This window comes from Lathyrus oleraceus, chromosome 7 (assembly GCF_024323335.1).
Source record: "Lathyrus oleraceus cultivar Zhongwan6 chromosome 7, CAAS_Psat_ZW6_1.0, whole genome shotgun sequence".
NCBI lineage: Eukaryota > Viridiplantae > Streptophyta > Magnoliopsida > Fabales > Fabaceae > Lathyrus > Lathyrus oleraceus.
Window position 1 is genome coordinate 50,720,909 of NC_066585.1, and position 72,089 is coordinate 50,792,997.

At 34.5% G+C, this 72,089-nt stretch overlaps 2 protein-coding genes across 3 annotated transcripts; one reads left to right on the forward strand and one right to left on the reverse strand.

Moving 5' to 3' along the window:
* The first annotated feature begins 18,875 nt into the window (after positions 1 to 18,875).
* LOC127105237 (uncharacterized) lies at positions 18,876 to 24,242 on the forward strand. 2 transcript variants are annotated; one of them, XM_051042401.1, is made up of 16 exons: positions 18,876 to 19,261; positions 19,359 to 19,480; positions 19,723 to 19,811; positions 19,906 to 19,941; positions 20,547 to 20,631; positions 20,930 to 20,978; positions 21,079 to 21,179; positions 21,281 to 21,345; positions 21,474 to 21,970; positions 22,044 to 22,131; positions 22,244 to 22,453; positions 22,636 to 23,204; positions 23,290 to 23,428; positions 23,513 to 23,581; positions 23,668 to 23,796; positions 23,887 to 24,242. In XM_051042401.1, exons 1-16 carry the CDS (start codon positions 19,035 to 19,037, stop codon positions 23,998 to 24,000), a joined length of 2,589 nt encoding a protein of 862 aa, XP_050898358.1. In that variant the 5' UTR covers positions 18,876 to 19,034; the 3' UTR covers positions 24,001 to 24,242. The 2 variants fall into 2 exon arrangements, with proteins under 2 accessions (XP_050898358.1, XP_050898359.1); XM_051042402.1 differs by having other exon boundaries at positions 20,936 to 20,978.
* Positions 24,243 to 30,527: 6,285 nt separating this feature from the next.
* On the reverse strand, positions 30,528 to 32,795 carry LOC127105238 (reticulon-like protein B2). The gene is made up of 5 exons (XM_051042404.1): positions 32,378 to 32,795; positions 31,483 to 31,663; positions 31,250 to 31,391; positions 31,041 to 31,110; positions 30,528 to 30,948 (listed from the first exon to the last, which is right to left on the reverse strand). Exons 1-5 carry the CDS (start codon positions 32,589 to 32,591, stop codon positions 30,779 to 30,781), a joined length of 777 nt encoding a protein of 258 aa, XP_050898361.1. The 5' UTR covers positions 32,592 to 32,795; the 3' UTR covers positions 30,528 to 30,778.
* Between the last annotated feature and the right edge of the window lie 39,294 nt (positions 32,796 to 72,089).

A 72,089-nucleotide genomic window follows, 5' to 3' on the forward strand; every position in this document is an offset into this window, starting at 1 on the left:
TGTTTTAAAAATCAATGTCTAGTTTTTACTCTCCAGTTCGACCCTCACGCTCTCGCGATTGTCGGTTCTCACCTTAGTTAATTTCCCACTCTCGTGGCAAAATCGTATTAAATAGCTTCTCACTCTTGTGACAAAGTTAATTAAATTTAAATTAAAAACCACAACCAAAAAGATTTTTTGAGAAAAGAAGTTTTACACCGATTATTATTAAATCCCGTCTAATTAAATTGTTTACATACTGATACCAGTAGTTTAGCCATACATGTTAAATAACGCAAACATAGACGAACATAAACACATCAACAATACAACAAACATGATTATTATAATAATAAAGCAATAACAATAATAATTGAATAAAAACCTGGAGATTGGATTAATAGAATATGCCGAATCTTGAAGTACTTGAGCAGTCCTCCACATATCGGTAGGATTCTGCTTCTTCGAAATAATTGCTTAAACTAAATTAAATAAATTGCAGTAGTTCCCCAATGTAGGAAACTACTACTTTGGCTGAATGAAAAACGGAAAGGAAAAAGGGAAAACGGAAACTCTGAACGGTAAAAGAAAACAATGTTGCTGAAGAAAAATAAAAGAAAAATAGAATTGATGTGGAAAAATAAAATGCAGAGAAAGGTCTTGAAAGTTGGCTTCAAAGAGGAAAATTAAGCGCGCCCGTAGGTTTCCAACTTCCATCCTTTTATATTCTCGGTTTGGTCTTGGCAATTGAGAGAAATAAGAGTGGTTTGGTTGAGTGAGAAATCCACAGGAAAGTGGCTGAGGAACGAGAAATAAGGGCCGTGTGGATCACTTCTGTTGACAGATTCAATGCGCTGATTTTGGCCTTGTGACAGTCGTGATGGGTCTGTGACGGTCGTGACACCCAGGGCGTGACGGTCGTGACAGACTTTGTGACGGTCGTCACATGCACATAATTTGGATTCTCTGCTTTTCTGCTGTTTTCTCTTCTGTTTCTTCTTCTTTTCCTTTCTTTTCTATATTTTGCTCATTTAAGCATGGGAATTGAAATACCTGCAAAAATAACTCCAACACTTGCGGAATAATCGGAATATAAATGAAAGTGGTACGATTTTTTAGTGTAAATCAAGGCAAATATACAATGTATTTTCGTGATATCAGTCACCCAACCAAATATTACTCCAAGTCAAATACGCTTAACCGTAGAGTTCTTATTTGTTAGGCTACCGAAAAAAAGATGCATCTTGTTAATATAGGCAGTATAAATCAATCCTTATAAGTCATACTTCAACTAAGCAGTTTCATACCGCCACAACCTCAGGATCCCTCTCATTCTAGTGTGAATTCGATTTTTGTCTAAAAACTTTCAAGAGTCGTTCATTATCATGCTTTATGCACCGGCGACCATTCCCCACCCTCGTCGGTCTCAGGTGTTACACTGTCTCTCCCTCACTTTTAATGTGGGACGGAGTAAAATTTTAAATTCACACTATTAATTATGTTCGTTCTAATAAGTTTTTTTTTCCCGAATTTTTACGAGTAAGATATTTGTATTTGTCACTCTTAGGCGAAGCCCCACCCAAAAGGTGGGATTTAGGGATTTTTTATAGTGTATTATTTTAAGAATTTTTTTTTCACAAATATGGCATTGTGATCAAATATTCATGGTTTGATACATTTTCTTCCAACTTGCCAATTGGGCCATGAAGGCACAATTTGCTCTCCATTGTTCTATGCATCCCAAGTTGTTATTGTCCCACCTTATATTAAATCAAGAGCCATTATATATAAAAATAGCACACTTTAAGGCAATTGTATTATAAGTTTGTCTTTATTTACGCCTAACAAACTTGATTGGGCTTTCATCACAAATCAAACCTGGAGGCTGCAGGAATAAATAAGGAAAGAGTTGATAATTTTTCGCTGTTTAAATTATAATTACTACTATAGAACAAACTTGAGTGTGCATCTTATACTTTACTCATATTCTTTTATTTAAAGTAATCAACTGATATTAAGATATACTCTAAAATATTTTAAATTAATATAAATAATTATAAAATATTTATAATATTCTTCTCCAGTTAAGTTTTTCTCTCTCTCCCCCACATTCCACACCGAGTTCAATTGATTACTTTTTTCTTATAATAAAAAAAATATTCAATTGAATATCAGAGAGAGAGAGAAAATTAAATGATAGAATATTATAAATATTTATAATTATTTATATTAATTTAAAATATTTTAGAGTATATCTTAATATCAAATTAAATATTAACTGATTTGTTCTTAATCAAAATTGAGTATGTGTTTCTATAAATAAAAATTAGTATTGACTTTTTATATCAAGATAATAACTATTTTTCTTTTTAATTTTATTTATTTATATTTTTTAAATTTAATGAATAAAATTGATGTATTTGATATAGTATACATACGATATATATTAATTGTTTAATAGATTTTATAATTTTTTTTTATAAATAAGGTATGAAGGAGTATTATCAATAGTAATTTTCTTTCATTTTTTTATACATAATCACAAATCCAACATGATATTTAGTAGGGGTGTTCGCGGTACGGTTTATGCGGTTTAACGCTAAAAGTCATCCGAACTGCAAGAGAAAAAAATGTGATTCGGTTGACTTTTATAAATAAAACCAACTCAAACCAAATCAAACCAATGTGGTTTGAGTTTGTTCAGTTTGTTCGATTTTTTCAAGATTTTTATTGAGTCATACATACACATATAGAGGAAAACATTATTTTGTATTTAGTCATTCATACATTATCATACAATAAGTTTATAATTGTCAAAATAAATTTATAATTTGATACATATATATGAATTGCGTGTTATAATTTCATCTTATGTCTAAAGGATAATATACATAAGATTGCATTTTTAAATAAATTTAAAATATTATATCGTGCAGTTATAAGGAAATGCATGTATCTAACTATGTTAGTTGATAACACTATAATTTCCTTTTTATTATCAATATTTAATATATAAAGAAATATAAAAGTAATATAAATTAAACTTTTTCTTTTAATCTTATTTGTATCAACGTCAATAAATTAAAAGTAAATATATAGCAATTTCATTTCAAATAAAAATAATAGTATTTATAAATAAATAATATTTTATTTTTTGTTGATATATAAATTAAAATAAATAGCACAGAAACAATACGATAAAATATATACATAATTCTTGTTGATTTCTCTAAAGAATTCAAAATATTTAGTGATATGTAAGATTTTGTAACATAACGCGGTCCGGTTTGGTTTGGTTCATTTTGCAAAATATAAACCGCAAACTGAACATAATTGTATGATTTTGTTACAAAATGACTTAAACACATCCGAACCAAATGCAGTTTTTTCTGATTTTTGGTTTGGTTCGATTCGAATAGTTGTTTTCTATTGGGTTGGTTCGGTTTTGAACACTCATAGTATCTAGTTTGTTTTTATCCTTGTTGAATTACCAATCATTTCTACTATTGAGCTCTCAAAAGTTTTGAAATGTGTGTTGTTTTATTTGTTTTTTAATGATAGGTTCTATTAAAGAAAGAAACCCTTCTATTTAATCGATAAATTATTCTTGGCATGTCATCTAATAATTTGTGTGCTTGATGATCAAGATTGTATCATATATGAATTCAGTTAATTCTTTCTCTGTTGGTTTTGATATTTGTCATATATACCCTTTGTTACCTCTCTCCCCGTTGGTTTAGTCTTTGTCTTTGGATTCTTCTTCTGTGAGTTTCTCACTTCAGCTTCACTTCCGACATCATCTTTGGTGCGACTTTCGACGTCACATTTAGCATCACTTATGTCATCACTTCCAACATCACTTTCAGCACCAATTTCATAGTTATCTCCGACGTCACCTATGCCATACCCCAAAATTCACCATACCCTTCACAATGTTCGTCTAGGTCACTAATCCTAATCATATGCATATCCTTTGGTCATTCATCTCACCTACATATCCATAGCAGCATAACATATTACATTTGCATTGAGAAGCATAAAATCATGGATTCAAGGGTCTTTATCATGGAGTATAGCTTGAAACCCTAATTCTTGGACCATGGTTATGGTAATGACTTTGATGGTTTGGATGTTGGATTACAAGCATCATCAAGATCATTTCAAATCCCTAAAACCCTAGTTTATGATTATGACATTATCATCTATGGTATGTGCATTCAAGGATAGAGGATTCATCTGATTCATCTGATCCATTAGGGATGGTTCATTTGCTTGATAAAGATTCATGGTCCTAATTCATTGATTATGATTTATTCAAAGCTTTACATTTTCATGATTTGTTGCTTGGTTGGTGTTCCTTGGTTTAAGACCAGTCAATAGCATGACATATTTCATTTAGTTCAAACACATTGTGGTCCACAGTCATTTGTCCGTAAGAAAATATGCATTTTTACCTAAGTGGACTTTTGGTCAACTATTGACTTTTTGGCCAACCACTTGACCAAAGTCAACTCATCATTTACACATCCCAACCCCTAATCTCTATTTCCATTTCTCCATAATCCATCTTTGATTCACCATGATTCACTTTGAAACCAAAGTCATTTTTCAAACCATATGTCATATTCATATTTTAAGCCATTTCAAAGCTTATTTCATTTTTCAAACCATAGTTCATGTCCATGTACATTTATCATTTATATCCAAGAAATCATGTTCATAAACCAAGTCATATTAACATTCATCTTCAATCTATTCTCATTATAATATTCAAATTCAAATATCCCATTTACAACCATTAAACCAAGTCACAATTTTAAACCATTGATCATAACCATAAACTACATGAACCATTCATTCAATTTCCAAATTACAACTATTCAATTTCCAATTTCAATCCAAATTACAAGATTATAAAACTTTGGTCAACTAATCCAAGCCAAAATTCCATACAAATTCCAAATCATGAATCAACATTTCCAAAATACCACATTTTTAGCATACATTACAACCATGAACCAAATTACATACATTTCTACATAAGTCTTGCATAACCATAAATTATGTCATTAATTACCATTACAACATCACATTCAACTTCAAAACTACAAATTCACAACAAAAAAAGTCATGACAAAACTCAAGCTCCAAGACTCCAAAGCATCATAGCTAAAGTATTCCATGAATGAGCCATATCCAATAACACTCATAGTATTTGTCATTATCACTCCATGAATTAAGAAAGAATTTTCAACCATAATTCCAAGCTAACCCATCCTGCAAGGAAAAAAAACAATCCAAGATTCAATAAGCAGATTATCACCAAGCATTCACAGAATTCAGTACAGCACTTGCATAACATATTCAGTACTGCACTTAACAAAATTCAGAACAGCATGCAAACTCATTGAACTGGATTGGATTAAACTAAATCAATTAATGTCACAATTTAATTCAAGCAACCCAAACCATTTAACTGTTCCAAGCAGGGTCCATTTTGAATTAATTCCATTTAATTAACAGCTATGCATCATAACATAAGTGAAAACAAATTAACAGAAATCAAACCATCGAATTCTAACTAATTCAAATTACTAACTAACTCACATCTCATAACAAAATGAGTATCCAGTTCCTATTTTAACCTCACTCTTTCCACTCTATAAATTCATCAACACTGCATATTTTGGACTCTCGGATCCCTCTCAATTTTCCAATTTTTTATTTTCTCACCAATTTTTCCAATTACATGTTTTGTCTCCTTTTTTTTCAATCGGCAGAAAACCACTCATCCACCATAATTCATTTCTCTCTCTCATTCACCTCTCCCTCTCAATTCAATCAACCACACGTTTCCTCTATCGAATTCCTTTGGTTTTTCATCACAACATACTAACATCATAGAAAAGGGGGAGGAGATCAGATATCCAAAAACCACTTCGATCCCTTTTTATCAGAACTCAGCAGAATAACATAAAGCTCATAACAGAAGATAAAAAGAGGAGAAAACTCATGACATTTAGAGGAGGGGCTTCATCTTCATCACTTAGGATTCACCTGAAATAACCTCATCTTCATTCTTTGTCATCCAACATCATAACGCATGAAACGCGAATCTTCATTCTTCATCGTGAACGCAACGCACACGAAACCACAACGAACAGAAGCGCATACACGAAGAAGAGGGAGTACTCGAAGCCTGCGTCGAATCCGGTAAGCCTTTATCTTCCTTCAATTTGTTTCCATTCCGACAACATAATTGAATGGTGGAGAGAAAGAACCGGTCTCTAGTAGAACTTGCAAGAACAATACTTAGTGATTCAAATCTACCAAAATATTTTTAGGCATATGCGGTAAGCACGACATGCTATGTAAGTAATTGAGTTATTATAAGACCAATTTTGAAAAAGAGTCCATATGAATTCTTCAAGGGAATAAATCCAAACATTTCTCACTTTCATATTTTTGGATGCAAGTGCTTTGTCCTAAACAATGACAAAGACAATTTTGGTAAGTTCGACGAGAAGTCCGACCAAGGTATTTTTCTTGATTACTCTCTTAAATGTTTGCTTTGATGAATATAACCCCTCTAAGGAGGATATAGTTGTTTGTGATGATGATGATGATATTTTATAAGTTCCTATGGAAAATGCTTCCAAAGTCAACAATGATGATTAATCGGAACATAAAGAGGTTCCAATTCCAAAAAAGAAAAATCATAGTGATCTACCTAAAGAATGGATAACCCATCGTGATCACCCAATTGACAAAGTTATTGGTGATATAAGTCAAGGTGTAGCAAAAGACTAAATCTCAAGGATGCTTGCTTGAATATGACATTTGTTTCTCAAATAAAACCTTCTAAAATTGATGAATCCTTATAAGATGACCAATGGATACCCGTCATACAAAAAGAATTAAATTAATTCGAAAGAAAACAAATTTGGGAACTTGTTCCTAGGCTAAGTGGTAAACACATCATAAATACCAAATGAGTGTTTAAGAACAAACTTGACGAGAATTGTATAATTGTTCGAAAAAAATCAAGGTTGGTGGCACAAGGCTACAATAAATAAGAAGGAATCGACTTTGAAGAAACATTCGCTCTGGTTGCAAGGTTAGAAGTTATTCGTTTATTATTTGCTTATGCTTGTTCATTAAATTTTCAGTTATTCCAAATGGACGTCAATAGCACCTTCTTGAATGAATATATCAGCGAGGAAGTCTATGTCAAACAACTTCCCGGTTTTGAAGACTTCAAGAATCCTTCACATGTTTTTAAGTTAAAAAAGGCTCTTTATGGCTTAAAGAAAGCACCAAGAGCATGGTATGATAGACTTATCAATTTTCTATGTGTAAAAAGATTTAAAAAAATTAAAGTTGATAATACTTTGTTTATTAAGAAAATTAAAAATCATACTTTATTGGTTCAAGTCTATGTTGACGACATCATATTCGGTTCAACAAACAAATAACTTTGTGAGGAATTCTCAGTGATGTTGCAAGAAGAGTTTGAAATGTCTATGATGGGTAAGATGAACTAGTTTCTTGAACTTCAAATTAAGAAACTAAATAATGGCGTTTTCATCAACCAATCCAAGTATTGCAAAGAGTCTCCAAAAATATTTAACATGGATAATTGCAAAGCAATGACTACTTCAATGGGATCCGAAATGTGTGTAGATCAAGATGAATCTGGTGTTTCAATTGATATCACAAAATACCAAGGTATGATTGGTTCAGTATTATATTTGACGGCAAGTCATCATGACATAATGTTTGGTGTGTGTCTTTGTGCGTGATTTAAAGCCAATTCAAAGGAATCACATCTTGCCTCCGTGAAGAGAATCATGAAGTATCTCAAAGGAAAAACAAACGTCGGCTTATGGTATCCTAACAGTAGTGAATGTGACTTAATTGGTTATTCTGACTTAGATAATGCAGGCTATAAAATAGACTGGAAAAGCACAAGAGGCACGTGTCATATCCTATGAAACACTCTAGTATCGTGGTACTGCAAAAAGAAAGCATTTTTGGCTCTTAGTACGGCTGAAGCAAAATACATTGTTGCATGAAGTTGTTGCACTCAAATTCTTTGGCTGAAATAACAACTTTGCGACTACGGTGTGAACCTTGGATGCATTCCGTTAAAGTGTGATAATATAAGTGCCATAAACATAACCAAGAATCCCGTCATGCACTCAAGAAAAAAACATATCGACATTCGATATCATTTCCTCCGAGATCATGTGCTTAAAGGAGATGTTGAAGTTACATTTGTGGATATGCATAACCAACTTGCGGATATTTTCACAAAACCGCTTGCAAAGGAATCGTTCTACAAGATTCAAAGGGAACTAGGCATATTGGATAAGCATGATGTGTAATTATTCAAAGACATTCTCCAATCATCCTTAAGAATATCAAGGTACATACTATCTCATAAAAATTTATGCTAATTCGTAATTCCATTTGTGAATTACACTTGCTAGTATGATGATTCTTTATTTTTTGATACTATGAACTATGTTTGTATGCTGCTTTTTATATGATATTAATGTGTTAGAACAAGTGTGTCTACTTTTATAAGTGTTAGCTTTGTGATAAATTGTGTGTGTATTGCATAAACCAGACACTGTTTTTGACATTTTTCAAAGTTTATCAGCACGTAACCGGTTACCTATTTTGGTGTAACTGGTTTCCAATTCGAAAACCCAAATTTTATTTTACATTTTAAATTTAACGCGTTTCTGTAGTCGATTACCTTGATCCCTGTAACCAATTACCACTAGTCAAAAATCAACTATTTCTATACTTTAATGGTTAATTATGAATGGTAAACTTTCCTCTTCTACCAACTTTTCTCTTGGAAATACCTATCCATTAAAACCCACTTACACAATCAACAACTACCGACGAATCCCATTAAATCCCACTTACCAAATTCTCTATAAAATTTTCCACTCCTATCAAACAAAATCCATTCACTCCAAAAGAGATTATAAGCACTTATTCCTCCACACCAAACCCTATTTTTGTCCTCCTCTCAAAGCTCCATCAATGGCACCGACAAGAAAAGATAAAGGGAAAGGCAAAGCCGATGAAGGTTCAACTGCTCTAGATCTGTTAAACCTTGGAAGATTGGTTGATACACCAAGGGAGAAGAGATTATTACTCAATTTCAGGAATCACACTCTTACTCTTCCTAAGTATGGTAATATGTACTCTTTTCCATCATTAGGCTTTGATTTTCCAACTTTACTTCATCATCAAGAGTTGGATACCTTGATTGCTAACTCAGGATCAATTTACACTGATTTAGTTAGAGCTTTTTATGCAAATCTGTCAATAGAAAATGGTTGTGTTTTTACTTCTAATGTTAAGGGAAAATAGATTGTTTTAACCTTGGAAGAATTTGGAAAATGCTTAGATGTTTCATCTGAGGGTGAAAGAATTTGTCATGGGTTTACTCGTGATTGGCCTGACTATAGCAAAGTTAATTATTATTTCAGCACTAACCGATTAACTGAGCATGCGATTAACAACAAAAGAGCTCATAACACCACATCTAACCGGTTGATTATGTCCACCAAGAACATGTCTGTTAGCGATAGGATGCTTCATTACTTCATAGCTTATATCCTCATCCTCAAACACTCCAACCGCTCTCAAATTAGTTATACTGAGATGCAAGTGGTTTATGCAGTAAAGAATCATTTGAAGGTCAATTGGGTGTATGTCATCATGCACCATATGCAACATCAAAAAGGCCTAAGTGGTGGACTCCCTTATGCTAGGTTAATCACAAGGATTATGGAGTATTGCGATATCGACTTAAAGGGTGAATCTAATAAGAAAATGGTTTAAAAGAGTGTGAAATTCATGTTAGGGCAACTAGGAAAAATATGGGAATTTACAAAGACAAAGATGGAATTTTCAAGCATGAAGATATGGCTCCTCCTTCTTCATCGGCTCCACGCAAACCCGAAGGCGGCTACACAAATGAAGCCATCTATAACAAAATGTGTTCTTTGGAAACTCTTATGACATCTTGCTTCCGTGAACTCCGAGTTGAGATAGCCTCGCTAAAAAACTAAGAGGAAGATGAGGAAAATGAATATTAAGAGATGGATAAAGATGAAAGTAACTAAAGGCAATTACTTGTTCTATGTGTTATTGTGATGTCTTTTATTTATGTCTTTCATTATGTCCTAGAACTATTTTGATGTTATGTTGTTTCCATTTCCATTTCCGTTTCATTTCCTAATGTATCGTACTATGATGATGTTGTTATTTTTTTCCTCTTTATGTAAGACTTATTATGGTATTAACATTATGTTCTATCATGTTTATTGGTTTTATTGTTATGTCAAAACATTATGTTATGTTTCCTTTCCCATCATTATGTCTTTGATTCATGTATGTTCATAAATTGTCAAGTCTTTTCTCATCCTTTTTGCTAACGACAAAGGGGAAGAAGATGTTTGTGTTGTGTATGCTTTTTTCTAACATTTTCCGCAAGCAACAGATTCTAAAAAACTCTCATTCAAAGATCAAAGGGGAATTAACAATGTTAGGGGGAGCAAAGATTATAGAATTTTTAACGGTTTGTCATCATCAAAAAGGGGGAGAATGTGAATTCAAGCTTCTCCAACTATTAGTTTTGATGAAGACAACTTAAAAGATAATGCTCATAGCCAAAGAATGAAAAAATCCTCATGGTCAAAGTTAAAGCATCAAGTGTTCTATCACTTTCAACATTATGAAGACTAACTTTGAATCTTTATTATTGATAACATATTTTTAAGGTACAAGTTGCAAATTCATTATGTTAATACTTAAGTGCTCAAGAAAATCATGTTGATCATTTCACACAATGCATACATTCATTTTAATATCTTATGGAACTTGGTTGAAACTTATTTTTGAGGTATTTTTCAAAATTAAGTTAGGTGTAACTGATTACACCATTTATGGTAATCGGTTACATGAATGAATTTTTGTGTAATTAATTTTGTAATGTCAGGTGTAACCGGTTACACCATTTTTGGTAATCAGTTACACATACGATTTTTTTTGTTATATCGCTTCAGGTGTAATCGATTACACATATGTGTTAACCAGTTACCATTGAAGTAAGGGAACTTTTTCACTAAAACTCTGGTTTTAATGAAATTATTTTTTCATCCCTTAAGAATGACATCTTTTCATGATTGTATGTACTTTCAGAGAGGTATTATGGTAGTATAAATACCCTACTTATCAGATTTTGAAAACTTGTCTTTTTCATTACAATTCAAACTTATTACTCTCTAAAGTTGACAAACAAGTGTCTAGTGATACAAACCTTGTGTGAAACTTACTGCATTAAATTTTATTGCATCATTTAAGTTTCAACATTACTTCTGAGCATATGTATAACATCTTGTGAATTGCTCCTTAAAAGAGAAGATCAATTTGTGAAATTAATACATATCATTCAACTTTAACTTCTTATATAAAAATTCCGAATAGTGAGAATATTTTACTGTCTAGGATTGTTGGAAGCAAGAGAGTGAAAAAGAGAGGATTGTACTCTTCTTTCACTTTGTAAAGATCATAAGGGGATTGTCCTTATTGATTGAGTTAGAAACTTGTACATAGTAGCTAGGATATACTTGTATAAAGTTCAAACACTTAGTGAAATCTCTTACTGCGTAAGAGGATTGGAGTACTCTCAGACTGTGAGGGGAACCAGGATATATCGTCGCGTTCTTTATATTTTTGCACTTTATTATTTTCTAAATCATCACCAAACCAGAAAGTTAAAAACAAAATTTTAAAAAACAGAAAATTGATCTAAGTACCTAAATAGAATCCTTGGAATTATAAATAGTAAAAGGTATTTATTGTATTTAAATGGCTTGACATTGGAAGACCCTACCATTACATGTTAGATTAATATATATATATATATATATATATATATATATATATATATATATATATATATATATATATTATATATATATATATATATATATATATATATATATATATATATATATATATATATATATATATATATATTGATCATATGTTCCTGATAACAAAAGAGCAACAAGATCAATAAAACAAAATGCGGAAATAGAATTAGAGGTTTTACCTCCAGCCATTGTTGCAGTGTTTTGAGTGCACTGCCTTTGGTTCTTCCAAGCTCTTGCTCTCTTAATATAAATGGTGTATTTATTTTTCGATGAGAGAAAGCTTTGGGGACCAAAGACTATTTATAGGCTTGATTCTACCATCAAGAATTTAAAGCCATTAAAACTCATTACCACCTAATTAAATGGTCATATCAATTTACATTAAAATCAAAATAAATCATACCCTTTTCAGAACCAAAATCCTAAAACTATGGACCACATAAAATTGGTTTTTTTTTTATCATTAATACTTATTATAATAAAAATAAGAAATCGTTACATTCTCCCACTTGGTCCATAGAACTGATTATTGGCATAAATGAGTCATAGAAAATTTACTCAAGAAATAAATATGTGAATTATAGAGATAGTCCCTCTTAAAGCGAGTAGTCTCATCTATGTACTACAACATGTCTATTTTCAAGTATATATCTGTAATGTGGTAACTAACTTGATGAATAAACCAATGTTTACTCTTGGTCCAGATGTAACATATTTTCTCAAACTGATGTGCGCGTGAAAATGAGAAAACATCACAATATAAGAGTTTTATTAATAAACTGTATATATACAATCATAAGGAGGACCCAAGTCCCATGTTCTCTACATGATCCTTAAATTTTATTGGTGGCATGCCCTTTGTCAAAGGATCAGCGATCATTAAATCAGTACTAATGTGATTAATAACTACTATTTTATCTTTAACTCTTTCTCTAATGGCTAAATACTTTATGTCGATGTGCTTGCTTCGACTTCCACTTTTATTGTTCTTAGCCATAAAGATAGTTGCTGAATTATCGCAAAAAATCTTCAAAGGTTTAGAAACAGAATCCATGATTCTAAGCCCAAAAATAAAACTCTTAAGCCATACACCATGAGAAGTAGCCTCAAAACAGGAGACAAACTCGGCTTCCATAATAGAAGTAGCAACCAAGGTTTGCTTAGTACTTCTCCATGAAATAGCTCCATCAGCCATCATAAAAATATATCCTGATGTTGATTTGCGAGAATCAACACAACCAGCAAAGTCAGAGTCTGAATAGCCGATCACATCAAGATTGTCCGTCTGCCTATACATTAGCATGTAATCTTTTGTTCCTTTAAGATATCTCAACACCTTCTTTGCAGCTTTCCAGTGATCCATACCTGGATTACTCTGATATCTTCCTAAGATTCCAACAACAAATGCAATGTCGGGCCTTGTGCCTACTTGAGCATACATAAGACTTCTAACGACAGAAGCATATGGAATGTTCTTTATTTGTTCCCGTTCAAAATCATTCTTAGGGCATTGATTCAAATTAAATCTATCGCCCTTGACAATGGGTGCAACACTTGGTGAACAATCTTTCATTCTAAATCTCTCTAAAACTTTATTGATGTAGGTTTCTTGTGATAGACCCAAAATTCCTTGAAGTCTATCTCTATGGATCTTAATGCCAATGACATAAGATGTCTCACCAATATCCTTCATATAAAAGTTTTTAGAGAGGAATTGTTTCACCTCATGTAGAAAACCTTTATCATTGGTTGCAAGTAGTATGTCATCCATATACAAAATGAGAAAACAAATTTTACTCCCACTGACCTTCTGGTATATACATTGATCCATGGGGTTTTCAATAAATCCAAATGAAGATGCCGTTTCATGGAATTTAAGATACCATTGACGAGAGGCTTGTTTTAAACCATATATGGATCTCTTAAGCTTGCAAACCAAATGCTCACCACTATTAGAAGAGAAACCTTCAGGTTGTTTCATATAAACCTCCTCCTCTAAATCACCATTAAGAAAGGCTATTTTCACATCCATTTGATACAACTCAAGGTCAAAATGTGCAACTAATGCCAAGATGACACGAAGAGAATCTTTCTTAGATACAGGAGAAAAAGTATCAGTGTAATCGATTCCCTCCTTTTGAGTAAATCCCTTAGTAATGAGTCTGGCCGTGTATCTCTCAATGTTGCCTAATGAATCTTTCTTGGTTTTAAAGACCCATTTACAACCAATGGCCTTTGCCCCATTAGGTAACTCTACAAGATCCCATACATCGTTGTTTTTCATGGAATTCATTTCATCATTCATGGCATCATACCACAAATTTGACTCTTTGCAACTCATGGCTTGTCTAAAGCTCTCAGGATCATTCTCAGCTCCAACATTATAGTCAGATTCTTGTAGATACACAATGTAATCATTTGGAATAGCTGATTTTCTTGTCCTAGTAGATCTTTTTAATGTTTGGTCAACATTTTCTTATGGATCTTGTTGTTCAACTAATTGTTCATCATCTTGATGACCAACTTGATTTACTGGATCATCAGTAGCTTGTGGAGTCTCGATGATTGGTTGATCAACATCCATTTGAACTTGATGGATGTTGTAAATAGTAACCAATCTATTACTTGAAGTGGAAGGTTCATACTATATATGATCATGCACATAAATTGAATTTTTGATTTGATCGCTCCCACTAGTCAAATGATTTTCAAGAAACTTTGCATTTCTTGACTCCACAATCCTAGTTGTATAAGATGGACAATAAAATCTATAACCTTTAGACCTTTCGGCATATCCAATGAAATACCCACTAATGATCCTTGGATCTAGTTTCTTTTCTTGTGGGTTATAAATCCTCACCTCAGACGGACATCCCCAAACGCGCATATGTCGTAAACTCGGCTTTCATCCTTTAAATAACTCATTTGGTGTCTTTGGGACAGCCTCGGATGGAACCCAGTTTAGAATATACACAGCCGTCTTTAGTGCTTCATTCCACAATGATTTAGGAAGATTAGAGTTGCTAAGCATACTCCGCACCATGTTCAATAATGTTCGGTTTCTTCTTTCTGCAACACCATTTTGGTTCGGAGAACCGGGCATGGTGTATTGGGCAACAATCCCATGTTCTTGAAGAAACTTAGCAAATGGACCAGGTGCTTGTCCATTCTCAGTGTATCTACCATAGTATTCACCACCCCGATCTGATCTCACTATCTTTATTTGTTTTCCACACTGGTTCTCAACTTCAGCCTTAAAGACTTTGAAGGCATCCAATGCTTCATATTTATTGTTAAGCAAATAAATATTCATATATTGTGAGTAATCATCTATGAAAGTGATGAAATATTTCTGACCATGTGCATCCATATCAGGACAACATATGTCTGTATGAGTTATTTCTAATATACTTGAACTTCTATTGGCACCTTTCTTAGACATGTTGGTTTTCTTTCCCTTAATGCAGTCAACACAAGTTTCAAAGTCAGCAAAATCTAGAGTATTAAGTACCCCATCTTTTACTAACCTTTTAATTCTCTCTATGGAGATATGTCCTAATCTCCGATGCCATAACATAAAAGAATTCTCATTAATATTACACCGCTTAGTGCCAGTTTGAACATGCACTGAACTATAAATGGATTCGATTTGTAAATTAATACGATAAAGACCATCAGACAATATACCATTCCCAACACATTCCGAATTATAAAATAATTCAAATAAGGTGTCTTTAAAATTAAAGGAATATCCAAAAGGTACAAGTCTAGAAACTGAAATCAAGTTTCGTGAGAAACTTGGTACATAAAAGGTCCTTTCTAATTTCAAAACAAAACCATTATTCAAAATTAAATTGCAAGTTCCAATAGCTTCCACATGTGAGCCCATCCTGCTTCCTAATAGGACAGTCCGCTCACTTCCCACTGGCTTCCTTAGGTTTTGCATACCCTGTAAGGAATTTGTTATATGGATTGTTGATCCAGAATCAATCCACCAGGTGTTAATATTAACATCGGTCATATTAGATTCATAAAAAACAAATGAGAATAAATTATCTTTCTTCTCAAGCCATTCTTTGAATCCAGGGCATTCCTTCTTCATGTGTCCTCCCTTTTTACAGAAGTAATACTTTGCTTCTTTCTTGATATCACCTTGCGGTGGTATTTTGAATTTCCCTTTCTGATTGGCTTGTGACTTGTTAGTTTTGAAAGCTTTGTTCTTCCCGCGAGTACTTGTCAGCAATGCACTCTCACTCTGTTACATTACAAGCCTTTCTTCTTCCTGAACACATATGGTCATTAATTCATTGATTGACCATTTGTCTGTATGTGTATTGTAGGAGATCTTGAAAGGCCCATACTCAGACGGAATAGAGTTCAGAATATAGTGCACCATGAAGGAGTCAGACATATCAACCTCAAGTTTCTTAAGTTGAGCTGAAATGTCACACATTTTCATTATGTGCTTACGCACACCTTTCACACTGGTGAGTCGGCAGGAGGAAAATTTCATAATTAATGTGCTTGCCAAAGTCTTTTCAGAAGTGACGAACTGATCGTCAATGGCTTTCAGCAGATCACAGACATTCTCATGATGATCGACAGAACCACGTATTCTACCTGTGACCTTAGTCTTAATGAACATCACACTGAGTCGGTTGGATCTCTCCCACCACTCATATAGTGAGATTGCAGCTGGAGTACTTTCATCTGTAATTGCAGGTGGTTCGTCTTTCCTAATAGCATAATTTATGTCCATCCATTCTAGATGGAGGAGAATTCTTTCCTTCCACACCTTATAGTTATCTCCTCTGAGCTCGGGAATATCACATCGGATATCAGAAAAATTAGCAGGTTGAGAAGCTAGAAAGATAAACAAAATTGATGTCAAAATTTGAGGCATAAATACTATCCAAATTGTATGTATTATCACTATAAACATACCATAAAATAAATCCTGCAACATAAAAATTACATGTGAGCTAAATTTTAATGTAATAAGATTTTTTTTTAAAAAAAATTGCGATAGATTTTTCAAACCTCACACTTTACGTGCATGATATAATTTTGTTTTTCTATCCAAAATTAATACTTTATAATAAAACTATCAAACTATGTACCAATTCATAATTCCTGTGGGCAAGTTATGAAAATATTTTGACATTTTATCCCAATTAATCATACAAATATAATAAAAATTCCTGTAGGATAAAATTCATTATACCACGTATAATTAATTACAATTTTATGTCTAATAATTTATGTGATCTCAAAACCTTAAAAAAATAATCTCAATTAATTTAAGGATGTTGTGGCTAATACAAATTAATCAAAATTATAACGATCACTAGACATAGTAACTCAATTATATGAGAGAACAAAAATAAATAAATAAGATCTCTTATACAATTGCTTAACAAAATAATAACATTATAAATTAATTTTAATTTTTGCACAAATTTAACTCAAAGATTAAATAATAAATAATCAGTAAAAATGAAATCATATGGATATAAACAGAATCAAAATACATGTTTAACAAAGTAGTCCAGCGGTAACATTCATGAATGTCATACCCTTTTCAGAACCAAAATCTCAAAACTATGGACCACATTAAATTGTTTTTTTTTTATTTCTTGAACTCCCTTTATGATAGACATGACAAAATTATCACCAAAATTTACTCGTTTGGACTCCAACTCCCGATATTGTTGGACCTTGTTATAAACCATATGTATCACAATGGTAATAAGTTGACGAGACATCTAACACATAATTACCACTAAGTTCTGAAGCAGATCACCTGATGCACCCTCGTAAATAGTAGAAAGAGTCATAAATGTTTCCATCCCTACTATTTTTGAAGATCCATTAAGTCACTGTTGACTTGACATCCTTGTTGACCAAATGAATGCATATTTTTAGTAGTTCATGTCATAGTGTTCCATTAGGCATGCGAATTTTATTGTCAAACTTAAAAGTTAGTCGAGGAGTTGACTAATAGCTCTCAACAAAGATATATTTTCTTTTAAGTGATTTCTCCAAGGAGGAATTTTATTTTTTAATCGTAGGTTGTTTAACCATTTTAAAGAGTGTTTAGTACGATACGTGGAGATGTTGAATTACCAAACTAAAAAATACATAACAATAAAACAAAACAAGAGATAAAAATGCACAAAATAATTAGTTTTCGATTGATTATGATGATTACAAAGTCTAATATTTATAAGAAAACATTAGTCGTGTTGGTTAGATCATATTTGTCTATAAAATTTAATATTGATAGACTATTTACATGGTTAGTGTATGGATCCCTTATGTGGATGGTGTGTAGATCATTTGGAGTTATTTTTTCACTTGTCTGTGATTTATGAGAATGTGACTATTCTATAATATAAGCTTAGATGTTTTGACCGGTATTTCATTCCTTTTATGGATCTTTAAAAGTATTATATAAATATAAATATTGTTTGAAAATAATAAAATTCATAAAATTTATTGACATATATAAATAAAATAAATTAAACATGAAAATTTAAAAAAAAATATTTTATTATTAAAGTAATATAATTAATTATTAATTATTATAGTAAAGAGTGTGAAATTCAAAATAGACGCTTAAAATGAGAAAGATAGAATACTAAATTCTTTACCAGCATTGTCTGAATACAGTCCAACTTATCTAGTTTTTTTTATTTATTTAAAAAATAAAGTAATTTTAGAAATAAATAGTTGAGAAAATTGACTTGATAGAAAGAGAAAAAAATAAAGAAAAATAAAAGAATATTGGATAATCCAAACGAGAATTAAAAAATGAAAAACTGCTAGACCGACAAAGTAGCCGTGAAAATAACTGACACGTAGCACAAGTATACACATATGAGTCACACCGTGTTCCCTATTTAACAGACTCCAACTCCAAACAATAATACTCTAACAAAAAGCGGGAACTCATAAACACTTACTATAAAAAAAATATAACAGATCATTTTCTTTCTTTCATTCCAATTCCCATTTCCACCACCACACTCCGCCGCCACCACGCCGCCTTAATACTCAAACCTTACTCCGATCAAGTTCAGTTGAAAAATGGAACAGAAAACTTTCCTGATCTCAGCAGTAAGTGCTGGTGTTGGAGTTGGATTTGGATTTGGATTAGCCAATTCTAGACAAACGGTTTCTAAATGGGGACCTAATTACTCTTACTCGTCGTCAAATTCTGTTACTGCTGATCAAATTGAGCAAGAAATGCTTCGACAAATCATTGATGGAAGAGATAGTAACGTTACTTTTGATAAATTTCCTTATTACTTAAGGTATTGCTTATGATTTTTACTATAAATTAACCTACCTTTGATTCTACTTCTATTTTCATAATTTTTATGCTTTCGCTATTTGTGATGATGATAACAGTGAGGAGACGCGAGTTTTGCTTACGAGTGTTGCTTATGTTCATTTAAAGCATGCTGAAGTTTCTAGATATACTCGGAATCTCGCTCCGGCGAGTAGAACCATTCTTCTCTCAGGACCTGCTGGTTAGTTTTTTTCTTATTACAGTTTCATACTTGAAATTGAAGTTGGTATAGGAGATTTTTAGTGGTTTTTACTTAAAATGTTATGTGTAATTAAATTCTTAGTGAAATTGTTGAGCAAAATTGGAACTTGATTCATAATAAGATTCGGTTTATGATTTGGAGAATAGACTTTTTGATTCGTGATTGGATTTTGGTAACTATGGATTTACTATGCTTTTGATGTTTTTTTTCATGTCTTAAAGAACTTTACCAGCAGATGCTTGCCAAGGCTTTAGCTCATTACTTTGAGGCCAAGTTACTTCTCTTGGATTTAACTGAATTTTCGTTGAAGGTGAGTGTTACATGTTTTGGGTTATTCAAAAATCTTTCTTATTCTGTGTTCTTAGTGGTTTTAATTAATGGTTGATCTTCTGTGATTTCTGCAGATTCAGAGTAAATATGGTTCTAGCAACAAAGAATATGTAAGATATTCCTAGTTTATCTTCTATTACTTTTTTTTCATGCATGTACTAACACGAGATTAAAGTAAATCTCTCAGAGATGAGGATGCCTTGGATGTGTGGTAAGATTACAGATTAGAAATGAAAATATTAGAGTGTTGGGGTAGCACCTATAGTAGAGACCATCTATAGTAAGAAGATGGTGGAAAATAGATTTAGGTAGTTTGAGCATGTAGAGAGAAGCTTGATAGATTATGTGGTATAGAGAGTAGATTATGTGGTATAGAGAGAAGCTTGGTAGATTATGTGGTATAGAGAGTAGATCGGTTGACTAGAAGTCAAATAACAACTAGAGGAAGAGGAAGACATAGAAAGATTATAAGAGAAATACTAAGAAAGATTTCCGGATTCACGATTTGGACAGAAGCATGTTTCTAGATAAAATATTATGGCGAAAGTTGATCTATGTTGCCCACTTCACTTACTGGGATAAGGCTGGGTTGTTTATGTATTATGCAAAAATTAGTCTATTCAGAACGGTGCTGCTTACTGTTGTAGATATTTATGATGTTCCTTCTTAACATAATTTTGCTTCCTGTCTTCTTTTCCACTGTTTTTGATTGTAGTCTTTCAAAAGATCCACTTCAGAGTCAACTTTGGAGAAGCTATTTGGGTCATTTTCAATCTTTTCGCAAAGGGAAGAACCTAAAGGTACAACAGATTGATTTAACATCTTCAAATCCATGGTCAAAATCTAGATTCATAATATCAACCAAAAACTGTCAATCTTTTTTATACAGGTTTTTCTGCCTGTTATAGTTTGAAGAATAATGATAACTTATAATTGGTCAAGATGCTGAATATTTTTGAAGTAGGAATAGCTTGTAACTGGTTAATTCTCATAAATTTATCTCTTTATCTGGACATTTCCAGCTTTAATTCTAGTATATAGTTCACAATTTATTACGAAGTCTAGTAATTCAACATTACTGACCAAAGGCAAAATTAGTTGCAGGAAAAATGCACAAGCAAAGAAGTGGAGTGGACCTACAATCAATGTAAGAAGTAGAGTATATGAACTATATTCTAACTATAAGAACAAATATAACTTTCATGTTATTTTATATCATTACTTAGTATTTGCCTTTTGATTTGCAGGGGTGATGAGACATCTTGTAATCCTCCGAAGCTCCGTAGGAATGCTTGTTCCACTTCAAATATTAGTGGCCTTACTTCTCAAAGCAATCCTACAAATTCAGGTTACTAAGCCGGATGGATATGTTTTCATTTCGTTTTCCTGCAAACTTCCATTTTCCCATCTTTCTAATTCTAATATTATTATCTTATAATATCGCTTCAGCTCCGTTGAAGCGCACAGCCAGCTGGTCTTTTGATGAAAAATTACTTATGCAGTCTCTTTACAAGGTAATGTTAGATGTAATTGTATTAGAGATTTTCAGCATCAGAGCATTCCCATGTTTTTTGGAACGTGACAATCTATACCACATTCCTCCACGAAGATTTTGATTTGATAATTGAAGTTCTACTTGCAGGTTCTACTTTCTGTGTCAAAAACCTATCCCATTGTCCTATATCTGAGGGATGTTGATAGGTTATTATGTAGATCACAAACCATATACAACATGTTCCAAAAAATGTTGAAGAAACTCTCTGGACCGATTCTGATTCTTGGTTCGCGAGTTTTAGATTCTAGTAATGACTTTGAAGAGATGGACGAGAAACTTAATTTGCTCTTCCCATACGATATAGAAATCAGACCACCAGAAGATGAATCACATCTTGTCAGCTGGAAATCTCAACTGGAAGAGGATATGAAGATGATACAAGTTCAGGATAACAAGAATCATATCACGGAAGTGCTTGCAGCCAATGATCTTGATTGTGATGACTTGGATTCCATCTGTGTGGAAGACACAATGGTTCTCAGTAACTATATAGAAGAGATTATTGTGTCAGCGATCTCTCATCACTTGATGAAAAACAAAGACCTTGAATACAGAAACGGAAAGCTCATTATTTCTTGCAATAGGTGAGACTTGCAATGTTAATTTCATGAGCATGAACTATGTATATTTAATGTACTTACTAATCTTGTGAAACAGTTTGTCGCATGCATTGGGTATATTCCGAACGGCAAAATTCAGTGGAAGAGATACATCAAAATTGGAAGATCAAGCACTAAAATCTGAGGTTTGCACTACTAATTGTGTTTGTTCATCAAGTCCAAAACAAAAACTACTGACTACCTTGTACCAATGTGCTTATATTGTTATCTCTCTCTATTCCTCTCATGAAAACGAAGACTCCGAGTGTGGTTGAAACTGTTCTGGAACCAGCAGTGAAGGCTGAAAAGAAGACTGAAAGTGTTGCTCCTGAAAAGAAGGCTGAAGCAGCAGTGAGTGCTGAAAAGAAGCCTGAAAGTGTTGCTCCTGAAAAGAAGGCTGAAGCAGAAATATCAACTTCAGCATCAAAGGCAGGTGTTGAAAAATCGGTTCCACCGTCAAAAGCTGCTGTAAGCCTTTGTTTTTAATCAAAGCTTCATTTATTCGTTTATTGTTTCATCTCGAAGCTGCATACTTCAACAGTTAGGTATTGGTGTTGCCTTCATATCTTAGGGTATAACAATACCCCTTTCTTTTCTGTTGACTTGTCTATCTCAGTTCTTCTCTTTTGTTATGCAATGTGAATTTACAGGAAGTTCCTGCCGATAACGAGTTTGAGAAGCGAATAAGGCCTGAAGTTATACCAGCAAATGAGATTGATGTAACATTCGCCGATATTGGTGCGTTAGAAGAAACAAAAGAATCCCTTCAAGAACTAGTAATGCTTCCTCTCCGGAGGCCAGACCTTTTCACTGGAGGACTTCTAAAACCATGCAGAGGAATATTGCTATTTGGGCCTCCTGGAACTGGGAAAACAATGCTAGCAAAGGCCATTGCAAAGGAAGCTGGAGCAAGTTTCATTAATGTATCCATGTCTACCATTACTTCTAAATGGTTCGGCGAAGATGAGAAAAATGTCCGTGCTTTATTCACACTAGCATCCAAAGTCTCTCCAACTATTATATTTGTCGACGAGGTTGATAGCATGCTTGGGCAACGATCAAGACAAGGGGAGCATGAAGCCATGCGAAAAATAAAGAACGAGTTTATGTCTCATTGGGACGGGCTCACGACAAAACAAGGAGAGCGCATCCTTGTTCTTGCAGCAACCAATAGGCCATTCGACTTGGATGAAGCTATTATAAGGCGATTTGAAAGGAGGTACTAAGCCACGAGATTTCTGCGTTTTTCAAGTATGTTTGTCGCGTTTTTTCACCTTCGTCTTCCGCTTTCTGTTGTAATGCAGAATTATGGTAGGACTGCCATCTGTTGAGAACAGGGAAAAGATATTGAGAACTCTTTTGGCAAAAGAAAAGGTCGATGCAGAAATTAATTTTAAGGAACTCGCAACCATGACAGAAGGATATACCGGCAGTGATCTTAAGGTTTTGTTTTCAATGGACATTGTAATATTTAAGCTTTTGATTATCTTGTGATCTTTACTTACTGTCATGAACTTTTCAATGCAGATTTTTTGCACAACCGCTGCTTACCGGCCTGTTAGAGAGTTGATTCAACAAGAGAGGTTAAAGAATCTGGTAATGCTATAATTCATTTTCAACATCTTGTATAATCATCTGATTCTGTGATCATTATGATAACCTTGTTTCTGTTTTTTTAACAGGAGAAGAAACAGAAACTGAACAAGGGACAGAACAAAAACACCCTAGAAGCAGAAGAGGAAGTTCAACAAGAAAGAGTTATTACCCTTAGGCCATTGAATATGCAAGATTTCAAAGAGGCCAAGAGTCAGGTAATTGTTTTAGAAAATGTTTTTAACAAAGATGAACAGGTAAAGAAATTGTTTTTGACCAAAGAGCTTTCTCGGACTATACATATACAGGTTGCTGCAAGCTTTTCTGCAGAAGGTGCTGGAATGGGTGAGTTGACTCAGTGGAATGAGTTGTATGGAGAAGGAGGTTCTAGGAAGCAGAAACAGTTGACATACTTCCTATGAAAAACTTCCAGGAAGAGAAAGTTGTCCCTTTTCAATGAAATAGTGTGTGGGAATCATTTTCATCTCAGGCAATCAAGATTTCACTAGTTATTTCTGTCTATATTTTATAACTTTGCTATTTTGCTCTTTTTGCAACGATTAATAGTTAGTTATAAATGTAATATATATTTTGTTTTGCTGTGTCTATAACAACAAGGTGTTTATTTACAAGCATTTTATAAAATCATAGTTGTTTCCAAATACATCAGATATCAAATTGGCTATTTTCTTATATTAAATGTATTATATTAAAGGGATGGTTGCTTCAAAACTGTTCCACTTTGATGCATATTCTTACCAATTTTTGGTGTCTGTCTTAATTGTAGTATACAATATTGCAGTTGTAAAAACAAGTTTGTAAAAATTCAAGTTCAACAAGCGTAGGTGAGAATTTGGGTAATAGGTCCAATAACTAATATGTTAAATTTTTTTAAGTCTTAATTTGAATATATGTAAACAGCAAACGGGAATAATATGGTTCTGATTTCGTTCAGAAAGATAAAGGTAATATATACACATACGTATTTACTCCTAAAATTAAGCTATTCTATTATTAACTTTTTTAACGCTGCCTCTTAAAGAACTTTGCTCTTCATTATAAGAAAAGCCTCCTTCCCTAATAGTTTGGTGGACACGTTGGCAATTCCTTCGGCTGAAGGAACATACTTTGTTGCAATTGGACTATCTAGAATTTTATCACGAGAAACTGTTTTATTGTCATAATACAATAGCGCTGTCTCTGAGTGCAGTATCTCAAAATTCTTAAATATGAAGTATTAAATTCAACGTTAACTCGAAGAATAACAAACGCCATGTTTCTGATTACAAGATTAGAGCATTAGAAAATCACTAAATTGCGATACAGCGATAAATAAAATAAAGAATAGTTTTAACAAATCATATTTCACACACTACAACTTTACTTCTAAGTTTTTGCAAGATGTCCATGATAGACAAGATGAAGCAAAAGAGATGAGAAATAAACTTTGATATAAACGGTGTAAAGAATGTAAAGGTAGAGAAACATACATGTTATACATTGAATACACAACCATCATCATAATTTCACACCCATTCACAATACAAAGGTAGAGAAACATACATGTTATCTATTAAATACACAACCATCATCATAATCTCACACCCATTCATAATACAAAGGTTGAGAAACATACATGTTATACATTGAATACACAATAAACATTACCATAATCTCACACCCATTCACAATAATATGTAAGTATGTAATGCGACTCACGACACAATGTGACACAATGCATGTGATACTAACTCAATATTTGGTTCTCTCGAGAACCGGGTCCCCCTTTTGAACCTATGAGCCCCCCTTATGAGCTCTAAGTCTCCCCTTCTGAGCTTGGGACAATCACTAGTTCCCCCTTCTAAACTACCAAACATGTCTCTTTCAACGATCCAACACAATGATGCATGTCCATACAAATCAATGCAACAATAACAATAATGTTTACGACCCCCTTCTGACCATAAACAACATGCACTAACACACAATAATAATTTCTCATTTTGAATTACTATACACCAATCTTACCATCAATACATAATTAATCACCATATAATTATGTATTTCATAAAAATATGAGTCATATTCACATTATATAATATCATCAAACAACACCACCATATCAAATACATATTCACACAACACTCAATCATGTTAAATCATCTTAACATCATTTCATCATTAATTAATTCATTCGGATCGATTAACCATTGTTTGTCATCGTTAACTAGTGAGTAACAAGTAAAACTATCAATTTTCAAAAATTCTAGTACTCATTTAATCTTCAATACATAAATATGGGATAGCCATATACATACTTTTCAACGCTTCAAACTGCACCTCATTTAGACTTACGAAACTAAAGTTATGACAAAAACAATTGAATAACATAATAAGATTCAGTTCGAACAGTTTTTTAAAATTTTATGACAAAAACAATTGAATAACATAATAAGATTCAGTTCAACAGTTTTTTAAATTACACTAGCATCAATCGATTGACATAAGGGTGAAATCAATTGACATCAATCCTAATTACATTCTTCTTTTCCAATTTTTTACATTTTGGCCAAGAGCAATCAATTGATTTAATATAGTTCAAAATTTCAAATTCTTCTTTTCCAATTTTTTCTCAGTTTTGTCACGTTAACTTCATCTACCTCATTCCTTATCCCTCATACATCATTCAACTCTCATTATAACATTCAAATACACCATAACATGAATTGAACAACATGTAACAATATCATCTCAATCAAACATGTTACAACACACATATCAAATCATGGATCATATCAATTGGACACACAATTCATTCATCACTTTCGTCAAATTCATGTTCAAAGCTTCAAATTTCCAACAATGACAAAGAATCACATACTCATAAATAGAATAATACACACACGAATTCAGTCACAAAAATCACCTAACAACACAATCAACTATCAAATTTTCATATTATCTCACAATAATAATAAATTAAAATAGAATTTACACAATCCCTAATGAGAATAAGGGTCTTTCTTCTCTACCATTTTATGCCAAACACTCATATAGAAATCCTTTCTCTATCCTTACCTCAGATTCCATGCAAAATTCTGAATTAGATTGATGATTTGTTATTCCCTCTATAAATCCTAGCCTTTTTACGTATTCCCATTAACTTTTTTATTTATCTCTACCACTTATTTAATCTTTGGTTGATTAAACTTAGACCCAACTCTTTTTAAAATGTCCACCACTTCCCTTGTTTTCTCTTAATTCCTATTTTTTCACCCAAAAAAAACTCTTTTTATTTTATTTAAATTAATTAAAAATAATTATTAATTCTAATTATTTCTAATTATTTTAATTGTCCTATCCACCCATCAAAACTCTCACCACGCCTACACCATGCACAACATACACATACAACTCACAATATATTTTTAATTAAAAACACACCATATAATAATTAATTAGATAAAAAAACACGAATAATTTAATTAAATAAATTAATCAAATTTTAGGGTGTTACACAATGCACAACATCCATCTGTTATAGTTCTATATTCAACTTCAACTGATGATAGAGAAATTGTTTTGCCTCTTTGTTCAACACAATAACCTGTAGTTGATTTTATTGATATTAGGCAGTCTCCTCAATCTAAATCGCAAAAAGAACGCAAAGATAAATCATTTTGGGAAGAGAAAAAAAACCTTGACCCAGGTTGTTCTTTAGATGCTACAATATTCTCATGGCAACTTCCATATGAGGTTTACAAGGAGCGTGCATGAATCTACTCAATATGTGTACCGAGTAAGTGATATTTGGACGAGTAACAATCAAATAAATTATGCGTCCTACGAGTCACCTATACGAGGATGAATCTTTCAATAAATCTCCTTTATCACAATTTTACATTTCGCTCCATGGAAAAATTTACAAGCTTAGCTCTCAAACATCCTCCATCTTTTAGAATCTCAAGAGCGTATTTTATTTGCGAAATAAATATACTTTTCTTTTACCGAGAACCTCCATGCCCGAAAAATATTTTAAGTCACCGTTATCTTTAATGCGGAATAGATTATGCAAAACTGTTTAAGAAAAACTATGGCATCAGGATCATTACCGGTTATGACGATGTCATCAACATAGATCAATAAGGAAGTAGATGATTTGCCTTTCTTACATGGAAACAATGAGTAATTTGATTTGGACTGAACAAATCAAGCACCTTGAATAATTGTAGAGAACTTGGAAAACCATTGACGAGAGACTTATTTTAAACCATATAAGGTTTTGTTGAGGCGACACACAAAATTATCCCCTTATCGTCGAAAACCAAGAGGAAGAGACTGATAAATTTCCTCAGAAAGATCTCCTTGAAGAAAAGCGTTGTTGACATCAAGTTGATGAAGTGATCAATGTTGAGCTGATGTCAAAGCTAATAAACAATGTATTGTGATCATTTTAGTAGTCAGTAAAAAACTAGCATGATAATCAATACCTTTAACTTATGTATAACCTTTTGCTACCAACCGCACTTTATAGCATTCAAGAGAATCATTTGATTTACGCTTGATTTTGTACATCCAACGACAATTGATAACTTGCTTTCTTGGATGGAGTGGTGTGAGAAACCACGTGATATTGGCCTCTAAAGCAGCCAATTCATATTACATTGTTATTTGTCAATGAGAATGAGAGGCGACTTGTTCATAATAGGTTCATCATTGTTAGTAATAGTAGCAATAAAGAATCTATGTTATGGTGAATAAAAATCATAAGAGATAAATTTGCATAGAGGACATCGTGTACATATACTTGGAAAAGATGACGAGAATGACAATGATTCGGAAGAACTTACTTAATTACAAATGTAGTCACCAAAGACTGCAGGGGGACATGAGTTATTTGAGAACGATGCAAAGACACTATTGGAGAAACATGAATGGTAGAGACAGATTATGCATGTGTTTCCTAAATGGGTGTTGAATCTGAGAGAACAACAGGTATGATATAATCTATTTAGGTGGAGAAGAAGAGATGGATTCGTTGGAAAAAATATCTTTGTGAAAAGTAACATCACGACTATTGAAGACTTGATGACAATCTATATTATATAATTTCTCTGCTTTCTGACCAAATGGGTAATTAAGAAAAACACATTTGATGGTACGAGAAGTTAACTGATGAGACACATGAACATTTATGAAAATCTCATGTGACTCAACTCACGAACATCAAATCCACCTTACAAGATGGCATCCAAGCACATTCTTCAAATAAATTATTGGACTCAAAGGTAAATTTCTGTCAGAAATAATTGGAGTGTGATCTCCATTTGGCATAGTTACAAGTGGTAAAGAAATGTTTTCTTTACTTTTGACAAGAAAAGATGGAGAGGAAGTTATGTGGTATATTGCACCACTATCTGTTATTAATTTGGGTGCGGACAAACCCGAAAAAAAATCGGCATTATTTGCAATAGGATGATATGTGTTGTTAGAACATTTCAATTAATCCATTCAAAATGAAAATTTGATTTAAATAATTATTCTTAAAATATTATTTTAACTATTTTATCATTTTAATAAATATTTTCTTAAATATCAAAAATTTAAAAAATTATTTAATTTTAAAACTATTTCAAATATTTTTTTATAAAATTATTTGTAAAATATAACTTTTTGATTTTAATTATATTTTGATCTTTATAATGTATATTATATTATTAAATAATAAATTTAATCTTTTAATTTATAGAAAAACAGATTCAAAAAAATCGTATTAAAGTTTTTCATATATAAAGAAAAGGTCTTACCATTAAAATATTTAAATCTAATGGACTCATCATTAGCATTTTTCTAAAAAAAATTAAATAACAATCCAATCTGAAAGATTATTAAAAAATATAGTTAAATATATATAATTTTTTTATAATAAAAAAGACAGAACAGTTACTAATATACCCTCAATTAAATTACATTTTATTAACAATATTAAATAATTAATATTAAAATATTTTTAAAATATTAAATATTAAATACACTTAAATTTATTTGCATTTATTTATATTTAAGAAAAAAAAATCAAAAACTTTTGCTTATAAACAAAACGGAAAAAATAAGATCTAATATTTTAAAATTTTACAACTTTATAAATGTGACTTAAAAAGTTATCTATACCACAACTTTAAATTTTAAAATCAAACTAATGAAAAGTCCAAAATCAAGGTTCAATTTAAATCAATATCAATTTTGAATAGTTAAGTTGTTTTGTTATATGTAGGGATGACAATCAATTTTGAATAGTTGAGTTGTTTTGTTATATAGATATGATGACAATGAACCGAATTTGTACGCGCATGAACACCGATCTTTGTACGGTTATTCATATCTCTATTTATCCACATATACAATTAATTAGAGATAAAAAATATTTAATATCCATATCTCTATTTATCCACATATACAATTAATTAGAGATAAAAAATATTTAATTACTTATAAATTATTATTTTAAGGATGTTATATATTAAAATACATAGAAATTTAATTTTTTACACATGTATTTCAAAAATTTGTCCGATCAACTTTAAAAAGTTTAACAGACCAATCCAATGCAGACAGTGCAAATCAAATAAACATACAGAATATTTAAATAGTGACAAAAGCTTGGGTAACTTTGAAAAATCAAAAAGTCTGAAAAGAGATAAAAATGCTAAAATGCAGCCACTTGATTGTATAAATAATAAGCCTTACATTCCCAAGAGAACTAGAAGTACGAGGGGATAAATGCCATGTGCACATGTTCTTCCAGGTTGGAGCTGGGGGACTTGGGCTGGGAGGGCAGAAGTAATATGCCCATTTTTTAATATAGGCAGATGTAACTAGAAGAGAAACCTGTCTAACAACTACGAGATTGCCAGTGTTAGGACATAAGTACCAGTAACCGACTCCTATGAAAACACTCAAGAGCAGAAAGTACTATATTCATCAAGAACATACAACACAACAGCAAGTCAACCATAAGCGTATAACATATTCCAAGGCTTACATGTAAGCGCCACAAAAACATATAAAGCATTCCTTCCCACAATGTCTACTAACAAACCCTAAAAAATTAAAATTATAACATCACAGGGTTTAAACGGATGATGAATCAGAATATAACAGCATCGGAGAAACCCGACTACAACATACTTGTCAGCCTCTTCAATCTTTCTTTTTGTCTTTCAATGGTCCTTTGGGAATCTTGCTCAAAACCTTCTCATCAAACACAGCGTACTGCTTCTTCAACTCAGCATGTGCCTTCTCACCAAAAGAGTCGACGTGATCTTCATATTTCTCATAAAGCACAGGTACAGTGTGGAGCAAAACAAAGGCTGTTTTCACAATTATAAGGTAACACATCTTAAAAACAATAGGGCATACATGACACAATTAAATTTGAATGAAAAAAGAGGCATTTCATTACCTATATAGAACAAAGTCAAGAAGTTGGCCCAAGCCCCAACAATAGATAAAACCCATAATCCAGCAATGACCTAATCAATACAAAACAAAACTCACAATTAACACAAGCTATGAAGCTGAAATCAGCAGGAAAACAGAAACAAAGATGTCAAATTGCAGAGTTAAAATGCAACAAATGACCAACAAGAAAATGATAAGAAACCAACATACCGAGAGAAACTTTTTGAGATCCCTTCCAGAAGCAATCTCCCTTAATAGAGTAAAAGCCCGGTTGATCTCAATTCTTATAGCAGAGGCAATCTGTAAAACAGGTTCCTCAGGAATGTGCACCTGTGGGATCTTTGGTGGAGTCCTAATCAAAATCAAAACACAAAAACTCAATCAACTAAAAGAAAAGGAAATACATCAAAACTCCAAATTGAATCACAGTAAAAGCAACTTACTTGTTGATGAAAGTGGATGCGTTTGACCATAAGAACAACACCGCCAGAGCAAGTATAGCTAAATGGGAAACCAAAGTCAGGAGATGGTATTCAAGTAATTCAAACAGAACCCAGAAAGCTGTCGCCACACCAAGGGTTGTGGCTGATATCTTCTTATTTCTCCATAGAAAAACATCAGCAGCTGTACAACAACAAAACATTCAGTGTCACAAAATACAGCAAATCATTCAATGCATAGCAAAGGAATGCATGCCAGAAAAATCCCAAAAGCCGATGTCATAGATTGAGTTTATAACCCCAAGGTCAGTCTATAATGTTATGCTTTACTATTTAACTGGAGTAAAAAGGTAAAATTTATTCAACACAAACAATTCAATCGTTAATCCTGGATTAGCTAGGAAATTCGATCTTCTATCACTCATAATTTACTACAGATAAATTGGGGGAAAACAAAAACACCTGGGTAAAAATGCAAAATTTATCCAACACAGACAAATCCAGTGTTCACCTCAGCTACGAAATTCATCATCTATCACTCATAATTAACTACAGATAAATTGGTGGAAAACAAAAAAAAAAGTGATCAGTGGATTGTAGATCTAAGCCTCAAACGGCCTGCATATCAATTTCTCAGATTTAAATCGAAAAACAACGAACAAATTACAATAATCACAACCAGAAGGAACAAGATCTGACCTAAACCTCTAAAACCCTAGACCCAGTAAAAACCAACTAAACCACTGAAGAACAAATTAACAAACCCCTAATTCATAAAATTATAGCACAAATCAAAACCGATCAACTACTGCATGTGAAGAACAAACAGTACAGTAAATAAAAAAATAAAGAAAACAAATTTAAATAGAAAAAAGAGAAAGAAAAAAAAACCGCATACGTTTTCCTCCACCAAGAACATTGTGAAGCGGCTTCTCCCTGCCAAAAAGCCTATAAACCTTATTCTTCAGTGAAGAAGGCGACGAACTCTTCTTCTCCTTCTCGTTGTCCGAATCCGACGAAGAAGAAGACGAATCATGGTCATGAATCTTCCCCGAAATCTTCTCCAACAAAGATTCACCCTTTACTTCATCATGCTCTTGATGATCTGCCATAACTTCTCCTCAAAAATCAAAATCTCAGTTTTTCAATCGCGATCGATAAAAACCCTAATTTCAAGATTCCGATAGAAGGCTCTGGAAGGAATAAGAAACTCCCTCTTCTCTCCTTGTAAAAGCAAAAGTAAACTTTACTTCCATTTCTATCTCTAAATAGGAAACTCGAATGTGGTAGATCTCATCTTAACCGTTCATTTTCTGACCCGAAATATCAACGACTCAAAAAAGTAAACCCTCATCAAAACGCAAGTTTGTCTCTCGTTTCACAAACTCCAAGGGCCCAAGCCGTTATTAAAAAATGAATCTGTATTAATATTATTTTTTATTTTTTATTTTTGAATTTTAAGTCTTTTTAAATGTAATTGCATTGACATTGGACACGTGGCATGAAAGTAGTGTAACCTGTGCTTCAGAGTCATACACGAGGTTTAATAAAGAAAAAAATTTCATTTGAGCACATAGATCTTCAACACGTTTTAGGGGTCCAGGTTTTGGTAAATTTCTGTTTGAAATAAATTTAGATTTATTAATAAATTAATTAATTAATTAATTAAATGTGAAATGAAAGATTGAGATTTTGATTGAGTCTATAAATTAAAATATAAACTTAGTTGTTAAGAAAGGTAGGAAGATTCTAGCATTTACCTTATGTTGTGACTTGAAATAGACAAATAGTGGAATCTACGTGGGCCATGGGAAGCAAAAGTGGGCCCGTGAGGGTGATATGGGTCCCACTTGAGTGGACCTTAGGGCTGACAATGTCGATTCAATTAGCCCAGTGATAATTGATTTTTTCTAAGAAATGATAGTGTTATTTTTAAGAATTTAACTAAATGCACTATCATATATTAAAATTTAATTTTTATTTTAAAAATAAATTTAATTTTTATTTTAAAAATCTAATAAAATGAGAAATGATCTCGAAAAAGTATATAAATAACCCCTACCCTGCCACAAATTTTACGGAAAAAGTTCAAGAAACATGATGTAAAGCTTAAATTGAATGCCTAAATTGTTTGTTTTTTCTCTTTAGGATGAGTAAGTAATTAATGACAAAAAATTACAAAACCAATAACTTTTAGTTTTTTACTCCGTAGTGTTTTCAAAAACTAACAACAACAATCTTAAAGACTTCAAACCTGATTAAACTATATAAAATTAAATTTTGTAAGTAAAAGTTCAATTCATAGCTTGAATTTAAAATTAGTTAATTTTTTTACACTAAAAATGGGGGAGTGATAAAAGAAATTTCTAATAATAAACGCGCAAAAAATATTAAAATGTATTTTTTATTTACTTTCTGAAAAATGTAAACTAAAAATGATTAATTTTGAAGTTTTGAAGCATACACCTAGACTTTTAAAGTCTTGCCGCCCATTGGACCGACATTGCTTTTACATGAAAGACACACAATTCTATTGAAATTGGTGTTGAAGTATAATTTTAATTTTAAATTCCTCTTTTTTATACTTAATGCATTTTTTCTACATCTTACACAATATTTCTTCACAGACATAATTCAAGCTACTTAATTAGTACAAATTTTATTAGGTTTATTTTCAATGTGGACATACTTAATTTTGACAAAAATAAATTTGGTAAAATTGATTTTAACAATTGAGTTTAATATAATTATTTATTTTGAATAACATATAAGTGAGTTAAGCAATAAATTTCAGTGTAAATATCATATTCAAATTCAGAAGTTATAAATTCTAGATTCAAGTAGAATTAACATAATCAATCCTAATTTAGAAGAATCAAATACTTCAAAATCATTCCAAAATCAATTATACACCTTTAAAATTATTTGTCTTTTCCAAAAGTTAAACCAAATATGTTAAACACAATACAACAAATAAGATTACCCCTTAAACGTGAATATTGAATTTGCTTCGAAAATTTACTAATATATCTAAGTTTTGGGTATGCGTAAGAGATGATATAGCTCACAAGTCGATTGTTGTTGATAACAAGAGGTGATTTTATACTTAGAATTTGTGTATCTTAACAAGACCTCTTGTATTTTTATAATTTTATTGGTAAAAAAGTATAGATGTGTTTAGTATCCATGCAAGGGTATGAGACACTCAGAGGTCTTAATAGGTTTATAATAATTTAGGATGGTTATGGCTTACCCACAGTGATGAGAAACCTTATATGGTGGCTTTACGGTGGTTTTAGAGGATCAACTCACATGAGGTGAGTGGCTCTGTATACAAGTGTGGTTCTTAGGGTATTTTGTGTAAGTTATGAAATGTGTCATTCTCCCGTTTGAGAGAGAAGTATCTATATAGGCCTTTGGGCCTAGGGTTTCCTTCGAAGTTTCGCCACCTACTTAGTCAAATGGTGGACAGTTAAATCCCTATTACCTAGGGAGACATGAATCAATTGTTGACTCTGACTTCTACCTAATAAAAAAATGTCTTTTTCCACATTTCCCATGACCAGGCGAGTGAAAGGTGCCTTAAGGCGAGGCGGTTCCTTATGGAGGGAGACATGTAGCAGTCTCCCCTCTTGGGAGTTGCAAGGCTCTCACCCATTGTTAGGTCCTTTAAAAATATAACACTACACAATCTCTCAATCATGCGGACTTTGATAAAGAACAAAGTATTTTTAGACCATATAGATTTGGAATATCCTATGGCCGTAAGTTTCTTAATGGTATGTGTGACGAGTCCGACTGAATATGCTTTAGGTCTGAAGAAACTCCAAGTCCCTCAGAGAAGTTATGTTAAGCATGACTGATGAGAATATTAGTCCCTCGAGCGAGGTGTTAGACATTTTGGGCGGAACTTCTATTAAGTTCTCAGACAAGACTTTAAGGCGAGGTGTTAGACATTTCGGGCGGGACTTCTATCAAGTTCTCAGACAAGACTTTAAACGAAGTCTCTTAAGGTAAACTTCACTCGCACCTCTCTGGGCGAGATTTATATGTTTGGTCCCTCCCGGGGAAACTCTAAGTCTCTCAATCGAGGAGTTTAGTTATCTTGTTCGATGGGAACTTTTAGTCCCACATGTGAAATTATATTAAGCCTAGCTGATGAGACTATAAGTCCCTTAGGCGAGACGTTGGACCTCTAAGGCGGGACTTCTATCAAGCCCTGAGATAAGACTTTTAACTAAGTCTCTTAGGCTAGACTTCAGTCGCGCCTCTTGGGCGAGATTTATATGTGGGGTCTCGCCCGAGGAAACTTTAAGTCCCTCAAGTGAGGAGTTTAGCTAGCCTGTTCAATGGGAACTCTTAGTCCCACATGTAAAGTTATATCACGCCTGAATGATGAGACTCTAAGTCCCTTAGAAGAAACCTTGGACCTATCGAAAACTTCTATCAAGTTATTAGACAATAATTTTAACTAAGTCTCTTAGGCTAGAATTCAGACGTGCCTCTTGGGGAATATAAGTTGGGTCACGCCCGAAGAAACTCTAAGTTCCTCAGGCGAGGAGTTTAGATTGTTTGTTCGATGGAACTCTTAGTCCCACAGGCAAGGTTATATTAAGCCTGACTGATGAGACTATAAGTCCCTCAGATGAAGCGATAGACCTCTCGGGGTGACTTATATATAGCCCTTAGACAAGACTTTTAACCAAGTCTCTTAGGATAGACTTCAGTTGCGCCTTTTGTGCGAGATTTGTATGTTAAGTCTCGTCCGAAGAAATTCTATGTCCATCGAATGATGAGTTTAGCTAGTTCATTCGTGTTGCCTTGAATTGTGTCATGGATCTTCATCCAGAAACCCAACACAAACATATTTCCTTAAGAGGCGGCAAGAATCTTTGTCCATAAGTCCAACACAAACATATTACCTTAAGAGGCTGCAAGGATCTTTGCTAGGAAGTCCAACATAAATATATTGCCTTAAGAGACAACAAAGATCTTTGGCATGATGTCCAACATACAAAATATTATCTTAAGAGGCGACAAGGATCTTCGTATCCAAACCCGAATCTCAAAATAATTCTTGTTCCCCGCCCCAATTTCCATCCGATATTTTCACTCCACCGCTATCTATTTAGTAAAATCAGAATTTTAATAAAAATATTTATTTTTTTCAAAATCAAATTATATTACAAATTAAAAAATTAAAAAATTTTAAAAAATTTCTTGAATACATTTCAAATATTTTAAATAATAAAAATAAATTAATCGTATATTTAATATTCTAAATTACCAAAATTAAAACAATAAAATATATAATAAAATAAATGGGGCGGGATCGGGGACGGATTCAAAGTGTATATTATCTGACACGTCTTCATATTTTATAATCGAAAAAAATCTAAATTTAAATTTAAATCTAATCAAAACAGAATTTCATCGTCAATTCAAACCGGATTCAAATGGATATCCGCAAATATGTGTAATATTGCTATGCGTTGGCCTTTCAAAGAATGAAAACTTCTAAAGATATCTGTATTAATCTGAACCATAACTTATTTAGGCCTTGTGACTAGACCAGGACATTTTTCATCAACCAAACCAATATATAAAATATCAATTAAATTTCTTATAGAAATATGTATTAAGTTAGCTCCATCAACTTTTTATCCCAAATTCTAACAAATTTAATGTGCCAATATTTCTAATCACGTGAAACCATGTAGAATTAGAAGACATAAAATGAAAGCTGGAAAGGGACAACCCCTGATTACTTTTCTACACCCTCATTTAAACCCATGTCCAACTTTTTTATGAGAGACCACACATCCCAGCAAAAAAGATCCAACATCCACATATTATTTCAAAAAAGATACCAGCACAGTGATGTGAATAAAAAGCAAGACAAACATGGAGCACAAAAAGCAAGCAAGGTAAAACAATAGCGTGAGAATCAGAGAGCGACGAAGGTGCATGGATTCTATCATATTCTACCATAATAGTGAAAAAAAACTAGGTAACATAACAGGAATATTAAGGTAAGTTGTAAAGTTGAAGAGAGATAATGGAGTACCTTGTTGAAATCTGAAACAGGTAGAAAGATGCAAAAGGCAGAGAAAGTATCACAAACATGAGAATCAAAACGGTTGAGTTGATGAAACATTTTTTTTTATTTGTGTTAGTTGTTTGGTCTTTTGCTTGCAAATTGGATGTACTTTGTCCATTGTAGACAACGACTATGATATTTTTTGCACATGTGTTAAGTAGCAATTGACCGAAATACCTAATGTTTGTGAATGTTTGGTTGATTAGAAAGAGGGTATTATGGTACTTTGACAGATAAAACGAATGAACTTGTTTGGTAAGAGATTCGTCTACCAATTTGAGAGCGAACATTTAACGAATATGCGTTTGCTATACCATTGGCTCTATTGCAGGGTGGAACTGCGACAGGTAGTTCATAACATGGTTTGGCTAGGAGGCCCATCGCATAGATAACCAAACTGGGTTTATAGTTGATAATGTTCAAAAGCCCAAAATATCAACCCATTGTGATAATGTAGTCCATGATCATTACATTTTGTGAAATTCTTTTTCTCTTCACCTCTTAAAAGTCTCTCAAACTTTAAAAAAATTCTTTCAAATTCTTTGAATAGAAGATTTACTTTTTAAAGTGTTCGGATTTTAGAATTTTGTTTCGGGTCAACCATAGATCTTAGGATGTTAAAGCCCAATCATATGGAGGTTTAATTTAATTATTCTCTCATTCACTCACTGACTTGCGCGTTGGACTGCTAACCTTGCACTCCAGCAGACTCCGTCGTACTAGGAGCTCACTTCATCGCATCATAGGTCATGTCCATCAAATCTCCTCATATTTCTTATTCCAGCACGAAACAAATTTAAACATCTCAAGTAACTCACAACTCATTCATATTCTCTCTCATTTATGCATTTCCATTTTTTAATTAAAACAAATCTCAAATCTAAAATCCAATATAATATGGTTAATAATCTCATTTTACATCAAATATTGGTTAAATCATTAATGTTTTTGAAGTTCTCATTATTAAATAAGAGGTTAGTACACATTTGCTCAAATATTTAATTTATTGTTTCGTTTTTATTCCTTTTGAATCCTGCATAGGTTAGTTTTGTTATACATAGTCGGTATCAAGCCCGGATCAAAGGAGATGGTTGTGTTAGACAATTGACATTCAACATAAAACTTTGTTGAATCTTTATGACATGGATCAACTATGAAATAATGTGAATGCTATGTCATTTTCCATAAGCAACACACTGTATGTCTCAAGTACAGTGACAAAAGAGTAAGGGTCGCTGCTTCGTCGCCCGAATGTAGTGAAAAATAAGCAAAAGTTCCCACATTTTCGTGAAAGGGTGTGGGTAAAAAAGTTTGTTCATCAGAGAATAATTCGCTTTGGATCATGGAAGATAGACACAATTACTAGAAAATCTATGAAACTAATGGATGTTATGGTTAGGAGGAAGATCAATTTTATATGCCTACAAGAAAATAAGTGGACAAGTGAAAAAGCGAAAGAATTAGACAACTCGGGATTTAAGCTTTGGTACACCGAAAAAGTTAGATTAATATATGTATGGGGTGGGGATTATTGTGGATAAGGGGTGAAAGAAGGATATTATGGATGTGAAAAGATTAGGAGATTGAATCATAACTTTGAAATTTGTAGTGGAACAAGACACTTTTAACGTTATTAGTGCATACGCACCTCAGGTTGGGTTAGCAGAACACTTTAAGGTAAAATTTTGGGAAGATTTAGAAGGTTTAGTTCAGGATATACCTCAAGGAAAAAAGCTTTTCCTATGAGGGGATCTCAATGGACATGTAGGTAGCGCGGCAAGAGATTTTTTGAGTGTGCATTGGGTGTTTGGTATATGGGAGGTGAATGCGGAGGGTAATTCTATCTTGGAGTTTTCGTCGTATTTAGATCTTACTATAGCAAATACATGGTTTAGGAAAAGAGATGAACATCTTATCACATATAAAAGTGGTGTGACATGTTCTTAGATATATTTATTTATTATCAGGAAGTCAGATAGGAAGATTTGCTTGGACTGTAAAGTTATTCTGTGAGAGAGTTTGACTACCCAACATAGAGTTTTGGTTATGGATGTAAGAATTAAAGGAAGATCAAAGAGAAGAAGTCATATGGTAGTGCTGCAAATCAATTAGTGACACTTGAAGGGTGAAAAACAAGACATTTTTCCATATAAGATCTTGAAGGGATGATTTAGACAACTATAAGAAAATGCAAATGATATGTGGAACAAGATGGCTCAAGAGATTAGAAAAATGGCTAAAGAGACATTGAGTGAATCAAGAGTTTTTAGACCTAGGGGTAAAGAATTATGGTGGTGGAATGAAAGTGTCCAAAGTAAAGTTAAAGTAAAAAAGTATTATTTTAAAGAGTGATCTAGGTGTAAAAAATTTGAATCTTGGGAAAAGTACAAGAAAGCTAAGAATGAGACCAAAAGGGCGGTGAGTGAAGCAAGAAACCAAGCTTTTGATGGAATATATCAATCTCTATGAACTAAGGAGGGAGAAAAAAATATATATATGCTTGCTAAGGGAAGAGAAAGAAAGACTAGAGATTTTGATTACGTGAAATGTGTTAAAGATGAAGAAGACAAAGTCTTAGTTCTAAAAGTTATTTAATGAAAGATATGACATCTCACCAGACTCTGGCAGACTTGACATTAGAGAAGAGGATCAGAACTTTAATTACTATCGTCAAATTCAGAAACAGGAGGTAAATGAAGCGTTGAAAAGAATGAGTAAAAGTAAAACGGTCGGGTCAGACAACATACCTATTGAAGTGTTGAAAATTCTTGGAGATCGAGATATTGAGTGGCTCACCAAAGTCTTTAATGAAATTATGAGGTCAAAATACATGTCGGATGAATGGAAAAGAAACATTTTAGCTCCAATTTATAAGAACAATCGGGGATATACAAAATTGTGCAAATTATAGGGGGATTAAAATTATGAATCATGACATATGTAACACCTTAAACCCTGAAACTTATATAAAATGATGTAATCGACAATTTAAGGTGTCACTACAAGAACCACCCAAAACTCATCAACACGTTTGACAACAAGCAGTAGAAAATCATATCATAACAACTTCAAATTTTAAACTTCACAAATAAATTATTAGATTTTAAACCACATAATTCATCATTAAAACTACTAAATTGTGATAAACGATAAGTAAATGAAAAATAGTTCCAACAAGTCACATTCCGCACACAACAACACCTTTACTCTTGGTTATCTACAAGATGTCCATGGTGGACAATACTAAGAAAAATGGGTGAGAAATAAACTTCTACATAAAATGATGTAAAGAATGCAAGGGTATATAAACACATAATGTATCATACATTCAATACACAACTAACATCATCACAATCTCACACTCATTCCACAATAATACAGACATATATGCAATGAGACTCACGACATACTGTGACACTATGTATGTGGTACCAACTCAACATTTGGTTCTCTCAAGAATCGGGCCCACTTCTGAACCCATGAGCCCCCCTTATGAGCTTCAAGCCCCCTTATGAGGTTGGGATAAGCCACTAGTCCCCCTTTCTGAACTAGAGAACATGTCACTTTCAATGATACGACACAATGATGCATGTCAATATACACCAATGCATCAACAATAACAACGCTTACTGTCCCCATTCTGACCATAATCAAATTGTATTGACACACAATAGTAATTCCCCTTCTGAACTACTATTCAATAATCATAACAATAATGCATACAAGCATACAAATAGTCCCCATTCTGAACTACTATTCAAAAATCGTAACAACAATGCATACAAGCATACAAATAGTCCCACTTTTGAACTATTTATCATTATATCAACAATACATAATTAATCACCATATAATCATACATCTCACAACAATACTAGTCATTGTCACATCATATAACATCATAAAACAACATCATATGCATTACACTATGTAAACAACATTAACTAAATAATTCAATTAGCACTCAACAATGATAATTTCACCATAATTAATTAAACTCATAATATTTAATTAACAACACCAACACATCCAAATAGTAGCAAATCATCGTCCAAACTATTAAACAACATCAAAATTTTGAATCGACGATTCGAACTACACGAATTGGGACAACTTCGCCCCTTCTGACACCATGAGGGCAGCCCGTCACCAAGGTGACATTTGTCATCTTGTTAAAACTCCAAATTTGTCATTCCAATGACGAGCGACTTAAGAAACCAAGTCTGTAGACCATGACAATATCCCTGTCATAGCGCTGACGCCTGTTGTCCCGCCGTGAAAAATACAGAGTCGTCACCAGATTTTATTTATTCCAAAGGAAAGGGAAAGTATCGATAAAACCCCAAAATAATGTTCTTCGCAACCAAGAGCGGATTCATGAGTAAGTTATGTAAGGGGAAAGTATTAGCACCCCTCACTTTCGTTATACTCAACGAGAACCACTTTGCTTGTTCTTTGTGCATATGGATGTTGTTATCTGAAGGTTACTTGCTATTGGTTGATGAAGAAAGAAGATAAGCTTTAAACTAGTGTGCTGATAACGCGAAAACACATCAGATAATTGCCTTAATTTATACTCAAAGTTCACACTATTTCGATTAATATCCCGATTATTGAGCAAGTATTCGTGTTGTTTTTGCAGGTATTTGAATCTTCATGCACTAAAGAGCAAAATGAAGAAAAGGAAGAAAAACAAGAAGAAACACGTTGAAAAGCACAGAAAAACCAGAAAAATAAAGTCTGCAGATGTTGCTGATATGACGATCGTTACAGATTCATGACGCTCGTCACGACCCAGACTGTGACGACCGTCACAGGCCCATGACGAGCGTCACGCGGCCACAAAGTGCGCTTTGAAACAGTCAGCCACAACACCCATACGTGCCTAAATCTCCTCAACAAACTTATTCCCACGGATTCCTCACTCAAGACCAAGTCTCCCTTGATTTTCTCAACCACCAAGACCTAATGGACACTATATAAAGGACCCAAATGGGAAAAATTGGGGACGCCTACTTTGAGATTTATGCTCTGCAATTTAATTTTCAGCTTTCTAGCTTTCAGCATTTTTTGTTTCCAGCAACCTTGTTTCCGTTGCCTTATTGTATTCGCCATTCTTTTAGAGTTTCCCTTTTTTCAGTTAGTTTTCGAGTTAGCCATAGTAGTAGTTTCCTACACTGGGGAACTACTACACTTTGTTTAATTTTAGTAGTAATTTGTATTGAAGAAGCAAAGCCTACCGACTTGTGGAGGACCGCTCAAGTACTCCAAGAATCGCTATACTCTGTTGCCTCAATCTTCAGGTTTTTATTGAATTATTATTGTTATTTCCTATTTATAAGCATGTTTGCCGCAATGTTGATCTGTTTATGCCTTGCGTTTGCTTTATTTAATATGTCCGGCTAAACTACCGGTATCGGTATGTAGCAACTTAATTTGATGGGATTTAATAATAACCGGTGAAAACCCTTTTTCTCAAATAACCTTTTAGGCTGAAGTTTTTAATCTAAATTTAATTAACTTTATCACAAAAGCGTGAAAAGCTATTTAATACAATTTTGCCATGAGAGTGGGAAATTAACTAAGGTGAGAACCAACAATCGCGAGAGCGTGAGGCTCAAGCTGGATAGTAAAAATTAAGCATTGAGTTTAAAAACAGCGAGAGCACTTTAAAAGCAATTAGAACTTATTTATTTTCAAAAAGTAATTTTGACTTCAAATGGGACAGCGAGAGCGTACATTCTGACTTAGAATTATAGGCCGAATTAACAACCACGAGAGTGTGACATAAAGTCTTTTAAATAAACATTTTCTACTGAGAGATATTTGGCATTTAAACTATTCACCGGTGACTTATCGAATCCCTGAAAATTAATGCGCTGCATACTGATTCCTTCCATTTGTTCTTTCTTAAAACCAAAAATTCCCCTTAGATTTACTATATTACCCACAAACTTCTATTAATCATTCCCTTAGCTAAACATAGTGACGTTAGTAATACTAGTTTGACCATAGGTCCCTGTGGGATCGATATCTTTTAAAACTAAAGCGACTGGACTGTGCACTTGCAGTCAAGTACCCGACAGACTATATTTTATATATAGCCAGACAAGCATCAAGTTTTTGGCGCCGTTGCCGGGGACCTGTTTTAGTCGAATAGTGTGATTCTTTCGTTGCACGGTATAGACTAAGGTAAAAAGAAAAACTAATCTTCTCTCCCTTCTTTCCCTGATTGTATGCCAAGTACTCGCTCACAAGGCGATAACTTAGCACCACCAATCCCTGAATTAGAGTGTTTCCTATACGTGAGACGCCGAATACACGAATATCAACAAAAGTACGGTATTCCCGATATCTCCTTTCCTCCTAAATCAGAAGAAAAACCAAACATGGCTGAAGAAGGACCCCATAATCGTCCTCTTAAATTCTACGTTACCCCGTCTCAACAAGAACCTCACAACAGCATTGCTGCCCCCGCTATAAATCGAAATAATTTCAGCTGAAACCTTCACTCTTATCAGCCGTCCAACAACATCAATTTGTTCGGAATCCAACAGAAGATCCTAATGAACACCTGACCAAGTTTGTGCAGTACGCCGATACTGTAAAAGCGAATGGTGTATCTCAAGATGCGATAAGATTGCGCCTCTTTCCTTTCTCACTAAGAGACAGAGCTTGGTCTTGGTTGCAATCCTTGCCCTCCAACTCCGTTACAACATGGGAGGAACTGAAGAACGTCTTCTTATCCCGATATTTTCCGCCGAGCAAAACTGCTATGCTGAGAGCTCAAATCAACGGATTCAGGCAAAAAGATGTGGAATCTCTCTACGAAGCGTGGGAGAGATACAAGGAATCACGGTCTAGAAGACTAGGTGGTCATTCACACATTCTATAATGGGCTTATGTATAACACAAGACTTACAATAGACGCTACCGCGGGCGGTGCACTTATGGATAAGCCATACACCGAAGCCTATCAACTCATTGAAAACATGCCCCAAAACCATTGTCAATGGGGAGGTGAACGAACTCCAGTTGAAAAGTCCAAGACTAAGGGTGGAATGTACGAAATCAGTAGCCTTGACCATGTTCGTGCAAAGGTAGATGCCCTTGTCCAAAAATTAGACAACTTGACCATACCACCCACAGCCACCGTGGCTGTTGTAACTCCAAACTGCGAGTTATGTGGAAACCCTGGACACACTGCACAAGAATGTCAAATATTAGCAGGAGTCCCAACCGATCAAGTGATCTACACACAAGGAAATCCCTATTCAAATACCTACAACCCAGGTTGGAAAAACCATCCTAATTTCTCCTATAAGAATAACAATGCCCTGTATGCACCTGGCCAAGCACCAGCTGTTCCGCCTGGATATCAAAAGCCAGCTAACAATGCTCCTAACATGCCTAGGAATTCAAATCTCGAATTGATGATGGAAATCTTCATAGCTACCCAAGCTCAAACAAATAAGGACTTCTTGAACCAAAACATACATACTAGCGAGCAACTTAAACAACTAGCGAATAAAGTAGACGCTTTAGCCACTCACAATAAAATGCTTGAAACACAGATTTCACAAGTGGCTCAACATCAAGCATCTGCAGCCGCTCCAGCTGGAACATTTCCTGGACAGCCGCAACCTAATCCAAAGGGACATGCAAATGCCGTTATACTGAGGAGTGGAAAAGAAGTAGACGGATCCGTAGATCCAAGACTCCAAAACCCTGCCATGTACCAAAAACCAGATAAAACCTCAACTGAGTAGGTGAATGAGCCAAAGGAAACAGAAGATAATACCCAGGAGGCCGAAGAGAAAGAAAAACCTTATGTGCCTCCACCTCCTTATAAACCACCCATTCCGTATCCTCAAAGACTCAAAAGTTCTAAAACTGCGAGTCAATTTAGGAAATTTGTTGAACTTCTGAAGCAATTAAACATTACGATACCCTTTACAGAAGCCATCACACAAATGCCCTCCTATGCCAAATTTCTTAAGGAAATCCTATCCAATAAGAAAAAGATTGAGGATGACGAAACAATTACACTTACTGTCGAGTGTAGCGCCATAATCCAGAATAACATGCCTCCCAAACTAAAGGACCCGGGTAGTTTCTCCATACCCTGTGTCATTGGAAAATTCGTCATAGACAAAGCTCTATGCAATCTAGGAGCCAGCATTAGCGTAATGCCCTTAACCATTTGTAGAAGGCTCAGTATGGGAGAATTAAGACCGACAAAGATGTCTGTTCAATTAGCCGACCGCTCAATCAAATATCTTGTCGGTATACTAGAAAATGTCCTCGTACGGGTAGGACAATTTTACATCCCTACCGATTTTATAATCATGGACATCAAAGAAAATGCCTGCACGCCTATCATACTAGGAAGGCCATTCTTGGCTACCGCAAGAGCAATAATAGACGTAAAGAGAGGTAAGCTGACATTCGAAGTTGGAGAGGAAAAGGTTGAATTCATCTTGACCCAATTCTTACAAGCGCCAGCTATAGACTACACCTGCTATCTGCTTGATGTCATAGACGAATGCGTGAGAGAGATGGAGATGGAAGAAACCACGTACTCTGAGATAATGAAAATCCAAATCCCTCCAATCTTTGAAGATAATAATTGGCATGAACCATACCAAAACGAAAGTCTAAGCGAATGCTTAGCACTTACACCCAACCACATGCCATGCCCAAAGAAACCTGACTTGGAACTAAAAACACTGCCAAAGAACCTAAGATATGAATTCCTAGACACTGAACTGAAAAGACCAGTAATAGTCAACGCTGACTTAGGACAGATGGAAACTGAGAAATTACTAGATGTCCTAAGAAAATATCCAACAGTGTTAGGATATAACATCGCTGATCTTAAAGGAATAAGTCTTTCGATCTGTATGCATCGTATTATGCTGGAGGAAGACTGTAAAACCTCTACAGAGCACCAGAGAAAGATCAAACCAATCCTAAGTACCATAGTCAAGGATGAAGTAAAGAAACTTCTAGACGCTGGAATCATATACCCGATCTCCGATAGTCAATGGGTTAGCCCAGTTCATGTAGTACCCAAGAAAGGAGGTGTTACAGTTGTTAAGAACGAGAAGGGCGAATCCATAGCACAAAGAGTTGTGACCGGAAGTAGAATGTGCATTGACTATAGAAAACTAAACAAATCCACTCGGAAAGATCATGTCCCTCTACCTTTCATTGATCAAATGCTTGAACGATTGGCTAAGCATTCTTACTTCTGCTATCTAGACGGTTATTCAGGATTCTTTCAAATCCCAATCCATCCTGACGACCAAGAAAAGACTACCTTCACATGCCCTTATGGTACATTCGCCTATCGAGGAATGCCATTTGGCCTATGTAACGCTCCCGCAACATTTCAAAGATGCATGATGGCAATCTTCGCCGATTTTATAGACGACATCATGGAAGTCTTTATGGATGATTTTTCTGTTTGCGGACAGAGTTTTGAAGAATGTCTATCTAACCTCGAAATGGTACTCGAAAGATGCGTGAAAGTAAACCTCGTTTTAAACTGGGAGAAATGCAATTTCATGGTTCAACAAGGAATTGTATTAGGTCACGTGGTATCGGATAGAGGAATTGAAGTAGACAAAGCTAAAATCGAAATTATAGAGAACCTTCAACCTCCGAAAATCGTTCGAGAAATAAGAAGCTTTCTAGGACACGCCGATTTCTACCGACGTTTTATTAAAGATTTCTCAAAAATAACCAAGCCACTTACATGATTATTAATGAAAGACGCTGACTTCATATTTGATGAAAAATGCTTAACAGCGTTCAACCAACTAAAAACATCTTTAATCACCACACCCATAATGCAACCACCTGACTGGAGATTACCATTTGAAATCATGTGCGATGCGAGTGATTACACAATAGGCGCAGTACTAGGACAAAGGAAGGATAAGAAGCTTCATGCTATTTACTATGCGAGTAGAATGCTTGATCCTGCCCAAATGAACTACGCCACCACTGAAAAAGAACTTCTAGCTGTCGTGTTCGCTTTGGACAAATTCCGTTCCTACCTGGTAAGGGCGAAGATTATCATCTATACCGACCACGCCGCTATTCGATATTTGTTAAGTAAGAAGGATGCCAAACCAATACTTTTAAGATGGATCCTGCTCTTACAAGAATTTGATTTAGAAATCAAAGATAAGAAAGGTACTGAAAACGTAGTAGCAGACCACTTATCTCGTATCGAAGGGAACAAGCCTGAACAAATCCCAATTTATGACAATTTCCCTTACGAACGACTCATAGCCCAAATGGAAAGTGATATGTCTGAACTGACATTAAACGATACAGAAATAGAAGAATCCGTGGAAGAAGTACACACGAATGCAACTCTGCCATGGTACGCTGACTTTGTCAACTACCTAGCCGTCAGAGTACTTCCACCAGACCTATCTTATCAACAAAAGAAGAAGTTCTTTCATGACCTAAAACAGTATTACTGGGATGAACCTCTTCTTTTCAAAAGAGGGACCAACGGTATTTTCCGTCGATGTGTTCCTGAGGACAAAATCGATGATATAATCTCCAATTGCCATTCCGCTCCCTATGGAGGGCATGCAAGTACCTCAGAAGACCTGCACTAAGATCCTGCAATCAGGCCTCTTTTGGCCTACTCTATGGAAAGACGTCCATAACGCGGTTATAAAATGCGACCAGTGCCAACGCACTGGCAACATCTCAAGACGCGATGAAATGCCACAAACAGGAATCTTAGAAGTCGAAGTCTTTGACGTATGTGGGATTGACTTCATGGGACCATTCCCAGCCTCTTTTGGTAATAAATACATACTCGTTGCTGTCGACTATGTCTCAAAATGGATCGAGGTTGTAACCTCTCCAACAAATGACACACGAGTAGTGATCAAGTTATTCAAAAACATTATCTTTCCTAGATTTGGTGTGCCAAAATTAGTAGTCAGTGACGGTGGCTCCCACTTCATATCGAATATATTTGGAAAACTCCTTCTGAAGTATGGAGTCCGACACCGCGTAGCAACACCGTATCATCCACAAACTAGCGGGAAAGTCAAAGTCTCGAATCGAGAAATAAAACAAGTTCTTGAGAAGACCGTAGGGATATCCAGAAAAGACTGGTCATCCAAACTAAACGAAGCTTTGTGGACCTACAGGACGGCTTACAAAACCCCGATAGGAACCACACCCTTCAAACTAGTTTATGGTAAATCATGCCACCTCCCTATAGAATTGGAACACAAAGCGAATTGGGCAATTAAAACCCTTAACATAAACTACACTTCCGCATGCGAGAAACGGATTCTGGACATCCACGAATTAGAAGAGCTCAGATTAGACGCTTACGAGAATGCCAGGATCTACAAAGAACGAACCAAAAGATGGCATGACAGACGCATTTCTAGGAAGGAGTTTAAAGTCGGCGACGTAGTGCTGCTATTCAATTCAAGACTTAAACTTTTTCCAGGAAAATTCAAATCTCGGTGGTCTGGTCCTTTCGAGATCACCAAGGTTCTCACTAGTGACGCGATAGAGATAAAAGGTAGAAATATCGACCCTTTTGTAGTGAACGAGCAGCAACTAAAGCATTATCATAATATAGAAAACAGAGACTATTCGAATAGTCTCAGACTCATAGAGCTGCCTGCTCAACCCCAAACCTAGTACACCACGACACTACTGTCGAACTTGCGACATTAAACAAAGTGCTTAGTGGGAGATAACCCACCTTTTTCTTTTCGTTATTTTTCTTACACTCTATTTTTCCCTCCTTTGATTTTCTTATTTATTTTGTTTGCTCCCCTCTTCTTGATTCTTTGCAGTCACTCTTGTTGTTTCTAGTAACTAACTTAGACATATTGGATATTGACAAACAGGAAAATTACTAACTAGTTAGTTAATTACTTTCATCATGCAACAACCAGAGACAGTCTTCAGAGGCAGAGTTCAACGCAGGCGGTATGATTATCTAGCCCGGAAGGATATGGCATTGATCATATATTATAATGGACCGACCATGGATAAATTAGGCATCTGAGATAGCATCCTATTTATGTTTAACTAGCTTGGGTGGGAGAACGCAACCATTAAGAGACGGTTTGTCACGTACCGTGAACTAACCTTAGAATTCCTGAGTTCCCTTGTATACATCCCTGAGCATGGTTATGGACTTCACCTTTAATTAGCATGGACTTCACCTACACCCGTCGAGATCTTGCTGACCTCCTAGGATTCCCTAGTGGCCCTTTCGTTTTTACTACCCGCCAGGAGGACCTTATCGATGACATTGACCTCGATGACTTCTGGGGTAGCATATCCGGAGAATCCAACCCTAACCCGAATGAGATACACTCACAAAAGATCCATAACCCTGCTATCCGATACTTTCATAAAATACTAGCACACACCTTATTTGGTAAGGAAGAGAATAACACCCTAGTGTCCCACGATGAACTCTTCATCTTGCTATGTGTCGATCAAGGTCGACACGTCAATATAGTAACATTCTTGATGGAAAGATTTGTCCACCTTGCTAAGAATAACCGTACCCCAATAATCATAGGTGGCCTAGTAACCATGATAGCAGACGCCATAGGACTCGTACGCCCACTTTATGAGCTTGTACCTTTCGGAAACATCCGTCCAATGGATATCGAATTTTGCTTTGACCCCAGAATCATAGGAAACATTGGAACGGATACCTTTAATTATCTAATCAATAACGAAGTGGTTCGACTATTCACCTTGCCTAACCATGAGAAAACGAGTGTTCACAACCGCGATAACTGGCTCTACGACTTAGAGGAACACCCTATTGATCCACCTTCACCTCCTGCGACCCCACCTAAATATGAGTGTATCAATGACCCTGTCCATAAGGAAGAATCTGACCCTGAAACACCTCCTAACTATTATAATATTGCTGAACCGGTTCCTCCATCTTGTGCTGATAATCATGCCATGCTCATCACCCGTCTGAATGCTTTCCAAGCTGACATCACCATTGTGAAATAAGAGATAAAGCTCATACGCTTTGATGTCATAGGCCTGATGGATATAGCCGTTGAGCAGTTTCATTATCTGAACGAAGTTGTCGCTGCATTAGGACAAAAACGTGGCTAATACTACTGATCACTGATTTCTCCTACTCGCACTAAGTAATGAGGACACTGCTTTGTTTTGTGTGGGGAGGAAGCGCATTTATTTATTTTATTACTTTTGTTCTATTGCTTTTGTTTGCTATGTTATCGCTACAATTTTTCTCCTATGTTACATTTAATTTCAATTTATTAATTCAATTGTTATTCATTTAATTACATTTATTTCATATATTTATTTATTTCTGCATTTATGCTGTTAAAATTAAAATTGTTTAGCTATTATTTATGCTGTTACCAAATTCTACTGCAACCTGTATTAGAGAAATTTTTTGAAATTCAGCATGTGACGACCGTCACTATAGGGTGACGTCCGTCTCACAGATGTGACGACCGTCACGGATCTGGCACGATCGTCACACACATGAAAGTGACCGTTACGAGCATCTGACCGTTGCAGACGACCGTTACGCATCCGTTGCGCGTGACGACCGTCACACCCCTGTGATGACCATCACGAATTCCAGAGAGCTCGCCTATAAATACAGGCGCTCTTTCTCTCTTCTTCCTCACCAATTATCACTCTCTTGCATTCTGCTCTTCATCTATTAAATTCTTCACATTTTTTTCCAAGCGTGAAACTCACAAATATTCCACCTCACCCACCAACACCAACAGTTTCCTACAACTCATCAATGGCCCGTCAAGAAAGAGCTACTCCCGACCTTTCAACCGTCATATTCCGTGATGGAGAAGCCGACGAACGCCAAAGAAGCAACTACCTCAAGTTCTACCAGCGCTCCGTTCAAGCCATGAGGTATGTTGATCATGAATGCCTAAGGGAGTTAGGACTTTTGGAGGGTGTGGAATGGATGCTAGCTGCCTCTAGCTTGATGCAGCTCTGTACCACACCGCAGCCAACTTATGAAGCGCTTACCCTGGAATTTCTGAGTTCCTACTCTTATATCACACCCCCTGGAACTCAACAATATCTCACCGGTATAGCCACATTTAGAATGTTTGGCACCGAGTATTCCCTTAATCAAACCCAGATAGCGAGAATGCTTGGTTTCCGACATGGGGAAGGAATTCACTTCTGCATCCCAGAAGGATGGTCAGAGATAGCATTCCAAGTTTGGTACAACCTCACCAACATGAACGCAACGAGCTGGGATACGCTTAACGCAACATATATCCACAACCCAACCATTAGATACTTTCACCGAGTCCTGGGGCACATAGTTTTTGGAAGAGTCAGCAACCACAAGGTAAACTCCAAGGAACTTTTCCTTCTTCACTGTGTGTTTGCCCAAATCGCGTTCAATGTTACTCCTTTTCTACTAGCCAACATCCAGGATGCTTGCATGAGAGGCAGCCAGGTGTTTTGTTGTGGGGGAATTATCACCTCCATAGCATTAGGTTTGAACCTGGGAGATAGGCTAGCCAACTTACCAGCCCTGGAAGCAGAATTCCTCGACATCGACTATTGTCGTGCCTTACACCTTATCAAAGCGAGAGATGATGGGAAGTATCATCCTGTTGTCAGAAACAAGACAGTACGGAGCATCATCATGCCCAACAGGAACCGCACAGATCCAAGAGAAATTGCAAATTGGATTTTTGATCTGGAGGCCCCCGAGCCAAATGATGGAAATCCTGGTAATGGTACAGATGAAGTCGAAGAGGAGCTTGACAGAGGCATACCTCAACCACCTCAAGAGCACGCTGCAGAGACTTCTTCTCGAGGACAACGAAGAAGTGAACGAAGACCAGCCTCCATGGAAAACATCTACGCCGAGATGTTGCGACACAACCAAATAATGGAAGACCGCCACATAGAAATGATGCAAGCGATTCAACAAATGCAGCGGGATCAACACGATTATGCTAACTGGCATGATCAGGGGATGACGGAACTTTCAGACCAGATGAGTGCCCTGACTTATCGCGTAGATGCCATCCAGGAATACCTCAGCACGTAGGATTGGATCCTACCCAGCGAGGACGAGGTGAGCGCGCAAGAGCAAGAGCCAGAGCACGAAGAAGCCAGCCGCGTAATGACGAGCAGTGATTTTTGTTTCTTTTCCTTTTTACTTTTGTATACTGTCACATTGAGGACAATGCATTGTTTAAATATGGGAGGAAATCCTTATCAATCCTCTACTTGTTTCTATTGTTTATATTTTCAGCCAATACAAAAAATTTTGCTTGTCCTTTTCAATCATTTTTACATATTTTGGGCATACCAAAAATTTCCCCTAAGATTAAAATGCATACCCTACGAGTATATAGGCTGTCTTGCGGAGGTTTTGTTAGGAAAACTGAGAAAGATCTAACAAGATTGATACCGTCCCGACTGTAACAACCCAATTTTAGTATTTAATTAATATATTATTACTATTATATTTTATTTTATTTATTTGGAGTGTTAATTAATTAATTGGTTGTTAGGTAATATAAAAATTGATTATATTAATTGATTTGGTGTGTTAATTAATTATTTAGTTGATATGAGATATAATTGAATAATTAATTATATTAATTAACTTGGTGTATATTGAGTTGGTTTAATTTATTTGAATTAATTAGAGATATTTAAATATTAGGTCTTATTGGGCCTATTAATTAAATTAGAAGTATCATACTTTAAGTCCAAATAGAATACTAGTATATGAGAGGTGAGGAGAGTGAGAATTAGGATTCATTTGATCATTTGACAACAATAGAGAAAGAGAAGAGGAAAAGTAAGGAGAAGAGGGGAAGAACAAGAGAGGAGCTGGGGTTTCCAAAAAAATTGAAGAGGTAAGGGGGGAATCCTTATTGTTATGGGTTAGTATGATCGGGACAATGGGTAGATGTATGTTTAGGTTAAAATCCCTAATTTTGTATGGTTGTTTGAAATTGTTAAGTTTGATGAGTATTCATGATTGTGGTGATTTAATTGTGTTAAAACTGAAAATTAACATTATATAATTATGGTATTGTATCAGTTATAATTTTCTGAACGTGTAGCTTTTTACGGAATCGAAATCGGAGGTCCGAAAATCCTCCAACGATGAAAAACGCAGAAAATTATGCATTCTGTTTTACAGTAACCGGTTACCCACCGAGCGTTAACCGGTTACTTGCTTAAAAATCTGCATTCTGTTAAACTGAGTAACGGATTACCCATCAAGCGTTAACCGATTACTTGCTTAAAAATCTGCATTCTGTTAAACTGAGTAATGGGTTACTCACTGAGCGTTAACCGATTACTTGCTTGAAAATCTGCGCAGGAAATTAATTCTGTTTTATGTTAACCGGTTACCCACCGAGTGTTAACCGGTTACCACTGTTGAAAATTGAAAAATTGAGATTTTAAAAGTTGTATTCATTTGCAATGAAATCTAGGGTGCGTGTTTGATAAGTAGTTTATATTTGTGAATGATATATATTATTATGAATGTGTATATGTACCATTGGTGGATTGTGAATGATATATTGTTATGAATATGTATATGTACCATTGGTGGATTGTGAATGATATATGGTTATGAATGTGTATATGTACCATTGGTGGATTGTGAATGATATATTGTTATGAATGTGTATATGTACCATTGGTGGATAATTCATAGAGTTGAATTATGATGATATGTGGAATGTTAAGATGGTAGAGATGATCTTAATTGCATATGTATTGGTATTTGTACATTCATTCATGGCATGATCGGCTTCATGGTGGAAGCGGTGAAACTGTGGGTTCACATGGTAGCACACGTTGATCCTTAATTGGAAATAGGCGTGGTAGATGTAGCACACGTTGATCCTTAATTGGAAATAGGCGTGGTAGATAGACAGTGATCCTTAATTGGAAATAGACGTAGCACACGTTGATCCTTAATTGGAAATAGGCGTGGTAGATAGACGGTGATCCTTAATTGGAAATAGACGTAGCACACGTTGATCCTTAATTGGAAATAGGCGTGGTAGATGTAGCACACGTTGATCCTTAATTGGAAATAGGCGTGGTAGATGTAGCACACGTTGATCCTTAATTGGAAATAGGCGTGGTAGTGGCTTTGATCTTGTCCGGATCGGAAGCGTGGCTTGGATTCTAGATATTGAATCGGAAAGCGGTGAAACGTTGGGTTCACATTGAGGTACCACATGCATAGAATCACATGTCTTGCATTGAGTCTCATTAGAGTCATGTGATAATTGAGTGTATGCATTGTTGTAATTGTGATGTGTGTATGAGATATGGTAATTGAATTTGGTGATGTGTGAGTACATAACTTGATGTGATTGTGATGTGTGTATGAGATATGATAATTGAATTTGGTGATGTTTGGATACATAATTTGGAAAATATGTGATTATGTGATAATTGTAGTTATGTGTATAATTGTGAATATAATATTAGATTTGAATATTATACTTCTTGAGTTTTGATGGATGTTTGAAACATGTGAAATAAATATTGGATAGTATTATTTACATGATTATACGAAGTGTGATGAATTCCTTTAATTGTTGATTTAATCATTGTGCCTTGTTATACTTCTTCATAATGATTTGAATTCTCACCCTTTATGTTTGAATGTTATCTTTACATGGGTATCGTGCAGATACTCAAGAGTAGTATTGTTGAAGTAAATGGATGGTAGCTCACTTGAGATTAGCTGGAGAGTTTCCGTATTTTAGTTTGAAGACTAGGTAATGAGTCAATGCTCTGGTCATGTAACACTGGGTAGATTAGTAGTATTGAACTCATATCTCGTTAGGATATGCGGTATGTTATTACTTGTTTTATTTTATCTTGAGGTGATTATTGAGAGATGATCATGGTATGGGACATGGATCATTTTATGAAATACATGAGTATTCATTCTTTTCCGTTGCGAACGCATATTCTTGAATATTCATGAAATTGAAGTGTGTTATTTTAAATGACCAGGTGTATTGTATATTGATGATGAATGATGTTGGTTTTTGAAAGCTTTTAGTTTTTTAAAACGTCGATGTGACACCCTTTTGTTTATATGCGTGCTTATTTACTCTGATTATATGTTAAGTATTTTGGGGTAGAAAAAGGGGTGATACCATTAGTGGTATCAGAGCATGGTTGACCAGTTGGTCAATAGTCGTTAGGATTTTCAATCCCGTTGTATTTGATTTGTGTATCTGACACGATTGATACTGTTTGTCTGGTTTATCGGATACATTAGTGGTATCAGAGTAGGTCGGTCCATCCGGCCAGGTTGTTTAATTAGGGTTGTTCCCTAGTATGCGACATGTGTGTGAGAACACTGTCGATGCTTGTTTTATTCACCATTGCAGGTTGGGAATGAAATAAGTGGGGGAGGAGCGTCTGCTGATCTTGGATGTTCCAATTGTATGGAGCTTGGACATTATGTTGTTGCATGCAGGAGTGCAGTGTTGGCTAGTTAACCTGTTTTGAGAATGTTGTGCTTTCCTGAATCCAAAGAGAGGTCGGATTCGAGGATGGTATTGGTTAGAAGTTAATCGGGTGTATATTAACTGTTTTGGAGAAGACGGTTATTTTTCCCGAGGTTGGTGCTAAGGAAGATTGGTTTGTGTCTGCTAAGCAAGTTGATGAATCGGTGCAAGGTGGTGCCGAGTTGTTTATGTTGTTGGCAACTTTGGATGTTCGTGAGAAGAGGACGATTGAAGCGTTGCCAATAGTTTGTGAGTTGTGGAGGTATTTCCTGAAGATATAAGTGATTTATTCTAAGAGCGAAGAGGATCACGCCGAGCATTTGAAGGTTGTGTTATCGGTGTTGAAAGGGAGGAAGTTGTTTGCTAAACTCTCCAAATGTGAATTTTGGTTGAGTGAAGTAAGTTTTCTTGGACATGTGATTTCGAGTGGTGGTATTTCTGTGGATCCTACGAAGATTGAAGTTGTATCTCAATGGGAAGCTCCTAAGTCTGTTGCTAAGATTCGAAGTTTTCTTGGTTTGGCTGGTTTTTATAGGAAGTTCGTTGAAGGATTTTCTAAGTTGTCGTTACCACTGACGCAGTTGACTAGGAAAGGTCAAGCTTTCATTTGGACTTCGTAGTGTGAAGCGAATTTTCAAGAGCTTAAGAGAAGATTGACTACGGCTCCTTTTTAGATTTTACCGGATCCGTTAGAAACCTTCGTTGTGTATTGTGATGCTTCTTTGTTGGGTTAGGGAGGTATTCTGATGCAAAAAGGGCAAGTGGTAGCTTATGCTTCAAGGAAACTTAAAGTTCATGAGAGGAATTATCCACGCATGATTTAGAGTTGGCCGTCGTTGTGTTTGTGTTGAAGCTTTGGAGACATTATTTGTTTGAATCGAGATTTGATGTGTTTAGTGATCACAAGAGTTGGAAGTACTTGTTCGACCAGAAAGAATTGAATATGAGGCAAAGGAGATGGTTGGAATTCTTGAAAGATTATGATTTTGGTTTGAATTATCATCCTGGAAAGGCGAATGTTGTAGCCGATGTATTGAGTAGGAAGTCATTGCACATGTCTATGTTGATGATTCGAGAGTTTAAATTGTTGGAGCAATTTAGAGATTTGAGTTTGGTTTGTGAAGCGACGTCTTCGTGTGTTAAGCTTGGTATGTTAAAGCTTACGTGTGGCATTCTTGACGAGATTAGAGGAGGTCAGAAGTCAGATTTGAAATTAGTCGATGTTAAGACATTGATTAATCAAGGAAAAGGTGGTGACTTTCGGATTGATGAGAATGGTATCATGAGGTGTCGTGATCGAGTTTGTGTTCCGGATGTTGCGGATTTGAGAAAGAGGATTCTTGAGGAAGAGCATAGAAGTGGTCTGAGTATTCATCCCGGTGCTACTAAAATGTATCAAGACTTGAGGAAGATGTTTTGGTGGCAAGGTATGAAGAAGGATGTAGCGGAATTTGTGTATTCATGTTTGACTTGTCAAAAGTCAAAGATTGAACATCAAAAGCCGTTTGGTTTGATGCAACCATTATCTATTCCCGAGTGGAAATGGGATAGTATCTCTATGGATTTTGTTTCGGGTTTGCCGAGAACATCGAGTAATTGTGAGGCGATTTGGGTCGTTGTGGACAGGTTGACGAAATGTGCTCATTTTATTCTGATGAGGATGGATTATTCGACGGAGAGACTTGCTAAGTTGTACATCGAGAGGATTGTGTGTTTGCATGGTATTCCGTCGAGCATTGTTTTGGATAGAGATCTGAGGTTCACTTCGAGATTTTGGGAAGGTTTGCAAAGTGCTTTGGGTACGAAGTTGCGGTTGAGTTCGGCATATCATCCGCAAACTGATGGTCAAACAGAGATGACTATTCAGTTACTTGAAGATCTTTTGAGGTCTTGTGTTTTGGAACAAGGAGGAAATTGGGATAGTTTCTTGCCTTTGATCGAGTTTACGTATAACAACAGTTTCCATTCGAGTATTGGAATGGCACCTTTTGAATCTCTTTATGGCAGAAGGTGTAGAACTCCTTTATGTTGGTACGAATCGGGAGAGAGTGCTGTGGTTGGACCCGAGTTGATTCAAGAGACTACGAATAAGATTAAGATGATTCAAGAGAAGATGAATGCTTCTCAGAGTCGTCAAAAGAGTTATCATGATAAGAGGAGGAAAGCTCTTGAGTTTGAGAAAGATGAGAATGTGTTTCTTCGAGTTACGCCAATAACAGGTGTTGGTAGAGCTTTGAAGTCGCGTAAGTTGACGCCGCGTTTCATTGGTCCTTATCAGATTTCCGATAGAGTAGGTGAAGTGGCATATCGGATTGCATTACCACCGTCACTTTCTAATCTTCATGATGTGTTCCATGTGTCTCAATTGAGGAGGTACATTGCAGATCCATCGCATGTTGTTCCATTAGATGATGTTCAAGTGAGGGATAATTTGACGGTCGATACATCACCTATACGAATTGAAGATCGAGAAGTGAAGAAGCTTCGAGGTAAGGAGATTGCTTTGGTGAAAGTGATATGGGGCGGAGTCGCCAATGGTAATATTACTTGGGAACTCGAGGATAAGATGAAGGAATCGTATCTGGAGTTGTTCGTTTGAGGTATTTTCGAGGACGAAAATCTTTTAAGTGGGGGAGAGTTGTAACAACCCAATTTTAGTATTTAATTATTATATTATTACTATTATATTTTATTTTATTTATTTGGAGTGTTAATTAATTAATTGGTTGTTAGGTAATATAACAATTGATTATATTAATTGATTTGGTGTGTTAATTAATTATTTAGTTGATATGAGATATAATTGAATAATTAATTATATTAATTAACTTGGTGTATATTGAGTTGGTTTAATTTATTTGAATTAATTAGAGATATTTAAATATTAGGTCTTATTGAGCCTATTAATTAAATTAGAAGTATCATGCTTTAAGCCCAAATAGAATACTAGTATATAAGAGGTAAGGAGAGTGAGAATTAAGATTCATTTGATCATTTGACAATAATAGAGAAAGAGAAGAGGAAAAGTAAGGAGAAGAGGGGAAGAACAAGAGAGGAGCTAGGGTTTCCAAAAAAATTGAAGAGGTTAGGGGGGAATCCTTATTGTTATAGATTAGTATGATCGGGACAATGGATAGATGTATGTTTAGGCTAAAATCCCTAATTTTGTATGGTTGTTTGAAATTGTTAAGTTTGATGAGTATTCTTGATTGTGGTGATTTAATTGTGTTAAAACTGAAAATTAACGTTATATAATTATGGTATTGTATAAGTTATAATTTTCTGAACGTGTAGCTTTTTACGGAATCGAAATCGGAGGTCCGAAAGTCCTCCAACGATGAAAAACGCAGAAAATTCTGCATTCTGTTTTACAGTAACCGGTTACCCACTGAGCGTTAATCGGTTACTTGCTTAAAAATCTGCATTCTGTTAAACTGAGTAACGGGTTACCCACCGAGCGTTAACCGGTTACTTGCTTAAAAATCTGCATTCTGTTAAATTGAGTAACGGGTTACTCACAGAGCGTTAACCGGTTACTTGCTTGAAAATCTGCGTAGAAAATTAATTCTGTTTTATGTTAACCGGTTACCCACCGAGCGTTAACCGGTTACCACTGTTGAAAATTGAAAAATTGAGATTTTAAAAGTTGTATTCATTTGCAATGAAATCTAGGGTGCGTGTTTGATAAGTAGTTTATATTTGTGAATGATATATATTATTATGAATGTGTATATGTACCATTGGTGGATTGTGAATGATATATTGTTATGAATGTGTATATGTATCATTGGTGGATTGTGAATGATATATTGTTATGAATGTGTATATGTACCATTGGTGGATAATTCATAGAGTTGAATTATGATGATATGTGGAATGTTAAGATGGTAGAGATGATCTTACTTGCATATGTATTGGTATTTGTACATTCATTCATGGCAAGGTCGGCTTCATGGTGGAAACGGTGAAACTGTGGGTTCACATGGTAGCACACGTTGATCCTTAATTGGAAATAGGCGTGGTAGATGTAGCACACGTTGATCCTTAATTGGAAATAGGCGTGGTAGATAGATGGTGATCCTTAATTGGAAATAGACGTAGCACACGTTGATCCTTAATTGGAAATAGGCGTGGTAGATAGACGGTGATCCTTAATTGGAAATAGACGTAACACACGTTGATCCTTAATTGGAAATAGGCGTGGTAGATGTAGCACACGTTGATCCTTAATTGGAAATAAGCGTGGTAGTGGCTTTGATCTTGTCCGGATCGGAAGCGTGGCTTGGATTCTAGATATTGAATCGGAAAGCGGTGAAACATTGGGTTCACATTGAGGTACCACATGCATAGAGTCACATGTCTTGCATTGAGTCGCATTAGAGTCATGTGATAATTGAGTGTATGCGTTGTTGTAATTGTGATGTGTGTATGAGATATGGTAATTGAATTTGGTGATGTGTGAGTACATAACTTGATGTGATTGTGATGTGTGTATGAGATATGATAATTGAATTTGGTGATGTTTGGATACATAATTTGGAAAATATGTGATTATGTGATAATTGTAGTTATGTGTATAATTGTGAATATAATATTGGATTTGAATATTATACTTCTTGAGTTTTGATGGATGTTTGAAACATGTGAAATAAATATTGGATAGTATTATTTACATGGTTATACGAAGTGTGATGAATTCCTTTAATTGTTGATTTAATCATTGTGCCTTGTTATACTTCTTCATAATGATTTGAATTCTCACCCTTTCTGTTTGAATGTTACCTTTACATGGGTATTGTGCAGATACTCAGGAGTAGTATTGCTGAAGTAAGTGGACGGTAGCTCACTTGAGATTAGACGGAGAGTTTCCGTATTTTAGTTTGAAGACTAGGTAATGAGTCAATGCTCTGGTCATGTAACACTGGGTAGATTAGTAGTATTGAACTCATATCTCGTTTGGATATGCAGTATGTTATTACTTGTTTTATTTTATCTTGAGGTGATTATTGAGAGATGATCATGGTATGGGACATGGATCATTTTATGAAATACATGAGTATTCATTCTTTTCCGTTGCGAACGCATATTCTTGAATATTCATGAGATTGAAGTGTGTTATTTTAAATGACCAGGTGTATTGTATATTGATGATGAATGATGTTGGTTTTTGAAAGCTTTTAGTTTTTGAAAACGTCGATGTGACGCCCTTTTGTTTATATGCGTGCTTATTTACTCTGATTATATGTTAAGTATTTTGGGGTAGAAAAAGGGGTGTTACACCAACACCCTAGATCCCTTATTTCTACGAAATCAGTTTGAATAACCATTATACCGACACCTTAAGTCTCCACTCTAGATTAACCCCTAGCAGTTTATACTAGCAGTCAACACCGTCTCAAGTGCAAACCACGTGGAGAGCCGATGAATATAAGTGTTTGATGCCTACAAATCAAGAAACTCCTTCATACTGTTGCTATTAATTGATAAAAGAACCATACAAAAGATTGCAAAGTTATGCAAAAAGAAGGAATGGAAACCCCAGTTGGTTGGTCCAGAGGTACCTGGTACTGGACTCGGTAGGGCGAACTACGGTTCGATCCCCCACAACCTTCAAAAAGGGGATATATAAAGGGGTACCACACTAGTGTACCAGACCCCCGTGATAAGAAAAGGATCAAAGTCACTAACCAGCTACTCCACTAAGTGCGTGCGGAGGCAAAGGGCTTAATGTGATTGCGCTAGAGTGAAACTGGGTGAAATAGAAACGGAGACACTAGGTCGAGCTATAATAGCATGATTCGAACTGTCCTGTGAAAAGGAGAGATCTATGCTAAAGCTGAAAGCTCGTGTTGTCACAGTATCTTTGGTGTTTTATTCAATATCGGACATCCTAACAATCCACCTGACAACCACGTACGAACGGGTAATGTATTCGCGTTTAATTTTGTTTTCAAATTGTATTTGCTTGAGGACAAGCAAAGACTCAAGTTTAGGGGAGTTTGATAACGCGAAAACACATCAGATAATTGCCTTAATTTATACTCAAAGTTCACACCATTTCGATTAATATCCTGATTATTGCGCAAGTATTCGTGTTGTTTTTGTAGGTATTTGAATCTCCATGCACTAAAGAGCAAAATGAAGAAAAGGAAGAAAAACAAGAAGAAACACGTTGAAAAGCACAGAAAAACCAGAAAAACAGAGTCTGCGGATTTTGCTGATATGACGATCGTCACAAATTCATGACGCTCGTCACGACCCAGATTGTGACGATCGTCACAAGCCCATGACGAGCGTCACGCAGCCATAAAGTGCGCTTTGAAACAGTCAGCCACAACACCCATACGTGCCTAAATCTCCTCAACAAACTTATTCCCACAGATTCCTCACTCAAGACCAAGTCTCCCTTGATTTTCTCAACCACCAAGGTCTAAAGGACACTATACAAAGGACCCAAATGGGAAAAATTAGGGACGCCTACTTTGAGATTTACGCTCTGCAATTTAATTTTCAGCTTTCTAGCTTTTAACATTTTTTCTTTCCAGCAACCTTGTTTCCGTTGCCTTATTGTATTCGTCATTCTTTTAGAGTTTCCCTTTTTTCAGTTAGTTTTCCAATTAGCCATATTAGTAGTTTCCTACACTGGAGAACTACTACACTTTATTTAATTTTAGTAGTAATTTGTAATGAAGAAGCAAAGCCTACCGACTTGTGGAGGACTGCTCAAGTACTCCAAGAATCACTATACTTTGTTGCCTCAATCTCCAGGTTTTTATTGAATTATTATTGTTATTGCCTATTTATAAGCATGTTTGCCGCAATGTTGATCCGTTTATGCCTTGCGTTTGCTTTATTTAATATGTCCGGCTAAACTACCGGTATCGGTATGTAGCAACTTAATTTGATGGGATTTAATAATAACCGGTGAAAACCCTTTTTCTCAAAGAACCTTTTAGGCTGAAGTTTTTAATCTAAATTTAATTAACTTTATCACAAAAGCGTGAAAAGCTATTTAATACGATTTTGCCATGAGAGTGAGAAATTAACTAAGGTGAGAACCAACAATCGCGAGAGCGTGAGGCTCAAGTTGGATAGTAATAATTAAGCATTGAGTTTAAAAACAGCGAGAGCACTTTAAAAGCAATTAGAACTTATTTATTTTTAAAAAGTAATTTTGACTTCAAATGGGACAGCGAGAGCGTACATTCTGACTTAGAATTATAGGCCGAATCAACAACCACGAGAGTGTGAGATAAAGTCTTTTAAATAAACATTTTCTACTGAGAGATATTTGGCATTTAAACTATTCACCGGTGACTTATCGAATCCCTGAAAATTAATGCGCTGCATACTGATTCCTTCCATTTGTTCTTTCTTAAAACCAAAAATTCCCCTTAGATTTACTATATTACCCACGAACTTCTACTAATCATTCCCTTAGCTAAACATAGTGACGTTAGTAACACTAGTTTGACCATAGGTCCCTGTGGGATCGATATCTTTTAAAACTAAAGCGACTGGACTGTGCACTTGCAGTCAAGTACCCGACAGACTATATTTTATATATAGCCAGACAAGCATCATGTGCTCGCCAAGGATTCGAACCCTTGTGCCTACGTATCCTCATCATGCAATAAGGAAGTCAGAGCTCCGTAGTTCTGAGTGCCAATGATTAAACTCGCCAAACAATTTCATAAACAAAAACTCTTTGGATGAAAAAGACGGGTTAGGATACCACGTTCTAGCAATTAACGTTGCTTGTATGCTTGTGCATGTGAGACTTAAGCATTTGTTTGTTTACGGTAGAATGGATGCGCTTAGATCGTATTCTAGCAATTAAACATGACTTGTATGCTCGCGAATGAGAGGCTTAAGTGTTGTTCATACCATGGTAGAACAGAAGTAACATGTCCTTTGTGAAAAGGCTTCGGATGCCCTAAGGCGGAAAATTGGATTTGATGAGTTATGGTTGATTTTAGAATGGAGACAAGTATTAGAGCACAAGCTAGGTACGACCGATAATTTGAATACTTGGGAGTTGAGAGGACAGTGGCATCCTAACCCGTCTTTTTCATCCAAAGAGTTTTTGTTTATGAAATTGTTTGGCAAGTTTAATCATTGGCACTTAGAGGGAGACAAACATATAACCATTGGCTAAGTACGACCAACAATCAGGATACTCGGGAGTTGAGAGGACAATGGCATCCTAACCATTCTTTTTCACTTTCAAAGCACCATATTAGACTTATTTTATTGTTAAGTGTTTTAAATGGAAGTCAAGAATCGGGACACAAGTTAGGTACGGTCAATAACCCAAGTACTTGAGAATATTGTGCACAAGTACGTATACCATATCTTTGTCTTCTAATCTATTTAAAAATGTTTTAAAAAGTCACTTGACGTTGGATCAAGTGTTTGGAATTTTTGTTATGAAAAGGTGTGAGAAGAATGGGATAGAGATAGACATAGAAGTGGGAAAATGGGATGGAATGGATGAGATACTTGACATTGGATCAAGCACTCGCGTTGTTTCCAAGTGAGTTTTATTTGGAAAAGCACTTAACATTGAATCAAGTGTGTTTTTATTCTTTTGAAAAGTTTTTTTTTATCGTTTTGAGTTTATCTTGTTAGTTAACATGCAAAGGAGAGCAATAAAGGAAAGTAAATCATAAGCTATTATATGTTCATGGGAATGAGGGGGATATTGCACCCACAATTGGGGGGGGGGGGTGAATTATAAACTATACATGAAATAGGAAAGATTCATACAAACTTACAATGGTATGATGCCTAAAACAATCAAGTGGCAATGGTAACAATCTAGCACATTCACAATTATGCAATGCAAATGGATGGATGCAACAAAAATGCAAATTCTAATAGAGGCAAATTAGAAACTAGGTCTAATAGTTATCCATGATCAAAGTTAGGCAAAATGATCAAAATGGCATCATACATCAAATGATTTTCAACCAAAATGACTTAAAACATAATAGATAATTAAATTGGGAATCAACCGTAAAGTTAATGAAAATTAGCATACTAATGACAATTAAATTCTATCATGGTGACTTGATGAACTAAAACCAAATTAGTCTAGGTTAACCAATTTTTAAAGTAATTAAAAACTCAATTTCAAAGTGATTAAAAATTCAATTAAACCTCATTAAAAATCTAAGTTCTAATCATGTTAATTTCTAATTTTTATGTCAAAAAAAACTTAAAACAATTAACAAAAAATATGTAAAAAATTACCACAAGAAAAATAACAAAAAAATGAAATAGCATAAATAACAGGGAGGGGTATGAGTTGAACAGGGTACAAATATCAATTCAGGGCACAAGCCCATGGTTAAAGGCCCACCAGTTTTCTGCCTTGAAGTCAGAGGGGGATGTATGGCATAATTCAGGTGTAGGAAGGAAAAACCTATATTTTATAATATTATTTAAAAAATTCATCCCAACCTCGTGCATCGCGTGAGTCTCTATCTAGTTCTCACTAAAATCATATTCTTAGAATCAAGAATAATCTTTTTTAAGAATATTTATCTTAAAATCACATCATTCATTCAAGGAAAAATCAAGAGAGAAAACATCTTCATTCAAGGAGAATTCAAGAGAGAAAGTTCATCATATTCTTCCAAAATTATATTCTCACTAAAATCATAATCTTAGAATCAAGGATCTCTATTTCTAAGATTATTTGTCTTAAAACCACATCCTCTCAATAATCATTTGTTGATGAATTGTGAATCTGATTCTCCTTACAAATCATTCTTAATACTTTGTATATCCTCAAGTTAAGGTTGATATTGGATGATAGTGTAAGCTAGTTGAAGATTTGTAATCAATATTGTAAGCATGGCGAGGCTAAAGAAAATACACATTGGTGTAAAAAAAGGATGAAAATATATTAATCATTAATTGGAAAATCTCACAAAACATGATGACTGAAGTAGCCAAGTTTGGTGAATCAGAATAAATCTTTGTGTGTTCTTTCTTAAACTCTTTTCTTTAAAGCTTGCTTATTTATACACAATTCACACACTACGAATACTTTAATTATTGATTATATTCATAGTTTATTTTTATAAAGCTTGTTTCATAAATTTAAAGAAAGATTTTAAAGGGGTCACTATTCAACCCCCCTTCTAGTGACATTTCTATCTACTTCAGTTGGCATCAGAGCATGACCTCTAAGGTTAAATCACTTAACAGTGTAAGAGGAAAATATCCAAGAAGAAATTTCAAAATCAATGAAGTTTGTACATGCATCAAAGTCTTCAAGTATACCATTATGTTCTAATGAAAAAATTATGAATAAAAAACACTCTCAACGAAATAGAAAGATGAAGCATAAAAAACACACTCATTAAATTGAGGATGAAAATGAATTAGTGAATTGTAAACTAGTTCTAGAAATGCATAAAATGTCATCCTCAAAAGTAGAAGAAGGAGAAGTCAGCACGTGTCTAATGGCAATCTGATATTGAAGAGGTGAATTTTTCTCAACCTTGTCCTTTATGTAAATATCTTGAAATAGAGTTTTATAATCTTTTAAATGACTCAAACATTTTGTCTACAAAATATTTGTCTTTAAAAATCAATTTTATAAGAGAAAAAAAATGTTGCAAATTAAAAATGATGAATATCTTAAAATCATTCAAAACATGCAGCTAACTCATTGTGAAATGTCTGAGAAACATAAGAATATCAATGAAGTAATGAATGAGGTTCATTCTCAAAATTATTGTGAAACTCAAAAAGATAATAATTCTTTAAAAACAAAAGTTGAAGAACTAACAAATGATATTACTAGATTTATGAAATCTACCGAAACTTTTCAAAAAATCATGATATCTCAAGTAGGAGTTTTTGACAAAGCTAGAATTGGATGAAATACTTGTAAAATCAAAGGATTTACAAAAACTTTGTTGTCCCTAATATCAAGGATGACAAAATCAAGAAGGAAAAACATGTATGCAAGCAAGATGAAAGTTTTAAGAAAGATGTCAATAACTACAAAATTATTTGTGTTCCTAAAAGCAAAAATAAAGAAATCAAAAAGGAAAAATTTATATGCAAAGATGGTGAAAGTATAAAAAAAAACACGAACAATGAAAACCTCGTAAAAAGATGTTGTTATTGCAAAAAACTAACCATCATGAATCAAACTGTTACTTTAGAAAAAAAGAGAAAATGTTTTTATTGCAATAAAACTGGTCATCACGAACCCAATTGTTTCAGCAAGAATACACATCTCATAAAAAATAACTCTCAATGACTCAATTCCATATGGGTATCCAAATTATTACTAACTTGCGATGCATGAATATCTTCTAAAAAGTATGAAAAAGCTTTGGTACTTGGACAATGGTTGCTCAAGACATATGACTGGAGATAGAAATTGTTTATTATCATTGAAAGAAAAAGATGGTGGATCAATAACTTATGGAAATGATGTCAAATAAAAAATCAAAGGTATTGGTATCATTGGTAAGAATCATTCTACTAAGATTGAGGATGTTCAATACATGGAATGTTTGAAATATAACTTACTAAGTATAAGTCAACTATGTGATAATGGCTTTGAAGTTATTTTCAAACCTAACTTGTGTGAAGTAAAACAACTATCCTCGGGAAAAACTATCTTCTCTGGATCAAGAAATAAAAATATGTATATCTTATACTTAAATGAACTCCCAACTGATTTATGTTTCATATCCATAGAAAAAGATAAATCGGATGTGGCATAGACGGGTTGGCTATTTAAGTATAAAGACTATTTCAAAATTATCCAATCTTGATCTAGTTAAAGGTCTTCCTAAAATTAGTTTTGATAAAGATAAAATGTGCGAATTGTGCATCAAAGTAAAACAAGTTAAGAGTAGGTTCTATTCAAAAAATACAATTTATACAAATAGACCTCTTTAACTTCTTCACATTGATCTTTTTGGTCATATCAAAACTGCAAGTCTTAGTTAGTGGGAAAAAATATGGTTATGTGATAGTTGATGATTTCTCTCACTTTACTTGGGTGTTATTTCTAAAATAAAAATATGATTCTTTTGAAGCATTTCAAAAGTTTTGCAAAATGGTTCAACATGAAAAACATTTGCATATCATATATGTGAGAAGTGATCAATGGAAAGAGTTTGAATGTTCATCCTTTAAATATTTCTTTGATGAAAATAATTTTTCTAATAATTTATCGTTTCCAAGAACTTCCAAACAAAATGGAATTTTTGAGAGAAAAAATAGAATCTTGCAAGAAATGGCTAGAAAATTTTTATTTAAATTAAATATTGAAAACCAATTTTGGGCCGAAGCCATTAACACTTCATACTATGTTTTGAATCGTTGTTCTATTAGAGATATCTTAAATAAAACTCCATATGAACTTTGGGAACATAAAAAATCAAACATATCATACTTTCGTATTTTTGGGTGTAAGTGTTATATTTTGAAAGAAAGTTTGGAAAAGTTTGACTCAAAATTAATCAAAGGCATATTTTTAGGATATTCTACATGCTCAAGAAAATATAGGGTATACAATCTAAACAATTTAATTGTAGAAGAAAATATGCATGTTGGTTTTGATGAACTTAATGTTTTTAATGGTAAAAGAAATGAATACGATTATGAAGAAGATGAACAAAACCACAATTTTGATAACAACCAAAATGGGGAGAAAATACAAACACCATCCTCTCAAGATCCTCCGAGAATTTGGAAAATAATTAAATATCATCCTCAAAATCAAGTAACTGGAAATATCTCTAATGGAGTCACTTAAAAGAAGATCCAAACAACATGACAATTATCTCCCAATTGATCCAAAATCCGTAGATGAGATTAAGGAGAAACTAAAAATTGAAGATGATTTCATCTTTAAGATTCAGTGTAAGAGACACATCTAAAAGAGGTACGTGTTATTTATATTGAATTTATTTATGAGCATTTATCTAAAAAAAAATTCATCTATTTCTCCATGGTATTATATGTATTTCTAGTTTCTTTTTGTATAATCATAATCTTAGAATCAAGAGAGAAAGTTCATCATATTCTTCCAAAATTATATTCTCACTAAAATCATAATCTTAGAATCAAGGATCTCTATTTATAAGATTATTTATCTTAAAACCACATCCTCTTAATAATCATTTGTTGAGGAATTGTGAATCTAATCTACCTTACAAATCATTCTTAATACTTTGTATATCCTCAAGTCAAGGTTGATCTTAGGTGATAGTGTAAGCTAGCTGAAGCTTTGTAACTAGTGTTGTAAGCTTGATGAGGCTAAAGAAAATGCATATTGGTGTAAGAAAAAGATCAAAAGATATTGATCATTAATTGGAAAGTCTCACAAAACGTGGGGACTGGAGTAGCCAAGTTTGGTGAACCATGATAAATATGTGTGTGTTCTTTCTTAAACTCCTTCCATTAAAGCTTGGTTATTTATACACAATTCACACACTACAAACACTTTAATTATTGATTATATTCATAGTTTATTTTGATAGAGCTTATTTCAAAAATTAAAAGCAGGATTTTAAAGGGGCCTCTTTTCAACCCCCCCCCCCCCTCCCCTCTAGTGACATTTCTATCTACTTCACCTTTGACTTAGAAGTCTCTAGTTATGGTTTCTTCAAAACCTTTGACTATATAGTCTTTGGTTATGACTGGTTCAAAACCTTTACTTTGTCAGCAACTAGTACAAAGTGAGAATATAGGCCTTTCTGAGCAGAGCTTGAAGAAGAAGGATTCATTGGCTTAACCACAATTCTAAACCTTGGATTAACATATTTTTGTGAAAAACGGCTGCTCTCTCTTTTGCTCCTACTTACACCATAAATCACAGATGCAATTTTTGTCCTATCAAAGACATTTATGACAAATTCTTGAAGAGAAATTTCATGCTCAACTGGATATTTATCAGACGCTTTTTGAACTTGAGCAATATGATCTTTTTCTGAAATTTCATTTCTATTTTGACAAGTTTTTAATTCAATTGTCAGTTGCTCATATTTATTTATTTTCAAAATTTTCATGTGTTTGGCTTTGTCTTGACATCGACCCATTAGGTGTTGAACAAGAGTAATTAAATTAGAACGAGATAGTTTAGAAAATACCTCATCTTCTTATTCATAATTTGAACAAGAATCTGAGTCAGATTCTGTGTCTGAAGATGTTAGATCCATCAATTCTAGATTGTATTCTTCATCATCTTTATAAGATTCATCTTCTTGGTCAAGTTCATCTCATGTTTCCATGAGACTCTTCTTGACTTTGTTTCTGAAGTCGTCCTTCTGATATCTCCCTTTCTTTGACTTATACTTCTGCAATTCTGAACAATCAACAATAAAGTGACCAGGCTTCTTGCAGTTGAATCATTCCTTCTAGTCCTTTTTCTTGTCTCTAGAACTTGATCCTCTGAAGCCACTACTTCTTCCAGAGAACATTTTGTTCTTTTTATTTAGATACCGAAATCTTTTTATTATAAAAGACATCTCTTCATCATCAAAGTCTTCTTTATAACCTCTTGCAAGAGAAACTTCTTATAGTTCCCATACTTTAGGAGACTTAATGGATTGGCCAATAGATTTCAAAGCAAGAGACTTTGTTTTCTTTGCATGTTCTCTTATGAGTTCTATCTCATGACTCTAGAGATTGCTTATCAACCTTTTCAGACTTATTTTGTTTAAGTATTTGGCTTCTTGAATGGTTGTCACCTTTGGTATATGTTTTGAAGAAAGACTCCTACGAATCTTCTTGACATGATCAGAAGTTGTATAGCTCTTGTTCAGAACTTGAAGTTCATATACAAGAAATTGAAACCTTGAGAACATGGTTTCAATGTCTTCATCTTCCTTCATTCTGAACATTTCATATTGTTGGACAAAGAGGTTAGCTTTTGCCTATTTTACATGTTAATTGCCTTCATAAGTAGCAACCAAGGATTCAAAAATATTTTTTGCAGTAGACCTGTTGATTATTTTGAGGTACCCAGAGTAGGGTAGAGCATCTACCAGAACTCCACACACTCTGTGATGTTTTCTATAGGTTTTCTTTTGAGCAAGAGTAAGGATTTTTCTATCATCCACCATTCCTACTTCATTCACTGGAATATTAATACCATCTTCAAAAATATGTCACAACTCATCATCAACACCTATGTTGTGAGTGTACATCTTACTTTTCTACCATTCAAACTCAGTAAAATCTCCACCGTGAAGGAGAATAGCGATCCAAAACGCAGCGGAAATTAAAAAAATTTCTTTTAGTGATCCTTACGAATGGGTATGATCAGTGATAGAATTGTTACCTCTTGTGGCGATTGAACCCCTTGATGCAGATTCAAGGAGTGACCACGAACGTTGAATGGTGACAACGCCTCTACTCAGTCCACATGAACGGATTCCTTCAGTCTCAGTGCTAGCTCCTACAAATGAAGGCTTTGAGTGAGAGAGAGAGAGAGAGAGAGAGAGAGAAACAGAATTTTCATTTGTACAAATTCTTCTGCACAAGGGTTCTATTTATAGAACCACTTGTGTGGGCTGTAAGCTAAAAAGCCCACTTAAGTGTATGTGGCCCATATCTTATGATATACCAAAATCACTTAAGCGCATGGTACCTTACCATATTTCGTATTCTACTTAAGTGCATCGTACCTTACGATGTTCTACAATTCACTTAAGTGCACCGTACCTTACGGTGTTCCCTATTTACTCTATCTCTCATCAATTTGTCCTTTTTGTGTGTGACCCCGTAGGTTTTCGCGGCATTGACAATTATATTAAATCACGTATTTAACTTAATAACCAGTGAGTGGTATCTAGCAACACATCACTGCTACCCAAGACACGAAAATGTCATGTGATCTGACAAATCCTTTTGTGATAATACTTATGTGTACAATTACCCTTTTGCCCTTATGTCTA

Coding starts and splice junctions, on each gene's coding strand:
- LOC127105238 (XM_051042404.1), bottom strand. CDS start 32,591: ATGGCAGATCATCAAGAGCATGATGAAGTAAAGGGTGAATCTTTGTTG. Junction 31,392..31,482: donor GCATCCACTTTCATCAACAA/GTAAGTTGCTTT, acceptor GATTTTGATTAG/GACTCCACCAAAGATCCCAC. Junction 31,111..31,249: donor ATCTCAAAAAGTTTCTCTCG/GTATGTTGGTTT, acceptor TGTATTGATTAG/GTCATTGCTGGATTATGGGT.
- LOC127105237 (XM_051042401.1), top strand. CDS start 19,035: ATGGAACAGAAAACTTTCCTGATCTCAGCAGTAAGTGCTGGTGTTGGA. Junction 21,346..21,473: donor TTATGCAGTCTCTTTACAAG/GTAATGTTAGAT, acceptor TTCTACTTGCAG/GTTCTACTTTCTGTGTCAAA. Junction 23,205..23,289: donor ATAAGGCGATTTGAAAGGAG/GTACTAAGCCAC, acceptor GTTGTAATGCAG/AATTATGGTAGGACTGCCAT.